This window comes from Notolepis coatsorum (genome assembly GCF_963971535.1).
Source record: "Notolepis coatsorum genome assembly, chromosome: 4".
Classification (NCBI taxonomy): Eukaryota; Metazoa; Chordata; class Actinopteri; order Aulopiformes; family Paralepididae; genus Notolepis; species Notolepis coatsorum.
Genome location: NC_140168.1, coordinates 185400473 through 185471718, shown reverse-complemented (window position 1 = coordinate 185471718; position 71246 = coordinate 185400473). Strand labels below are relative to the sequence as shown.

Below are 71246 nucleotides of genomic sequence, written 5' to 3'. Positions count from 1 at the left end.
GTGTGTATGTGTAACTAGGAGGGATATGAGGACTGTGTGTATGGGTAACTAGGAGGGATATGAAGACTGTGTGTACGCGTAACTAGGAGGGATATGAGGACTGTGTGTATGTGTAACTAGGAGGGATATGAGGACTGTGTGTATGTGTAACTAGGAGGGATATGAGGACTGTGTATACGTGTAACTAGGAGGGATATGAGGACTGTGTGTACGTGTAACTAGGAGGGATATGAGGACTGTGTGTATGTGTAACTAGGAGGGATATGAGGACTGTGTGTACGTGTTGCTAGGAGAGATATGATGACTGTGTGTACGTGTAACTAGGAGGGATATGAGGACTGTGTGTACGTGTTGCTAGGAGAGATATGATGACTGTGTGTATGTGTAACTAGGAGGGATATGATATGACTGTGTGTACGTGTAACTAGGAGGGATATGAGGACTGTGTGTATGTGTAACTAGGAGAGATATGAGGACTGTGTGTATGTGTAACTAGGAGGGATATGATATGACTGTGTGTACGTGTAACTAGGAGGGATATGAGGAATGTGTGTATGTGTAACTAGGAGAGATATGATGACTGTGTGTATGTGTAACTAGGGATATGATGACTGTTTGTATGTGTAACTAGGAGGGATATGAGGACTGTGTGTATGTGTAACTAGGAGGGATATGATGACTGTGCGTATGTGTAACTAGGAGGGATATGATGACTGTGTGTATGTGTAATAGGAGGGATATGTCATAGGGTGACCATATTTTGATTTCCAAAAAAGAGGACATGCCCCCCCAGCCTCGAGATACTTAATGATACTCAGGCATGGGTTGCTCATGGGACGACTGGTTGCACTATGTTTTAATGACGCCGCGGGCGCGCTCCCGCGCATGCACATAGATGTTCCCTCGCATAGCACAGACTAAAGACAGTGCCTAATTGCCTCTACGAATGGAATGTAACACATTTCATTCACAAGTTTTGTGTGAATGTATCTGAGAACGTATTTGAACACACCTGACGACCGGCCATATTGTTATGCAAAGTAGTACTTAGCGAGTTGGCGCATCAGTCGGGTGCAGCGCATTCCTGTGTGCACGCGTGTGCACATCCGTGCATGTGCGCGCTTCTGCTCACAGACTGGTTGCACGGTGTGCAACCCCGTCCCATGAGCAACGCATGCCGATACTCAACGTTTACTCAAAGATGCATTATTGTTTTAATATATTTAAAGTATGCCTCCTCTCTATGGATATACAATTATTATTTATATTATTTTACTGTATATAACACAACACTATCTCTCTATAACCAAAGACACACCAAACCAAAGTTAACAATCAGCATGCTTGATGATTATGCCTAGAATTATCTGACATCTCAATGGCACAATAATTACTTAAAAATCAACCTGTAACAAAATAATAGCTCCCTTTTCAAGTCTTACTGGACAAAAATAAATAACAAAATATATGAAATAATAGAAAATATCTTTTTCAGACAAATCGTTTTTTTTGCCATGTTTCAATGAGATATTATGCAATGGTTTCTGCTGTCTCATTTGGTGTATTTAACCTCGATTCATTTAGTTTGCATGCCACCCATCTTCCAGTCAAAGTACTATTATGATTGGGAATATTGTCACTGCTCCGTGGTTACTCCTGTCTGTAGAAACACCACAGTACTGGATTTGATTTGAGTGCTTCATGTGCGACATCAATCGAGTCGAGTGGGGCGCTATAACACATTGGCTTCGGATTTAGTGCGCGCACTAGTGAACTTCGCCTCCCATTTGTTCCGACGGGTAGGTACATTTGGAATTTCTTCTGCAGTTCATCTGTAAAAGTACATTCTTTGGCATTGTGAATGTGAGCTGCGCTCCACTCTGTCCCCTCTTCCTCTGTTTGTGTGTGAGTGTAGTTGTAGAGCCGCCCACAAAGCTTCTCAGGGATTACGTCACACACGCAACAGATTACCGTAGTATTCTGTGCAATGCGCCAGTCAATTTAAGTATATGCAAACGGTCCGTGAAAGCCGGACATTTTCATGCATTTATAAACCCCCCCCGGACTGCCCGGACAGGGCGTGAAAAGAGGACATGTCCGGCCAAAAGAGGACGTTTGGTCAACCTAGATATGAGGACTGTGTGTTTGTGTAACTAGGAGGGATATGAGGACTGTGTGTACGTGTAACTAGGAGGGATATGCGAAAAAGACTAATTGATATTGCCTTGTGTACTTTGACAATAAAGTAATCTTCTTCTTCTTCTTCTTCTTCTTCTTCTTCTTCTTCTTCTTCTTCTTCTTCTTCTTCTTCTTCTTCTTCTTCTTCTTCTTCTTCTTCTTCTTCTTCTTCTTCTTCTTCTTCTTCTTCTTCTTCTTCTTCTTCTTCTTCTTCTTCTTCTTCTTCTTCTTCTTCATTGCTTTCACACCTCAAACAAATCACTCCAGGGCTCACTTAGAAGATGACTGACACCACCTCAAACAGGTGGCCCAGGGTGCAGTCGTGTGGTGCAGACCACAAGTTCGATTCCGGTGTTCACACCAACCCAAACTAACTGCACCAAGGGGGTAAATGCTCTGGGGGTTCAATTCAACTGGACTAAACAAGGCTGGTGGTGGTGTGAGAGCTCCCTGCTGTGACTCGTTGTAAATAATTGTGTTGTCCACACTGTAAAAAAAAAATCGGTAAAAAAACGGTAAAAGTCTGGCAGCTTGGGGACAGAGATTTAGTGTAAAATTTACATTGAAATACCCTAATTAAAATAAAGTGGAAAAGCAATAAATTTACAGATAATTCTGTTTATTATTTGAGAACCAGAGAACAGAGAATCACTGTTAATTGACAGGTTAGGTTCAGCAGTGAAACACTGTTATTTTACAGGTTTTTTCCTACATTATTATGATCAAACACCTTCAATAAAGTGACAGAACTTAAAGTTCAGCAGTGAAACACTGTTATTTCACAAGTTTTCCCTACATTTACGATGAAACTCCTTCAATTAAGTGACATAACTCAAAGTTCAGCAGTGAAACACTGTTATTTCACAGGTCTTTCCTAAATTATTACGATCAAACTCCTTCAATAAAGTGACAGAACTTAAAGTTCAGCAGTGAAACACTGTTATTTCACAGGTTTTTCCTAAATTATTATGATCAAACTCCTTCAATAAAGTGACAGAACTTAAAGTTCAGCAGTGAAACACTGTTATTTTACATGTTTTCCCAGAATTATTACAATCAAACTCCTTCAATTAAGTGACAGAACTCAAAGTTCAGCAGTGAAACACTGTTATTTTACATGTTTTCCCATAATTATTACAATCAAACTCCTTCAATTAAGTGACAGAACTCAAAGTTCAGCAGTGAAACACTGTTATTTTACATGTTTTCCCATAATTATTACAATCAAACTCCTTCAATTAAGTGACAGAACTCAAAGTTCAGCAGTGAAACACTGTTATTTCACAGGTTTTTCCTCAATTATTACGATCAAACTCCTTCAATAAAGTGACAGAACTTAAAGTTCAGCAGTGAAACACTGTTATTTTACAGGTTTTCCCATAATTATTACAATCAAACTCCTTCAATTAAGTGACAGAACTCAAAGTTCAGCAGTGAAACACTGTTATTTTACATGTTTTCCCATAATTATTACAATCAAACTCCTTCAATTAAGTGACAGAACTCAAAGTTCAGCAGTGAAACACTGTTATTTCACAGGTTTTTCCTCAATTATTACGATCAAACTCCTTCAATAAAGTGACAGAACTTAAAGTTCAGCAGTGAAACACTGTTATTTTACAGGTTTTCCCATAATTATTACAATCAAACTCCTTTCAATTAAGTGACAGAACTCAAAGTTCAGCAGTGAAAGACTGTTATTTCACAGGTTTTTCCTAAATTATTACGATCAAACTCCTTCAATAAAGTGACAGAACTTAAAGTTCAGCAGTGAAACACTGTTATTTCACAGGTTTTTCCTCAATTATTACAATCAAACTCCTTCAATAAAGTGACAGAACTTAAAGTTCAGCAGTGAAACACTGTTATTTTACAGGTTTTCCCATAATTATTACAATCAAACTCCTTCAATTAAGTGACAGGACTCAAAGTTCAGCAGTGAAAGACTGTTATTTCACAGGTTTTTCCTAAATTATTACGATCAAACTCCTTCAATAAAGTGACAGAACTCAAAGTTCAGCAGTGAAAGACTGTTATTTCACAGGTTTTTCCTAAATTATTACGATCAAACTCCTTCAATAAAGTGACAGAACTTAAAGTTCAGCAGTGAAACACTGTTATTTCACAGGTTTTTCCTAAATTATTACGATCAAACTCCTTCAATAAAGTGACAGAACTTAAAGTTCAGCAGTGAAACACTGTTATTTCACAGGTTTTTCCTCAATTATTACAATCAAACTCCTTCAATAAAGTGACAGAACTTAAAGTTCAGCAGTGAAACACTGTTATTTTACAGGTTTTCCCATAATTATTACAATCAAACTCCTTCAATTAAGTGACAGAACTCAAAGTTCAGCAGTGAAACACTGTTATTTTACATGTTTTCCCATAATTATTACAATCAAACTCCTTCAATTAAGTGACAGAACTCAAAGTTCAGCAGTGAAACACTGTTATTTTACATGTTTTCCCATAATTATTACAATCAAACTCCTTCAATTAAGTGACAGAACTCAAAGTTCAGCAGTGAAACACTGTTATTTCACAGGTTTTTCCTCAATTATTACGATCAAACTCCTTCAATAAAGTGACAGAACTTAAAGTTCAGCAGTGAAACACTGTTATTTTACAGGTTTTCCCATAATTATTACAATCAAACTCCTTCAATTAAGTGACAGAACTCAAAGTTCAGCAGTGAAACACTGTTATTTTACATGTTTTCCCATAATTATTACAATCAAACTACTCCTTCAATTAAGTGACAGAACTCAAAGTTCAGCAGTGAAACACTGTTATTTCACAGGTTTTTCCTCAATTATTACGATCAAACTCCTTCAATAAAGTGACAGAACTTAAAGTTCAGCAGTGAAACACTGTTATTTTACAGGTTTTCCCATAATTATTACAATCAAACTCCTTTCAATTAAGTGACAGAACTCAAAGTTCAGCAGTGAAAGACTGTTATTTCACAGGTTTTTCCTAAATTATTACGATCAAACTCCTTCAATAAAGTGACAGAACTTAAAGTTCAGCAGTGAAACACTGTTATTTCACAGGTTTTTCCTCAATTATTACAATCAAACTCCTTCAATAAAGTGACAGAACTTAAAGTTCAGCAGTGAAACACTGTTATTTTACAGGTTTTCCCATAATTATTACAATCAAACTCCTTCAATTAAGTGACAGGACTCAAAGTTCAGCAGTGAAAGACTGTTATTTCACAGGTTTTTCCTAAATTATTACGATCAAACTCCTTCAATAAAGTGACAGAACTCAAAGTTCAGCAGTGAAAGACTGTTATTTCACAGGTTTTTCCTAAATTATTACGATCAAACTCCTTCAATAAAGTGACAGAACTTAAAGTTCAGCAGTGAAACACTGTTATTTCACAGGTTTTTCCTAAATTATTACGATCAAACTCCTTCAATAAAGTGACAGAACTTAAAGTTCAGCAGTGAAACACTGTTATTTCACAGGTTTTTCCTCAATTATTACAATCAAACTCCTTCAATAAAGTGACAGAACTTAAAGTTCAGCAGTGAAACACTGTTATTTTACAGGTTTTCCCATAATTATTACAATCAAACTCCTTCAATTAAGTGACAGAACTCAAAGTTCAGCAGTGAAAGACTGTTATTTCACAGGTTTTTCCTAAATTATTACGATCAAACTCCTTCAATAAAGTGACAGAACTTAAAGTTCAGCAGTGAAACACTGTTATTTCACAGGTTTTTCCTCAATTATTACAATCAAACTCCTTCAATAAAGTGACAGAACTTAAAGTTCAGCAGTGAAACACTGTTATTTTACAGGTTTTCCCATAATTATTACAATCAAACTCCTTCAATTAAGTGACAGAACTCAAAGTTCAGCAGAGAAACACTTTTATTGTACAGATTGTTAGAAACAAAAAGCTTCAAGTGTTAACAAACGATCAGGATTGTAAAACTGCTTTATTTTGGAAGCAAGTGTGCTGTATAAAACAGATTCAAATGATTTAAAACTTTAGCTTGCAGTGTTTGTTCAAATATAATGTTTAAATACAGTATTTAAAGTTAAAAACCTATAGAAGTACAATCTAAACACTATTTATGGATCAATATGCATGGCAGCTGCCACCATTGGTGTGTGAATGTGTGTGAATAGGTGAATGAGAGGCCATACGCGCTTTGGATAAAAGCGCTATTGCTATATAAGTGCAGTCCATTGAACATAACATAATGGCCAAGTAGTAAATTAAACTTTATGTCCACAATTCTGAACTATCCCTTCAATGTCATCAGATGATTTCAACTTTTAAAAGCGGAGAAAGCAACATATTGTGCTGTTGAACCGAGGGGGTTGTGGTCAGGTCTACAGTTTTTTAGCTTTACCATTTCAGTTTTATATTGTTTTCCACAATATTCTCCCGACCCCTGGGGGCTCCATAATATATGTGAACATTATACTGTTTAATTCAGAATCCCAACTATACAGTGTATTACTAAGTAAAAATCAAAACACACCACACCACAAAAGGTCAATGAATCAGTGGCACAAGTGAAGAGCAGATAAGGAACAATCCTCCAGATTGGCAGTAATCAGCTGGATCCTTGGTGCATGGTGCATCTGGGAAAATGGAAAAAAAGGACACTATGATTCACTGGAAAGTCCGGGACTGTACATTAGGAGGGGGTGGGTGGTAGGAAAAAAGATATATACGGTGGGGAGGAGACTGTCTACAGATACACCTGTGTGATGTTGCTACGGAGTTAAGCTAATAAACGTATACTATACTGCCCTGTCAAGGCAGACCGCAGTAACTTCAAAAAAGTGAAACTAAGAAAAATGGCTTTAAAGTTTTTTGACTTGCCATCCAAAATGTGTTATAGGTAGATAGATGATAGTACCCAGATTTAACATGTATTAATGAAGTAATCTTTAGGCATACAAAAATATGACATAATTATTTTAATTAACCCCCAAAAAGCAGATACTGCACTCTGCTGCACAGTTCCCTTAAATAATTATACAGGTAATATACAGGCAAAGTGCAGTAACTTCAAATACAATGTTGTTTTCCCTCCAGCTTTCATAACTTAACCTAGCCATTTTATTTGGATCATCATCATTCCAATATATTCAGGTGTTAAATTTCATTTTCAAAATGGCTAGGTTAAGTATCTGCTTTTTGGGGGTTAATTAAAATAATTATGTCATATTTTTGTATGTCTAAAGATTACTTCATTAATACATGTTAAATCTGGGTACTATCATCTATCTACCTATAACACATTTTGGATGGCAAGTCAAAACACTTTAAAGCCATTTTTCACTGTTTGGAAGTTACTGCGGTCTGCCTGGTTTTTGAGTGTGATTTTGTAGTTACTGCAGTTTTTAAAACCCCATATCTCCAAAACTGAGCGACATTAACATCTGAAACTTGGTCACAAGATAAAACATTTATTGACAAGTTCAATTTCACTCATAACTCAATTCTGACTTTTTTTGAGTTACTGCGGTCTGCCTTGACAGGGCAGTATACTCACAACCACAGCAGGGGACACAACTATTTTGTTACCCTGCCATGTGGCGGACAGACCTCGCAAATGTCACTCGCCCAATAGCCTCCAGCTGCAACCACTCGAGTCCCTGAGTGATGACTGCTTGGCGCCGCCTCGGTAGAAAAAATTCCCTTTTCATGATATTTGGCGCCTCTGATTGGCTCAATTTTGTTTCAATCTGTATGCATCTACAAATCATATTATACCAGGTAGTCAATTCCGTTAGACTGCGAATCAAATTGACGGATCTCCCCAATCAAATTGACGGAAATCCGTCTTGAGACGGAACACTTTAATGCCTGCATTCAACATCGATTATCTATTGTTCAGGATGTAGGAACGTTATACTTTTTCATTCATACAAAAATACAAAAATACCTTCTAGAATATAAGTATGTTTTATCATTTTCTGTAGTAATTCCTAGAACGTGAGTTATAGACCTAAATGCATCGATTGCCGTTTATTCCCTAGACACGCTATATTAAAAAATTCAACTGTATATGATCGTATACGTTATGCGTCATCATGCACGGAGGAAAGGGGGGGGGGGGGGGCGTTTATAATTACGTGATCGTCAGTAAATGCTTTATGTAGTATGGGTGATATATTGATCAGATGGTTTGCAGTGAAATGAATAAATTGGGCTGAAAATAACCAGGGTTTAGCCCAGTCAGATTTAAGGCTTTAAGACGTTTTAATGCCAATCAGAATTAAATTTAATACCAATTTCACGATAACAAAATGGCAAAAATCATGGGTACTCTCAGTACTCAGTCAAGGGTACTACGACTATGCCTGCACCTCATGGTACCAAAGCACCTCAAAGGCACTAAAAACAAGATTACAAACATCACAAAACAAACTGGTCAGACTACTGCTTAACCTCACTCCTAAAACCCACTTTACCCCTGCCCACATTCAAAACCGCTCTTAAAGAGCACCTACGGGAGACTGCAATTCGAAAAACTGGCCACCGTAAATGTCCAACCCCCCCCCCCCCCCCCTCCTCCTAATGTACAGTCTCATCCCCATCATATATATATAATATTTTCTGTTAGGATCTCTGGGTAACAGTACTGTATATTATTTGCATATCGTATATGTCACAAATGTAACAGTACTACAGTATATACCTGTATGTCATGTATGTCCCTATGCCATAAATGTCATGATGTCATGTATGTTTTTACTGTATTTATTTCTGTATATGTTCGGACAGAGATACGGGATGGTTTGAAAGCTCGGCGTTGCTAATAAATATTTTTAATATTTTTTTATAAACTGCTCAAAGCAGCATTATTTTTGCCGTTGGGTGATCACAGCGCCTGCGCATCATCCCGTATCTCTGTCCGAAACCCTCGTGCAACTGTGAGCACATTTGTAATGTCTCTGTGATACTTGTATAACGAACGGTTCGGCCAGAACCAGTCCTTCAGGGTAAATCTAGGTTGGTTTCCCATTGAGGAGCAAGTGACTGTGGATTCACTCGGTGCAGCAAAGTCACGAAAGGGGCTAGTATGGACCCTGATGTAAACAAGACAAACGTCTTTCTCTGGTCTGCATCACCTTAACAATTGTGTGTATTGAGCCGTACTGTATTGTACCCATTCTGCAATCTGTTAAATAAAGTTTTCATTCATTCATTCAGCCAGCCGCCGCGCTCACTGGGGCTATTGATAGCGTCAATTAATTGTTGTTGTTGTTGGTACTGCCGCTGCGGATGTGAACGGGGCCGGAGGGGCTTTGGGAGGATGGGAAAGTTATTATTATTATTATTATAATAGTAATTGGCTATCATACGTGCCTAGCTAGCGTTAGCTAAAAGAGCCCTCGCAGTGAAGTTATTATTATTATAGCTGCAATATAAACTGAGTTTTATAGTGAAAAGAGCAGCTTTATTTTGGTCAAGATTGAAGGCTCTATATTGCAGGAAATTGCACATACAGGTGTTCATTAAATGTAAAAAAAATAAAATAAAAAAAAAGAATAAAAAAGAATCTTGCACCCCCACTTTCAACTATAACTAGGCGGCCATGGGTGTATATATGAATTTTGAATGCCATGGCGAAAAAATTCAATATTGATCTCAATAACGCTGTACAGCGAGATCCAATAGGGTCCAGCTGCAGACTCGGAGCCTCGGTCCAGATTGGAACTTCCGCCCTGCCACAGGACTATTACTCCTGTGACAGGGCAATGCGCTGATTGGCGGAAAGTACGGAAGTATCTCGAAGTACGTCTGACGTATCTCGAATTACGTCTGACGTTTCTCTACGTTAGCGAACATTAAACGTTGTATTCATAAAATAATATAAATTCAGCAGCATGGGGAGGGCCGGGGGGAGGGGAGGTACAGGTAGTAGAAGACATAGTTATAGTACAGTGGAGAAGTAAAAATAGAATAAAAAGGCAGTGGAAACAATATACAATATTATTAACTCTAATAATAACACGCCTCGCGGGCTCATTATAATACGAGAGCCGTGGGTCTGCATTGTATAGAGCGGATCCCCCGGCCGTATTCAAGCGCTGGAGCGCTTTGCGATGGATAAAACTGTATTAATATAGTAGTAATAATAGTAGTTGGCTAGTTGCGCGCTTCTGGCCACCTCCCGCAGTGCGCGCATACACACATACTGTCTGTAGCCTATACAGTACGTGCAAAATTAGTTGTCAAGAGCCAATCGCACAGGTTGCCTCATCTCATCTGGCTCTGCAAATAGATCTAGAGTCTGAATATCATATATAGCCTGCTGATGATCTCTCTCAAATCCATTCTGAGAACGGAATGCAGTGCCTGCGACGCGGGTCTTGATTGATTGATTGATTGATTGATTGATTGAAAATTGTATTAACAGATCATGCTGGACCTACAAAAGGCCTTTGACACTGTCAATCACTCCATTCTTGATTGAACATTTTATTAACAGATTGCAGAATGGGTACAGTACAGTACAGCTCAATACACACAATTGTTAAGGGGATGCAGACCAGAGAAAGACTTTCGCCTTGGGGGGGGGGGGGTCGGGTAGGAGGGGTATGTGGGCGGGTGGGGGACACTGTACAACTGTACAAGCAAAACTGTACATTGGAATATTGACAAAACCATACTTGGTCATTTACTGTACATTGGAGGGGGTTGGGTTACAACACAGGAGCAGAGTATAAACAACAGTACAGGAATGAGAAACAGTACTGTACTGTTGTTTATACTCTGCTCCTGTGTTGTAACCCAACCCCCTCCAATGTACAGTAAATGACCAAGTATGGTTGTCAATATTCCAATGTACAGTTTTGCTTGTACAGTTGTACAGTGTCCCCCACCCACCCACCCCTCCTACCCGACCCCCCCTCCCCCAACCACCTCCAATGTACAGTCCCCCCCCCCCCCCCACCTACCCAACCTCCTCCAATGTACAGTTTCTACGTCAAATGTATATACTCTCTTTTCTGGACTCTTTTTGTATCACAAACAATACTGTATTTGCAAATCTGGTATGTCATAAATGTATAGATATAGCAGTACTGTCTATCTGTATGTCGTGTATGTCATATGTTATGATGAATTGAAAATGGGGAACCCTGATGTAAACAAGACAAAAGTCTTTCTCTGGTCTGCATCCCCCAATTGTGTGTATTGAGCTGTACTGTACTGTACCCATTCTGCAATCTGTTAATAAAATGTTCAATCAAGAATGGAGTGATTGACAGTGTCAAAGGCCTTTTGTAGGTCCAGCATGATCTGTTAATACAATTTTCAATCAATCAATCAATCAATCAATCAATCAATCAATCAATCAATCAAGACCCTCGTCGCGGGCACTGCATTCCGTTCTCAGAATGGATTTGACGAGAGAGAGAGAGAGAGAGAGAGAGAGAGAGAGAGAGAGATCATCAGCAGGCTATATATGATATTCAGACTCTAGATCTATTTGCAGAGCCAGATGAGATGAGGCAACCTGTGCGATTGGCTCTTGACAACTAATTTTGCACGTACTGTATAGGCTACAGACAGTATGTGTGTATGCGCGCACTGCGGGAGGTGGCCAGAAGCGCGCAACTAGCCAACTACTATTATTACTACTATATTAATACAGTTTTATCCATCGCAAAGCGATCCGGGGCTTGAATACGGCCGGGGGATCCGCTCTATACGATGCAGACCCACGGCTCTCGTATTATAATGAGCCCGCGAGGGGTGTTATTATTAGAGTTAATAATATTGTATATTGTTTCCACTGCCTTTTTATTCTATTTTTACTTCTCCACTGTACTATAACTATGTCTTCTACTACCTGTACCTCCCCTCCCCCCGGCCCTCCCCATGCTGCTGAATTTATATTATTTTATGAATACAACGTTTAATGTTCGCTAACGTAGAGAAACATCAGACGTAATTCAAGATACGTCAGACGTACTTCGAGATACTTCCGTACTTTCCGCCAATCAGCGCATTGCCCTGTCACAGGAGTAATAGTCCTGTGGCAGGGCGGAAGTTCCAATCTGGACCGAGGCTCCGAGTCTGCAGCTCGACCCTACTCGCGAGATCTGGCGGTCAAAGCATGGCGGGCAATAACCCTTTACAGCGTGGATGTGTTAATAATGATTTGAAGATGTTTACACTTTTTTTTACAACCCTACTGTTCTCCCAAGAATTAAATAAAGGTTTGATGATGATGACATGTCCTAGAATAGAGATATAGATAGAGTGGGTGTGTTTGTGTTTGTACATGGAAGTTATACTCACATCAGCTTAAGGGAGATACCATCCATGTCAATTCAGCATAGGATGATTCAGATGGCCTTGTGGTCAGCAGGGTCCCCCTCTGGCTGCTGGCCTCTGGTAGAGGTGTAGATCACCAGTGTCATCCCTCTGAGAACACAATTAGACTTTAGACAGTGGCTTGCGAGCACGATGAGCCTCATTTCTTTATTTTGTGATTGCTCTATCTATCTGATCTTATTACAAAATACTTGCCTCCTAGATCACTAAATGCGGGGCTCCTATCCTATTGAACATATTTTACTTTGTGTGTTTATTTTAACAATAATTTGTGATGCCATCACACAAACTGGCATTTAAAGGGTAAAATTTCAAAAAGTCCTGCACCAGAATGCAGGAAATTAAAGGTGCTATGCATTATAAATGTCATTTTTCAGTCTCTAGCATTGTATTATAGTAATAGGAGTTCGTATCAATGTGTTTTTGGGCCTAAATACTATATTGGCGAATTCCTCAGCTACAGCCCATCCCCTCTTTGCCTCTAGTAAATCAGGTCATGTTGATTTGACGACCTGGTGCACGTCACAGGGCGCTGTTTATAGCGCACGGTGATGTGATTGGCTCTGTGGTTTTAGTAATGCCCGCCTCCATTCTTGCTACCTGCAGGGTGGAAGGTTTGTCCAGAAGATCACTAATCAGCTGAAGCCTGATGCGGTTCCCTCGGTCTTCAACAGACAGACCGGCGTTAGCTCTCGGGACTCGGGAGCGATCGCTAGCTACTTAGCACCAGCCGGGGCCGGCGTTAGCAACCGGGAGCGTCGTTGAGCATTCAGCCTGCTGGCTACCTATATCCACTTCAACCAGCGTCGCGGAGCATTCAGCCTGCTGGCTACACAGCTTGTCGGTGTGCTAATAGCCTCTGCAAGCTAACGGTAGCTGGCTCCAGGCTATTAGCACATCGACAAGCTGCTGGAGCTCCCGACGCTCGGCTGGTTGAAGTGGATCTAGGTAGCCAGCAGGCTGAATGCTCCGCGACGCTCCCGGTTGCTATCATGTGCAGGTCCTCTTCTCAGACCTGTGTGGCAAAGCACTGCACACGCATCATGCAAGCTACACATCGCTGCATGTTGATCAATGGTGGCCCACTCGGTGCATCACAGTGGGCTACTATTGTGCTAACAACAACCGCGGTGTCCGGCTTGTCGGCCGGCATGAGTGCTCGATTTGGGGTGGTTCTCTCCTCCTTGTGTGCCCCCGTTCTCGCGGGTGTCCTGCCGGGGAGCTTGTGGACGCGACAACAGCGGCGGCCGTAGCGTTAGTTAGCTCATAGCTATTGTGTACCACTAGCGTTACGGCGGGCTCGAGCACCCTACGGCTGCCGCCGTTGTCGCGTCCATGGGCTCCCCGGCAGGGTACCCGTGGGGACGGGGGTGTACAGAGAGGAGATAACCATTTTGTGTCGGGCGTGCATGCCGGCCAGCGAGCCGGACGTCGGGATATGTTGTTAGCACAATAGCTACCAAGCTAAGCTATGTTAGCTTCTAACGGTGTATACACAATATGTACAACGACACAATGATTTACATTATTACAAATATGGTAACGTGGTTGTGGCTTTTACAAATAGTGGTAACATATATATAGATAGACAGTACTGCTACATCTCTATATTTATGACATACCATATTTGTATTGCTACAGTACTGCTCAGTACTGCTATGATGGAGACCAGAGAAAGACTTTCGTCTTGTTTACATCAGGGTCCCCCAATTTCAATTCATGGTAACATTTTATATATATATAGATAGACAGTACTGCTACATCTCTATATTTATGACATACCATATTTGTATGTAACCTGAAACCTAATCTCTGACGGGGAGATGGGCGGAGCTATTTGGTGGGTGGCTGTCACTCAAAGCATTCTGCCAGAATGGGTGGAGCCAAGCCAATAATAGCCTGCTTTCATGAGGCTGAAAAATGCTGGTTTTGAGTACAAGATTAGAAATATAAAACAATGATTATTTTTGGAATAAAAATTACAGATGTGTTACATAGACTCACAGGAAGTGTGTAAAGTTGCCCAAATAGTGCTAGGAATAGCAGTGCATAACCCCTTTAAGTTTTTGTAACAAAATAATTGTGTGTGTGTGTGTGTGTGTGTGTGTGTGTGCGTGCGTGTGCGTGTGTGTGTGTGTGTGAGAGAGAGAGAGAGAGAGAATGATGGACAATTGCTTGCTGTGTGAGAGAGAGAGAGAGAGAGAGAGAGAGAGAGAGAGAGATAGAGATTAAGTACATTTGCTGAAATACAGTTGTTCTTAATTTTCTCACTTGCTATGTGAGAATGTTAGTTATTATGTTCTCAATGCCCCTTGCATTGTATGAGTTGTGTGGAAGCGTTTGCTAGTTCTAGTGCTATCCCTTTGTACATTGTGGCTGTGTCTGACAAAAGTTAACAATAAATAATGGTATTAGGAATACATTTGCCTCCTGCGTGAACTGTGCATAGCTGAATAGACTGTATTTTAACACCGGTCATATGGTGGTACTTGGAGAGCCAGCTACATTCTCAGGTGGTACTTGGTGTAAAAAGTTTGAGAACCACTGATCTATCATGTATAAAATTCAACTCACAATTCTACATGGGCTTCAGGTGGTGGTCTGCGTCTTCAGGTGGTGACATACTTCCCGCAACTGGCGAAGAATCTCTGAAATATTGGATTGTTTGACAGTGACACACAACAGAATATTATTTTATGCCTGAATTTCCCCAAAATGGCTAATTGGACAGCACTTCTCCACCATCAGTGGCTATACGTGTCAGATAGGTGCAGATAGGAGAATCTGTCTGAATGACAAAGAAATCGCTTAACTCTCCCTCCCTCGGCCGCTATTGGCGCGACGGTGTAGCGGTCATTCCTATATGGCTATGACTATGAGCCCAGATGCAACGAGTAATTGTCTACTCAAAATCAACTAAGTGTCATGATTACGTCATTACAACCTGGGACTTGGATGGGAGAGCAGGAAAGATCCAATGTCTTCAGTCAAAAATCCGCCAATCAATGCAAAGGTAAACATACGTCTTTAGAGACGTTTTATATAAGAATAAACACCAGTGAACTTGTGTATAAAATTCAACTCACGCTACAGGCAGTCTCTGCCTGCGTGCAACTGCTGGTCTCTGGTGGTAATTCAGGAATGGCTTCAAGTTCCTCTGGCGAAGAATCTCTGAAATATTGAATACGACAATAAAAATGTTATGCCAGTGAGAGAGGGAGACGGAGATAGAGGGAGAGACAGACATAGCACTGCTGTGTCATCAAATGACAAAGGCTTTGGCAATGTAGGTGTTGTGTGAAGTGGAGGGGGTCGAGGTGAGAGAGACAGAAAGACAGAGATGAAAACACAGATAAAGGTGTGAAGTTTGAAGTGGGGTGAGAGAGACAGACAATATTGAATTGAAAGATAATACTTACTGAGCTGAATCAATGGCAGTGTGGTAATAGGGGCTGGAGTTATACATTGGCATTCCTAGAGAAAGAGCAACATAATTAACAAAATAAGGAAAAAATAAGCACCATCAAAGTAGTTATCAATGAGCACCATATAACCTACAGTAGCAAGTGTACCTAGCTCCATATACCTAGCGCATGTCTGGTGGTAAAAACAAAACATGATTTGAGAATGTGTTAGTTAACTCACCTTGATAGCGGCGATGATTGCCAGCGAATTCTAAAAAGAAGACGATCAAAATATTCAAAAAACCTTGTATGCAATTTATCAAGACTGTGTATATTATATATATATATGTTTAGAGTAGCAGGAGCTAGAAGTTCAAATATGTCAGTCTTTCAAAGCCCCATTTTTTATATATAACAAAAGGCAGAATGAACATCACTGCCGCCCTGCTGGATTAAATTCTGAATTGCAGGTAGGCCTGAATAAGTATTTACTGTGCAAAATAACCAAAACCAGATAAATAATATGTTTTTTATGAAGCACAGATCATGTTAATTAAGTATTCTGAGTCTGAGCAGACAGAAAACCATCTTACCCTCAGCAAGGGATTACTTTGTGCTGAAGACCCACAATGCAACACAACAACTGCAAGCTAAAATGCCTCACATACAAAACGAAATAAAATAGAGCCATGGCTGTGTCCCAAGTTTAACACAATTGAACTATAATAAAGTATTTGTTAACACTAGTTACAACAATGCTTATGTAACTATTAAAAACGTACATTTTAATCACGAAACAAAATGGCAGACTAACGTTAGCTAGCATGCTAGCTAGCTAACGTTAGTAGCTGTAATAATATGCATCACTATTTGCTCAAACAAGCTCCAAACTATTTGCCACGGCACAGAGATAACATTTAGTCAAACGATAACAGCCCGGTGATGGTATCTGAACGGAATCATACTATTCCCATAAGAACTCACTTACCAGTTAAGTATACCATCTAGCATGTTAGCTAATAATGCTAACAAGCTTCGTTCTAGCCTACTAGTTGCCACCACGGTAATAATTCACAAAGTAGCATGTAGTCAAACGATGACAGCAAGATTATGGTATGTGAATGGCATAATACATTATATTGTCAATGACTTACCAAGGAGTTTGGCTCAGACTATTTGTCAAGCCAGTCAGTGAAGACACCATCCATCGCGCCAAAGTTACGTTTGAATACCTCAAGTCCCGTGAGATCTTCTAGGTCTCGCAAGTTGCTTAGGACTATACCCTCTCGAAGGGGAGGGGAGGGGGAGGAGGGGAGGGGGAATCTACTAAATTGATTCAACGACAGTTTTTCAAATGTTGAAATGGTATCTGTAATTAAATATTGAATCAACATAGCTTTTTCAACCTCAACCAAAAATAACCAATCTGACTGTACATTGGAGGTGGTTGGGTGGGTGGGGGGGTTGGGTAGGAGGGGTGGGTGGGGGACACTGTACAACTGTACATAAATATTACAGTGACAGTCCAGTTGAGTTAATAGATGGAGAGGGGGGGGGGGGCGTTGACTTGCAACGGATGGACTATAGTGCAGCAATGCAAGTTCAATTCACAGTTATTACTACAGACCGGTGGCACTCACCTCTGTGGTCATGAAATGTTTCGAGAGGCTGGTCAAGGACCACATTTGTGCCTCCCTCCCCAGTGATATGGACCCTATGCAATTTGCATACAGGACAAACAGGTCCACTGACGACGCGGTCTCCCAGGTACTGCACAGCACCCTCTCTCACCTTGACCGTCAGAAGGGGGGCTATGTGAGACTGTTGTTCATACAGCTCAGCGTTCAACACCATAGTCCCCACCAGACTGGTGGACAAGCTGATCGAGCTGGGTCTGAGCTCCGCCCTGAGCGCCTGGGTACTGGACTTTCTTAGTGAAAGACCCCAGGCGGTCAGGGTGGGGGGTCAGACCTCCAACACCATCACCCTGAGCATCGGGTCCCCCCAGGGCTGTGTTCTGAGCCCCCTGCTGTACTCACTCTACACACACGATTGTGTGGCCAAGTTCAGCTCCAACTCCATAGTGAAGTTCGCAGACGACACGGTGGTGGTGGGGCTGATCTCGGACAACGACGAGAAGGCCTACCGGGAGGAGGTTGAGGTACTGGAACGCTGGTGCCAGGACAACAGCCTGCTCCTGAACATTGGTAAAAACCAAGGAGCTGATCATGGATTATAGGAGAGGACAGCAGGAGACACACACACCACTGATGATTAACGGGGCTACTGTGGACAGGGTGAGCAGCTTTAAGTACCTGGGGGTCCACATCTCAGAGGATCTGACATGGTCAACACACATAGACACAGTAGTAAAGAAGGCGAAACAGCGCCTCTACCACCTGAGACAGTTAAGGAAGTTCAGAGTATCAGGGAAGATACTCCAGTCCTTCTACTCAGGAGCTGTAGAGAGCATCTTGACTGGAAACATCACTGCCTGGTATGGAAACAGCACGGCACAGGACAAGAAGGCCCTACAGAGAGTGGTGCGCTCAGCCGAGCGTACCACGGGTATTGCACTACCTCCCCTGCAGGTTCTATACAACAAGAGGTGCAAATCCAGAGCCTGCAGAATAATGAAAGACCCCCACCACCCCAATAACAGCCTGTTTCAGCTGCTGAGGTCAGGCAGACGCTTGCGAACCCCAGCTACTATAGGACAGAGAGGCTTAGGCTCAGCTTCTTCCCCCATGCAGGCCATCAGAGTCTTGAACAATGAACATTGAGTACCACAGAACACTGAACTATCCACACATAAGCACACATGAGCACACACACGACACGCACGATGTGCACGCTCACACACTAGCAGCCACTTTGACACTTTAACATGAGCGGGCACACACTCATGCCGCACACACCCACACTTATTGCCAAAAGGAAAGGCCACTTTAGTATTAGCAACAGTAACAGTGTATTGCACTACCAAAGCTACCTAGCATGTCCTATATACTGTAAATAACTATGTACAAATGCCGAGATGTCACACCATGTTGCCTGTTACCTGTTTATTGCACAATGTTTTTTGTATTGGATTCTATTATATGTTGTACCACTGTATTGCACATCGTTGCGGGCAAGACCACCCGCATTTCATTGTATACTCGTATGCCGTGACAAATAAAACTCTTGACTTGACTTGACTTGACTTATTGTTGTAATGGAGAAGTGCGGGAGTTTATGTCACGGGGGTTGGGGACGGGGTGTGCGAGGGTGTGTGCAGGGTGCGATTCACGAGGGGAGCTCGGTGAGCCATGGCTCCCTTAGATCAGACATCAGCTCACCTGAATACATGATTTGTGAATCTTTGGGGGGTCTCTAAATTACTGAAAATAAATGCTATTTTGATGTATAAATGATTTCCGCACAAATTCACCGTAATAGACACGGCACTGCAGATATACCCTACTCGTAATACGCATGGAACATGCATGCTATTCTTGCGTTCACCATTCGGAGCGTGGCGGCGCTGCACTGCAGTCTGCACTCTGCAGGCACAAATAGACACATCCAGGATAATGTCGAAAGTTTTTCTAACCAATTTAGATTTTACAAAGAAGACGAAGCAACTTGCTACGGGGACTACTTCTGTGACATGCAGATTTTGAGAATTGGGCAGACCATCAGGACAGGACAGGTCGGTGGCGATAATGTTGCATCTTTTTACTACTGGAGATGAGGAGTGACTTTTAATAAAACTGCAAGAAAAACAAATGTAATTCTCTCCGCGGCAGTGAGCTGGAGTCTCTCTCTCTCTCTCCGCGGCAGTGCAGTGAGCTGGACTCTCTCTCTCTTTCTCTCTCTCTCTCGCGGGCATCTCTCTCTCTATCTTTCCGCGGGCGTCTCTCTCTCTCTCGCGCGGGCGTCTCTCTCTCTCTCCCCCCCCCCTCTCTCTCTCTCTCTCTCTCTCTCTCTCTCTCTCTCTCTCTCTCTCTCTCTCTCTCTCTCTCTCTCTCTCTCTCTCTCTCTCTCTCTCTCTCCCTCTCTCTCTCTCTCCGCGGGCGGGCGTCTCTCTCTCTCTCTCTCTCACGGCAGTTGCGAGACTCAGGGAAACGCTCTGATTTTTTTTTTTTTGCGCCTGACCAACCCCCTTAAGTGAGGCTTACTGGAACACTCCGAAAATATGTTTATTTGCCATCTTCCCCAGAGTCAAACTAGAAGATGGATATCAATTTCATCTCTGTGCGTCAGAGTTAATTTTTTTACAGAGCGCTAGCTGCTCCCTACTTCCAGTCCTTGTGCTAAACTATAGGCTAGTTGCTTGCTTCCAGCCCTTGTGCTAAGCTATAGCTAGCTGCTCCCTACTGCTTCCAGCCCTTGTGCTAAGCTATATAGCTAGCTGCGCCCTACTGCTTCCAGCCCTTGTGCTAAGCTATAGGCTAGCTGGTCCCTATACTGCTTCCAGCCCTTGTGCTAAGCTATAGCTAGCTGCTCCCTACTGCTTCCAGCCCTTGTGCTAAGCTATATAGCTAGCTGCTCCCTACTGCTTCCAGCCCTTTTGCTAATCTATATGCTAGCTGGTCCCTATACTGCTTCCAGCCCTTGTGCTAAGCTATAGCTAGCTTCTCCCTACTGCTTCCAGCCCTTGTGCTAAGCTATAGGCTAGCTGGTCCCTATACTGCTTCCAGCCCTTGTGCTAAGCTATAGCTAGCTGGTCCCTATACTGCTTCCAGTCCTTGTGCTAAGCTATAGCTAGCTGCTCCCTACTGCTTCCAGCCCTTGTGCTAAGCTATAGCTAGCTGGTCCCTATACTGCTTCCAGCCCTTGTGCTAAGCTATAGCTAGCTGCTCCCTACTGCTTCCAGCCCTTGTGCTAAGCTATATAGCTAGCTGCTCCCTACTGCTTCCAGCCCTTGTGCTAAGCTATAGGCTAGCTGGTCCCTATACTGCTTCCAGCCCTTGTGCTAAGCTATAGCTAGCTGCTCCCTACTGCTTCCAGCCCGTGTGCTAAGCTATATAGCTAGCTGCTCCCTACTGCTTCCAGCCCTTGTGCTAATCTATATGCTAGCTGGTCCCTATACTGCTTCCAGCCCTTGTGCTAAGCTATAGCTAGCTTCTCCCTACTGCTTCCAGCCCTTGTGCTAAGCTATAGGCTAGCTGGTCCCTATACTGCTTCCAGCCCTTGTGCTAAGCTATAGCTAGCTGGTCCCTATACTGCTTCCAGCCCTTGTGCTAAGCTATAGCTAGCTGCTCCCTACTGCTTCCAGCCCTTGTGCTAAGCTATAGCTAGCTGGTCCCTATACTGCTTCCAGCCCTTGTGCTAAGCTATAGCTAGCTGCTCCCTACTGCTTCCAGCCCTTGTGCTAAGCTATATAGCTAGCTGCTCCCTACTGCTTCCAGCCCTTGTGCTAAGCTATAGGCTAGCTGGTCCCTATACTGCTTCCAGCCCTTGTGCTAAGGTATAGCTAGCTGCTCCCTACTGCTTCCAGCCCTTGTGCTAAGCTATAGGCTAGCTGGTCCCTATACTGCTTCCAGCCCGTGTGCTAAGCTATAGCTAGCTGGTCCCTATACTGCCTCCAGCCCTTGTGCTAAGCTATAGCTAGCTGCTCCCTACTGCTTCCAGCCCTTGTGCTAAGCTATAGCTAGCTGGTCCCTATACTGCGTCCAGCCCTTGTGCTAAGCTATAGCTAGCTGCTCCCTACTGCTTCCAGCCCTTGTGCTAAGCTATATAGCTAGCTGCTCCCTACTGCTTCCAGCCCTTGTGCTAAGCTATAGGCTAGCTGGTCCCTATACTGCTTCCAGCCCTTGTGCTAAGCTATAGCTAGCTGCTCCCTACTGCTTCCAGCCCTTGTGCTAAGCTATAGGCTAGCTGGTCCCTATACTGCTTCCAGCCCTTGTGCTAAGCTATAGCTAGCTGGTCCCTATACTGCTTCCAGCCCTTGTGCTAAGCTATAGCTAGCTGCTCCCTACTGCTTCCAGCCCTTGTGCTAAGCTATAGCTAGCTGGTCCCTATACTGCTTCCAGCCCTTGTGCTAAGCTATAGCTAGCTGCTCCCTACTGCTTCCAGCCCTTGTGCTAAGCTATATAGCTAGCTGCTCCCTACTGCTTCCAGCCCTTGTGCTAAGCTATAGGCTAGCTGGTCCCTATACTGCTTCCAGCCCTTGTGCTAAGCTATAGCTAGCTGCTCCCTACTGCTTCCAGCCCTTGTGCTAAGCTATAGGCTAGCTGGTCCCTATACTGCTTCGAGCCCTTGTGCTAAGCTATAGCTAGCTGGTCCCTATACTGCTTCCAGCCCTTGTGCTAAGCTATAGCTAGCTGCTCCCTACTGCTTCCAGCCCTTGTGCTAAGCTATAGGCTAGCTGGTCCCTATACTGCTTCCAGCCCTTGTGCTAAGCTATAGCTAGCTGCTCCCTACTGCTTCCAGCCCTTGTGCTAAGCTATAGCTAGCTGCTCCCTACTGCTTCCAGCCCTTGTGCCAAGCTATATAGCTAGCTGCTCCCTGACACATGCCTCCTCTATTTGAACGACCACATCAAACAAGAGGTGGACGCGGGCAAATACTGCGGCATGGTCATGCTGGACCTACAAAAGGCCTTCGATACTGTCAATCACTCCATTCTGATTGACAAGCTAAAAGCAATTGATTTTGATAGCTTATCAGTGAGCTGGATGCAATCCTACCTGGAGGGGAGAGAACAGATGGTAGAGGTAAACGGTATACTCTATCCCCCCCCTCACAGTGAGCTGTGGTGTTCCACAAGGAAGCATACTAGGACCGCTACTCTTCCTAATTTATGCAAATGACATGTCGTCAGCCTGTGACTGCAACTTGTTCCTGTTTGCGGACGACTCAGCCATGCTGGTCTCTGACAAGAACAAGTTGCAGGTTGAAAAAACCCTCAGCTCGGAACTATATAGGCAAAATCTGCATATGGCTCGCTGATAACAAACTATCATTACACATGGGCAAAACAGAGTCCATTCTCTTCGGTTCAAATAACAAACTCAGCAAGACCGACGGCTTCTCAGTTGCAGTGCATGGGTGACAATATTGTCACAAGGAAAGACGAAATTACCTACCTGGGTTCCATCCTAGAGGCAAATCTTTCCTGTGACAAAATGGCATCCAATGTAATAAAAAAAGTCAACCAACGAACTAGATTCTTGTACCGGATCTCCTCTCAAGAAACAAGAATACCCTTACGACTCTGGCAGGAGCCCTCATTCAATATACTACGACTATGCGTGCACCTCATGGTACCAAAGCACCTCATAGGCGCTTAAATCTAAATTACAAACATCACAAAACAAACTGGTCAGACTACTACTTGACCTTACCCCCAGAACCCACCTCACCCCTGCCCACTTTGACAACCTAGGATGGCTTAGAGTAGACGACAGAGTACAGCAACTTGCAATGGGCCTGGTCTACAAGATACACTATACGACTAAGGTACCCATGTACATGTCAAAATACTTCCCAAAGGTCAGTGAATACCACAACCACTAGAGGAAGCTCAACAAATCATGTTAAACCCAGATTCGGCTCAAACAATGAACTAAACACGTTTCGCAATTATGCCACATCAATGTGGAACGCCCTACTCAAAGCTGTAAAGGAATGTGAATCACTACCCACTTTCAAAAACACCCTCAAAGAACACCTATACGGGATACTGCAATTCGAAACATGGCCCCTACAAATGTACATTTACATTTACATTTAGTCATTTAGCTGACGCTTTTATCCAAATCGACTTACATGTTCTGTACGACAAGCCATCAGGAAGGGCACAAGCTGAGCAACAATGTTCATCAAAGTGTTGAGTGCTGGTTAGTTTATTAGGACAAGTGCATGACAGTACGGTTAGTTAGGGTTAGATTTTTTTTTTTTTTTCAGATAATGGTTGAAGAAGTGCGTCTTTAGTCGACGGCGAAAGATTGGACGTGTTTCGGCTGTCCTAACTGGGGTGGGTATAGTTCATTCCACCATTGTGGGGCAAGGACTGAGAATAGGCGACTTCTCTTTGATGACCCTCCCGGAGCTTGGATAGGAGTAGAACTGAGGCGGCCAGAAGATGCAGAGCGTAGGGGTCTTGAGGGTGTGTAGTTAGAAACCATTGACCGGAGGTAGGCGGGAGCGGTTCCCTTTGCCGCACGGTATGCTAGGTCGAGGGCCTTGAAGCGGATTCGTGCAGCAATGGGGAGCCAGTGCAGGTCCCTAAGAAGTGGGGTGACATGGGCCGACTTCGGTAGGTTTGAGATCAGGCGGGCCGCTGCGTTCTGAATGAGTTGAAACATTTCCTAACCCAGTTGTCCCCCCCCCCCCTTGAGCTGTACTGCACTGTACCCATTCTGCAATCTGTTAATACACTTTTAAATCAATCAATCAATCAATCAATCAATCAATCAATCAATCAATCAATCAATCAATCAATCAATCAATCAATCAATCAATCAATCAATCAATCAATCACATTATAATTACATTGTCATTTAGCTACCGGCAAAAGACACAGATACCTATGCAAGCTGGCCTCGTTCTGCGCATGCATGCAGGAGGCTCTATATAAATCCTCATCACACAAAAAAATAAACTTTTTCCGCCCTGAAAAGCAGGAACAGCAGCAAGACCCAGTAAGACATTCATATTAAGTCATTGTTTTCAAATAGTCATTATATAATAGAAATCTGCGACTGTCGTCTTGTCTTAAAATGTACATTTCCACGTATTTTACCGTAACAATATGCTAGCGTACATGTTTGTTCGTGCAAAGCAGCTAAAGCAATGAATGTGTTCATGCACACATGTAAGAATTAAGAATGGGAAATTCAGAAATAAAAAGTATACACTTGGTAGAATCAATATGAACAAAACGCTGCATTATATTCGAAAATCATTTAAGGTGTATTCGTGCACACGTGTCCCGCATGTCTTTGGAAAGACCAGATTACTTATTTGCCATGAAAGAGTTCTCTGCAGCAGTATATGACAGCAGTCATAGAGTGTATATTTTCAGCAATACGTTTGTTTAGGTTAAGGTTAAACTTATAACCAAGTGTTAGGAGATTTTATCTTTTTTTAAATGTGATAATATTTCCACAGAGGTTGTTACAGCAGGATCTCACTGCCACCTATAGTATAGCCTATGTACATGTATGTACCACGTGGATGGTTTGCAGGTTATTGTTACGAGACCGCCGCCATCTTATGACCGCCGCCATCTTATGAGTGAAAACAAACAAATTTCTACCATCAAATGGCATTTCACTATTTCGAAAGCCTTTCTAGGCGAGATATGCGTCAAATAAGCTTGCCCTGATTGACTTGTCCAAATTGGTTCAGTTATCTGCAATATTGGCTGAGATATATTAAACAGATTTGTTTGCGGTTTTTTGATAATCATGTCCTTAATTTGCATATAAATGATACATGGGACACTCTGACAACTTGTTAACATGAGCCTATAATTTTTTTCAAATCTAGAAACACTGGTTAGAAGTATATTTCCGGGGGGTGCATGATACCCCCCTCTATCCTAAAGATGATTAAAGCCCAACCTCCAGGTTAAACCCTACTGATCAATTATGGGTAGTTTACATCATTGGTATATCATTTCATTATTTATTTTTTTCCATTTGACACCGGAAATGCCACTCTGAAAGAGTTAAAAAGGTCCACGCACGAATAACATGCACGTGCGAATCAAAAAAGCTTATCAAACGCAGACGTCACTACAGCCAGGTGCATATTAATGAGCCGAATCTAAAAGCTAGCACGGCCATGACGTCACTTCAGGAAATGCCTTGCCCGTCCGGGTCATAGTACTAGTTCAATGGTGGCCCACTAGGTGCATCACAGTTAGCCTATATAGTATATAGCTCCGCCGTCCCTGCTGCCTACAGTCAGGACCACTACACTGACGTTAGCCTATGGTTCTCTCCTCTTTGTGTGCCCCCATCCTCGCGGGTGTCCTGCGGAGGAGCTTGTGGACGCGACAACAGCGGCGGCCGTTGTTAGCTCATAGCTATCGTGAACCACTAGCCTTTACGGGCTCGAGCACCCTACAGCATAGACATCTATATTCTATTATAGATATCTATGCCCTACAGGCTGCCAGCATTGTCGCCGTTGTCGCGTCCATGGCCCCCCGGCAGGGTACCCGTGGGGACGGGGTGTACAGAGAGGAGAGAACCATTTTGGGTCAGCCGTTCATGCCGGCCAGCGAACCGGATGTCGGGATATTTTGTTAGCACAATAGCTACCAAGCTAAGCTATGTTAGCTACTAACGTTATAAACACAATATGTGTACAACGACACAATGATTTACATTATTACAAATATGGTAATGTGGTTGTGGCTTTAGAGATGGGTGGTGGCTTCAGAGATGGGTGGCTATAATCACGGAGCAATAGTGTTAGGTGAAACAGATACATTTTCATTCGGCTAGTAGTAGCAAGCATATATCAGTGCCTGCCACTAGCTGTGTGTGACTCTCAGCGCCCCCTGGTGAGCCCCCTGGTGCCCTGCACCTGTTGTGACGATCATTTCGATTACATATGAACCATTGATTAAAATATGCACGTGCGTGGTGATTGTGTTGGGCAGACAAAATGTTTGATAAAAACGCTAAAACTGGGTCAATTTCAATACTTTTTTTCCCCATTCTTCATGAAAGTCACTGTTGGCCTAGTCCACATTGTTTATTGAACAAAAATACAACAGAAGGTTTTGTAGATACAGTACTGAATTCTGCCATCCGGACACATGCAATTTGAAATATGATTATAGAATATAAAATATCAGGCCTAAAATGGTTATGCGGTTAAAATGCGATTAATTAGATTAATTTTTTTAATTGCCTGACGGCACTAGAAATAACCTTTTTTGAAGTTTATTTGTGCTTCACTTACACTTATTTTGTCTCAACAGTTTGGATTGCAGTTCCGCTTCATCAGTTGCAACATTTAGCCTATATCTGCAGATTTAGGACAGGTTAGTATACACAAGTTTGCTAAACACCAATACCTTACTTGTTGTCATATCCATACACATGCACACACACAGAACTTCCTGGAATTGTTAGATGTAACAGGAGATTTGAGGGAATACTTAACTTCTGAAAAATGCCTGGTCATACATGTAAATGTAAGTCCTGTGGCCTGTCATTCAAATCGCTTAAACGTTATGTTGACCATCAGTTACTTCATAGACATGAAGCAAACAAGCATATCCCTTGTGGTGTGGCTGACTGCAAACATCAGTTTCTGAAGTATACTGCTTTGAAAACACATATGTACCGTGACCACAGGACCATCTCTGCTTCACAAAGAAATTATATAGGATGTTCATTCAAATGCAAGGCTGCAAGTTGTCAGGAGCAATATACTAATCTCAGGGATGTCATTGCACATCTGAAATTGCATATATTGAAAAAAGAGACAGTAAAATGTCCATTTGCAAATTGTGACAAAACCTATAAAGTAAAATCATCATTCACTAGCCATATCACACGGTTGCATATGAATCAAACAGAGTTGTTTGTAACCCCTGGCCCTACACAATCGCAGTCTACTCAGGATTCCGCTGAGGTGCAAAGGGATTTAGATGAAAGTCATGTAGCAAGTTCATCTGACGACATGCCAGATGACACTGAAATGAGAGCCCTGTATCAAAAAAATCTATGCCTTTTTTACATGCGTCTGCAGGCTAAATGCCTCATTCCATCATCAACAATACAGATTATTGTTGAAGAAATTGACAGTTTGAATGATACGTGTCATCGGTACACTAAGAAGGAATTCAAAAAGTTAATGGGAGCTAAAACAAACTTGTCTGAGACTGATATTGACAGTGTTTTGAGTATTTTGGGAGAAGCAGATTTGCATTCGCTGTGCAGCTCTCACCTTTCCACTGGGCACAGAAGAAATATGTTCTTCCAAAAGAACTTTTCATATGTGCACCCACAGGCTATTTATCTTGGCACAGACGAGAATAGAAGGGAGTGCTATGCACAATATATCCCACTTCAGGATACTTTACGATCCATGTTAAAAGACCCAGTTGTGTGGCAACAGTGTGTGAAGCCACAAAATAATGCTGCTTCTACTAATGTGTTCACTGATATTTGCGATGGATCCGTTTTCAAGTCCAATGACTTATTCATGGAGCCAGGTATAAGCTTAAAGCTTATCTTGTACCAGGATGCATTTGAGGTAGTGAACCCTCTTGGATCATCAAAGAAGAAGCACAAAATTGTAGGAGTTTACTTTACACTTGCCAACTTCGAGGCAATCTATCGTTCTAGTGTTGACAACTTGCAGCTTTTGCTTCTGTGTCCTGAGAGGTACTTTAAGTACTTTGCACATGAAAAGTTGTTTGCACGGATGCTGTCAGATATTAGAGAACTTGAGAGGCATGGACTGGTCACTTCATCTGGCCAGGTGGTGCGGGCAACAGTCGTATGTATTCTGGGGGACAATTTAGGCTCTCACTCGATCGGTGGCTTTACTGAGAATTTCAGTACTGCTAGTCACTGCTGCAGGTATTGCTTAGTGCCTACAAATAAAATGGACAACCTGACAGACCGGTTTCCGGTAAGAACAGTTGAGACCTACAAGGAAGCACTGCGACAACTACAGGACTCTGAGGCAACACATGTAAAGGGACTCAAGTTTGACTCTGTTTTCAACTCTCTTAAGTATTTCCATGTATGCCAGCCAGGGCTCCCACCATGCATAGGCCATGACTTGTTTGAAGGCGTAGTAGCCTATGACCTTACCCTTTACTTGAGGTATTTTGTAAAGGTGAAGAAATGGTTCACATACACACAGCTGAACCGACGAATCGCACAGTTCAAATATGTGGGTTCTGATGCTGGTTCTGCTCCTTGTGAAGTAAGTATAAGTGGTATGAAGATTGGTGGTCAGGCGGCTGAGAATTGGTGTCTTTTGAGACTTCTACCAGTGATTATTGGGGATAAGATGTCGGATACTAAGGATCCAGTGTGGCAGTTACTGATCTTGCTGAAAGAGCGTTGTGAGTTGGTCTGTGCGCCCAAGATATCTGTACCTCAAATCTGTTTCCTCAATGTTCAGATTCAAGATTATCTTGAAACAAGGAAACAACTATTTCCCACAGAGAAACTCAAACCAAAACATCACTACCTCGTCCACTATCTCTCTTTGATCATGAAACTTGGTCCACTCATATGGTTGTGGACAATGAGGTTTGAGAGCAAACACTCATACTTCAAAAGATGCATAAGGAGGACACAGAACTTCAAAAATGTGTGTAAGACACTTGCAAACAATCATCAGCTGCTTCAGTCATATCTGAACTCCAGCTCTTTCTTTCCTGCAACTTTGCAAGTAAAAAACATGTTTCCTTACCACACTGACTTGTACAGTGACCAAGTGCGTGATGCGGTTAAAGCAAGCTCGCTCCCACATCCTGAGTTGGTGTCCACAGAAGTGCAGTGGAAGGGTACCCTGTATAGGAAAGGCTATTTTCTATGCATTAAGAATGAAGAGTCAGTGGAATTTGGACAAATTGAGCTCATTCTGATGAAGGAAAACAAGTGTGTGTACTTCCTGGTGATACCACACTTGTCATCCTATCTGGCAGAGTATGGCCTCTATAACCTTGGAGAAGCAGCTAGACAAATGGTTTGCATCAATGCTGAACAGTGTTTGGACTTTTATCCACTAGCTGCATATAGTCTATGTGGAATGACAGTCCTGTCCCTTAAACACAGTGTTCTGGATCAGTAGCTTACTGAATTCGCTACTGACGATATATGGGGTGGCTGATTAGTTGGGGAGGGGATGGGAATCTCAGTTATATTTGATCTTGATTCTTGGGAGTAATGATTCGATTCATAATTGATTGGGTACATACATTCTAAATTTTAAATTGCTGCACGAGGCATATATAACATGTAGTATAGGCATCCAAATCATTCTCATACACACACACACACACACACACACACACACACACACACACACACACACACACACACACACACACACACACACACACACACTGAGGACAGACTCAGGCAAAGTGGCAGGATAGGTGTCAGCAGTTGGGCGTTCAGTGTCTTCACACACTTCCACACACTGCAAGGAGGAGCTGGCATCAAACAGCTGTGCCCCTCAGCCAATGACACCCCAGGTGAGCCAATAAAAACAGCCGTATTTATTTAGCATTGAACTACCATCCTAAACAGCTTTTATTTTTTTTTATTTTTTATCTACTTTTTCTGCTTTTTCTGTGATTTTTCTCCCCATCCCAATTTACCTCTTGTGCCAATTCTCCCTCCCCTGTCCTGATTGTTGCTCGCATATGCCCCCCACTGGTCGGTTGTAGGGAGGATCGAAGCCTTGCATCACATGTCCCCTCTGATACATGTGGAGGCAGCCTGTCGCATCTTTTCACCTGCTAGCTTTTAGCTAAATCTGGGCTCAAGCTGTGTTTATCTTTCTTTGTAGTCATGGGTGACCTGGCCAGTTACATAACTGCAGTGCTTCCAGGCTCTGGACTACAACCTTTACTACTGGATTTACTTGACGGCCTCGGAGTGACTAGTGTGGACGATCTACAGTTTTTGCAACCGCATGAACTTGAAGGTGTACTGAAGCCGGTGGAATCCAGAAAGTTACTTGCTCATGCCAAGCGTAAGTGAAACATTGACTGTCACTCTATTTGAGCATGTCTTAATTTTTATATAGTAGAGTGTATGTCAAACTGACTTTTGTTTAACAAAATGGGATTAATAAAGTATCTATCTTTAGGTTACAACCGCAGAGAATCGGAAGAAGATTCCAGTAGCCCGTCTACAGCCTTTCCTGCCAGTTCAGGCATTTTTTCTTCTAGCAGCAGTAAGTAAAACCATTGTGCACACTTTCCTTTCAAATGACAATACTTGAGAGGTCTGTTACGACCAGAAAGGAGATTGCACTGTGCTCATTACATAATTAGCTGCTGCCTTAATGAGGTACACATGGAATGAGTTCAAGTATTAGGGTTCTAATGGGTTCTCCTATTAAGGGGGGGGGGGGGTAGGCTCCCAGATATACACAGTACATTTCACAGAGTAAATTTTACTCAAACTGAGTAAATTGTACTCAAACTGAGTAAATTTTACTCAAACTGGTTTGGGTAAAATCTTACTCAGTTTGAGTCAAATGTACTCAGTTTGAGTAGAATTTACTCTGTGAAATGTACTGTGTACTTTTTTTTTGTTATAACCTCTGCATTTGTCATGTCTCGATGGTAATCAATAAATTATGATGTCAAATCAAAATCCATAATGGATAAGGGGTCAGGGGAAGATTTACCTCCACCCAATCAAAACTCAAACCAGCAGGTTTAATTGGACGGCCTAGTTGTGCGTCAGAAGCCGAACCAGAATGCACCTATCATCATAATCTATTGATTACCATCGAGACATTATGACAAATGCAGAGATTATAATAAAAAGTACATAGAAATCTGGGAGCCTACCCCCCTTAAATACACTGATTTAAGCTTCAAATTTGAGTTTCATATTGTGGGCTCAATTTGTTGCCGTCTTCACTGTTAACATCCAACCATGGTCGCACTGAGTAGTGTACTTGCAGAGGTGGTGGTCCAAACAATATGATAATACTCCTCTGTGCCTGTTTTGAAAATAACGTTATCATTCACTACCATTTTGGACCCCTCTACAGACTTTCCCAACAACACTCCAGACAGAGATGCGGATGCGCTGTTTGACTCCTGCCTAAGCTCGCCTACAAGCTCCTTGTCACCTCCGTTCACGCCAAGACTATGCCCCATCACAAATAAACGTGCGTACATTTACCATGTATACTGTTGGGGATGTTGAATTCAATTGGTAAATGGTCGGCCCAAAACTGTTCTTACTGACTATGTAAATGTGTTAAAAAAAAAAAAAAAAAACCTGTCATACAGAATGGCACTATTCTAAAATGGTTCAATGTATGTTAAAAAACAACACATGAATTGAAAGCAGACATTCTGAACTTTTACCTCATAGTTCATTGTTTCATTTAAAATACAAATGATATTGTCTCAGAGGCAAAACAACCAATCTCTCATATCTGTGCTAATTATGGCTTACTGTATTCCAGGTCTGCCGATGTCCTCATTGTCCTCCACCAATGAGTGCTCCATCAGCCGTGAGAAGGGAACAGCAGCACTGGACAATAACTGGCACTTCAGTTTCAAGATACAGTGGAACATCATGCCGTCGAATATACAAAAAATATTGGAGAATAAAGAGCGGCCAACGGCGAGGGATAGAAGAGAAATAGTCAGGTTGATTTCCGCAGAAATCCTGGTTGTCTGCAAACATCCTCAAAAGAAACATTTGAATGAAATTGCCCGCAAGATGGTACAAGATTATCCTAAGTTCAAGGATGTGATTGAGGATCAAGTCATAGGTAGTGGCTACGATTCTCTAGCAAAACAACTACAATGCAGAGTGGACAACCACAAAAGGATAGGTCCACCAACGATGACTCAGCCCAGCAGTGTTGACAAGGGAAAGACACAAAGGAAAATGTCTTATGGATGTGTGAACCCAGAACCTCAACTGCGTGCTGCAAATGACGAATCACAGAGGAAGATGAAAGAGGACCTACATAAAATGTTTGAGGAAAATGAGAAAGATGAGAAGAAAATAGAAGCATTGATGACTAACACGTTTGCCTCCCAGAGAAGAGATGTCCTAGATGAGAAAGACACACAGACTTTGAAAAAAGAATGGCCCTATCTTTTCAACACAACTGGCTTGAAGGCTCATTTCAATGAACTGACTGGGGTCCAGATAAATTAAGAATTCCAAGAGGCCATGAATGTAAAATACAAAAGAGTCCTGGGATTTTTCAAGTGTCTGCGCCCAGAAAGAGATAGTGTTGCAGGAAAACTCCAACCTCAAATCCAGGCTGCGGGTTGTGATGACTCCGTTGGGACTGTGTTACTGCTTTTAGCTCACTTCAAAGAAGACCAAAACAAGATGCTCATAAATGTTGACGATACCTGTCTTGCAGCAGATGTAAACTCTCAGGATCTTCCCACAACCCCATGCATATTGCTGTGTGGTAAGTTAAGTAAAGGATAATGTATAGCTATACTCTGTCATTGTCGCAAAATAATTGACAGACACTGCGTTCTGGAACACCGAGGCACAGCCGAGGTGTTCTAAACCCAGTGAAGGTCAATTATTTTGCGACATTGACAGAGTATAGCTATACATTATCCCGCTTATTACATGGCTAACTTACTAACAATATACCTAATTCATTTTACACCATCGACAAGATGAGATCAAATGCAGACTCAGTTGTTCTGTGGCTCCTCTGTCATCGCCGGCACCCGGCAGGTGTGTGGACTTGATTGCACTGATGTAGTGCAGTTGTGCATAATGGTAATGCTTAGCTTTCGTGACTGCGATCAAAATGCTTGATTGTGATTGGTCAATAGCGCTCTGTTGCCCCTGACAGCGGTCATTATTGCGCGTTGCCCATGACAGCGGTGAATTATCGAAAAATAAATGTTTTTTTTATCTACTTTTTCTCCCCATTTTTCTATTTTTCTCCCGTCCCCAATTTCGTATTGTCCAATTACCCTACCCTTCCCCCTACCCTCCCCTGTCTCGAACGCTGTTAGGCCATGCCTCCCACAAGCCGGCTGCAATGTGGACGAAGCCTTGCATCACGTGTCCCCTCCGGTACTCAAGGAGGCAGCCGTCGCATCTTTTCACCTGCACAGCGTGATCTCTCAGCGGCGAGGGTCTGCGTGGGAGAGACACGCCGCCCTCGTTGCTTCCTGATTCTACTGCGCAGGCGCACCAACCGACCTGTAGGAGTCGCTGTCCACAACGTCCAATCCCCACCCACCAGCTTCCCACCCCCTAATACTGCCAATTGTATTAGTATGAACAACCAGCCAAGCTGGTAGCAACGCCGAGAGCTGGGCTCGAACCCAGCATCTCCTGCATTGGTGGTGAACGCCTTGCCCACTGCGCCACCTAGCCGCCCGCATTTTGGCTAATGTTAAAACTTGTCAGCTCAGTTTTGTCTATTTTTCTGTGTGTGTGTGTGTGCGCGTGTGTCTGTCATACCTTCACAGGACAAAGCCCACTGACTGCATCTGTCTTCATGGTAGCAGTGGACCAGGTGGTGGTCAATGATGGAGTCTCAACGTTCACTGAAGCAGTCAATGCCATGTTCATGATCTATTATGCCCTCAACATCGACTATCCTGTAGAGCTGGGTGCAACAATGGAGTTTCTTCAAAGGTAATTGTATATTTTTTTCATCTTTTTATTCATTTACCAGCATAATGAACTTTTAATCATAAAGTCCTTGTAGCAGTTTGAGAGTGAATCAATGCAGTGCAGAAGGCAGGGCATGAGTGACAGAGCCCATTCTTTCAAACATTCATTGAGAGCAGCACACACATAGGCTATAGCAGTATCACGGTATGCAGCCAAGGCCCACCAATGTGAGAATGAACGGAATTGTGTAAATGTACACCATTTGATAACGATGTCAATCCTTTTATGTACCACTCCTCTACAGATGCATGTTCAAGATAAATCCGGACAAGGGCTCAAAAGTCCACAAACAAGGCAATAAGAAGAGTCTCGCAGTCAATCCCAAGGTCCTGTCACTCATATCGAAGATATCAGAGCATGACTGGCTGTAATGACTGGTGAGTTTGCTGTTAATTCATTTGATTACTTGTGATTTATTTCATGTCCCTTTTTTCAAAACTATTTGGCAGGTGATCGGATCAACCTCTATTCAGGTAAATCTAATTCTTTCCACCACAAGGTCGGGAGTAAAGCGAATACAGTTTCCACAGGAAAAAACCCCTTCAGTGCTGTTCTTTGCTCTTCCAATTAAGAAACTCATTTCATTTCAGATATAACTAATGTTAATAGCAGCATCTACGCTAACCTCCGCCATTGGTGTTTTGAAATGAACAGTTGCTTCTCACTGTTGTCACACCTAAACCACCTCTTCTCGTAGATTACAAACTTCTCTCTATGGAGATTTGCCAGAATGATGTGGGCAGTGAAACGTGAGCTCACAAGATCAGAATGGTCTCATGTCCAAATTCTGAAGATTTGGACATCAATCTGATGCAATTTCTTCTTTATTTCTCCATGAGGTTGATTGAAATAGTATTTCTGTTTGTGTGTATTACAGAGAATCCAGAGCCATCAGGACTAAAATGAAGCGAAACAAGATACAGCAGCACTGGAAGAAAGAGGATGAATAACATTCTTGTTTTCAGTTCAGTTAATTTTTATATTGGACACATGACAATGGTCATAAATCGCAAGTTTTACCAGCTTCTGTTGCAGCATTGTCCGAAAAGGGCTAGGGAGAAGCACTATATAGCTTGCCGGGCCTACGCCTGAAGACTCCCTTTTTTTATACACATATATACCTGCACATATTCATACATGATACATATTCATACATGATGTTTATAGCATTGTTCTGTATATACTGTATACATACACATATACACACACGCATATATATATTTATCCCATAAATACTGTATCATATTATAAATAATAAGCTGTACACCAACTGGGGTGCTCTTTGCCATGGATATGTATGTGTGTGTATGTATATATATATATATATCCATACACACATGGCAAAGAGCACCCCATAGTTGGTATACACAGCTTATTTACAATATGATTAATAAATTAGTGTTGGCATGTATATAAAGTGATATACAGTACATATACACATTATAGTATATTATGGTTGAGCACTTTGGTTCCGCACGGACGTTTACACTGTTATAGAATACAGCAATGACCATCACCAACCGTAACTTAGGGGTTAGAGTTAGAGGTGGTCTAGGTCTGGTTAGGGGTTAGAGTCAGAGGTGGTCTAGGTCTGGTTAATAGAGGCCATACCCAGACCTAGACCACCTCTAACTCTAACCCCTAACCAGACCTAGACCACCTCTAACTCTAACCACTAACCAGACCTCTTCCATGTGGCACTTTAACAGTACACTGACCTCAGAATGTATATTTTTATGCAAGCAGATTGCAATCAGTGTGTACTACTAGTACTACTGTATTTAGTTTACAGTATCATGTTGTTATAGAATAAACCGCTGCCAGCAGCAGCCCAGCACTGACCAATGACCATCACCAAACTTAACTTAGGTGTTAGAGTCAGAGCCTAGGTGGTCTAGGTCTGGTTAGGGGTTCGAGTCAGAGGTGGTCTAGGTCTGGTTAATAGAGGCCATAACCAGACCTAGACCACCTCTAACTCTAACCCCTAACCAGACCTAGACCACCTCTAACTCTAACCACTAACCAGACCTCTTCCATGTGGCACTTTAACAGTACACTGACCTCAGAATGTATGTTTTTATGCAAGCAGATTGCAATCAGTGTGTACTACTAGTACTACTGTATTTAGTTTACAGTATCATGTTGTTATAGAATAAACCGCTGCCAGCAGCAGCCCAGCACTGACCAATGACCATCACCAAACTTAACTTAGGTGTTAGAGTCAGAGCCTAGGTGGTCTAGGTCTGGTTAGGGGTTAGAGTCAGAGGTGGTCTAGGTCTGGTTAATAGAGGCCATAACCAGACCTAGACCACCTCTAACTCTAACCCCTAACCAGACCTAGACCACCTCTAACTCTAACCACTAACCAGACCTCTTCCATGTGGCACTTTAACAGTACACTGACCTCAGAATGTATGTTTTTATGCAAGCAGATTACAATCAGTGTGTACTACTGTGTTTAGTTTACAGTATCATGTTGTTATAGAATAAACCGCTGCCAGCAGCAGCCCAGCACTGACCAATGACCATCACCAAACTTAACTTAGGGGTTAGAGTAAGAGCCTAGGTGGTCTAGGTCTGGTTAGGGGTTAGAGTCAGAGAGGTGGTCTTGGTCTCGTTAGGGGTTAGAGTCAGAGGTGGTCTAGGTCTGGTTAATAGAGGCCATAACCAGACCTCTAGACCATCTCTAACTCTAACCCCTAACCAAACCTAGACCACCTCTAAATCTAACCCCTAACCAGACCTTCCATCACCATGTGGCACTTTACACAACAACCTCAAAATGTGATTTATCATTTTATGTTTATGCAAGCAGATTGCAATCAGATTGCTACTGTGTGTACTATACACTATTGTACTGTACTATTATCTACTCAAGTTCAACTACTACTGTGTTTGTTTGTTTGTTTACAAAACACAGTATCCTGTTAGTGTTGTTGACACTGTTACACTGGCTGCTGTTACTGTTATTTAATATTTTCAAATAAATCGCTGCCAGGTGAGCAAGGCCAGACATAATGTGACTGTCTTATTAAGTTATTTCTCCATTCACAGATCGACAGAATTCCTGTTTATTACTTGTGCCGCCTACTCAGATTCCCCTAGGTTAAAAAATAAATACGCAATTTAAATCAGAATATGTTCCATGTTGACTATTTCTGACTTCTGCCAAGTTTTTTTCCATTGACTAAAAATAGACAAAAATGTCATCCGTTTACTAAAATGCTCAGACATTTTAGTTGACTAAAACTGACTAAACGAAAAAAATAAATGAAAATGACTAAATATGATAAACGAAAAAGGAGCACTTGACACATTACTGAGACTAAAACTAAAATGAAAATAACTGCCAAAATGAACACTGGTTTACAGTGACATTCCATATAAATGTTGTGATTTCCATATAAAATGTTGTGCTAATAAATACCGCTCTCCTTCGAGACACCACCGCCGACTCATCTCTCAGCACTATACAATATTATGCTAGATATAGTCGTTTCCTTTTCACCATTGGCAGATTATCATCCACATTGGAGAATAGAGCTTTTAAATGCTTATTTCTACTTTTGACACATTAACTGTACTGACTTTTACAAGGTATATCAACTGTATATATCAACTGTATGTACTCCAAATATACTGAGAAGAGTGCTTGCTTGTGGGTTGTTGAACTGGAGTGCAGCTGAGACCATGCAAAATGAATACTTAACCCATTTAGACATAAAACGCCTGCTAAAAACTCCTATTAAAACCTATGCAATTAGGGTTTTTTGGAAAGATTTTCAGAATTGTCAGTTAATAAAACCTTTTATATCAGCCTCTGGAGCAGATTGAAACATGAAATGAAAACCGATAGATTAGAACTTGGGCTTTTATTTGAACATCATTCATTTTCCCTAATGTGCATTGACATTTAAAAAAGAAAAATGTCTTGTCCAGATACTTTTAAAGGGATTTCATAGGTAATTTGAATGTAATTTTGAATTTGTATACAGCAGTTGGGCTGTAAAAATACAGAGAATATATAGCAAATATCTGTAAAAAAAAATTCACTGCTGAACTTTGTGTTCTGTCACTTAATTGAAGGAGTTTGATTGTAATCATTTTGGAAAAACCTGTAGAATAACAGTGTTTCACTGCTGAACTTAAGTTATGTCACTTAATTGAAGGTGTTTCATCGTAAATGTAGGAAAAACCTGTGAAATAACAGTGTTTCACTGCTGAACTTTAAGTTATGTCACTTAATTGAAGGTGTTTCATCATAAATGTAGGAAAAACCTGCCAAATAACAGCGTTTCACTGCTGAACGAAGTTCTGTCACTTAATTGAAGGAGTTTGATTGTAATAATTATGGGGAAACCTGTAAAATAACAGTGTTTCACTGCTGAACTTAAGTTATGTCACTTAATTGAAGGTGTTTCATCGTAAATGTAGGAAAAACCTGTGAAATAACAGTGTTTCACTGCTGAACTTTAAGTTCTGTCACTTAATTGAAGGAGTTTGATCGTAATAATTTAGGAAAATACTGTCAAATGACAGTATTTCACTGCTGAACTTTAAGTTCTGTCACTTAATTGAAGGTGTTTCATCATAAATGTAGGAAAAACCTGCCAAATAATAGCGTTTCACTGCTGAACGAAGTTCTGTCACTTAATTGAATGAGTTTGATTGTAATAATTATGGGGAAACCTGTAAAATAACAGTGTTTCACTGCTGAACTTAAGTTATGTCACTTAATTGAAGGTGTTTCATCGTAAATGTAGGAAAAACCTGTGAAATAACAGTGTTTCACTGCTGAACTTTAAGTTCTGTCACATAATTGAAGGAGTTTGATTGTAATAATTTAGGAAAATACTGTCAAATGACAGTATTTCACTGCTGAACTTTAAGTTCTGTCACTTAATTGAAGGTGTTTCATCATAAATGTAGGAAAAACCTGCCAAATAACAGCGTTTCACTGCTGAACGAAGTTCTGTCACTTAATTGAAGGAGTTTGATTGTAATAATTATGGGGAAACCTGTAAAATAACAGTGTTTCACTGCTGAACTTAAGTTATGTCACTTAATTGAAGGTGTTTCAACTCAAATGTAGGAAAAACCTGTGAAATAACAGTGTTTCACTGCTGAACTTTAAGTTCTGTCACTTAATTGAAGGAGTTTGATCGTAATAATTTAGGAAAATACTGTCAAATGACAGTATTTCACTGCTGAACTTTTAGTTATGTCACTTAATTGAAGGTGTTTCAGCATAAATGTAGGAAAAACCTGCCAAATAACAGCGTTTCACTGCTGAACGAAGTTCTGTCACTTAATTGAAGGAGTTTGATTGTAATAATTATGGGGAAACCTGTAAAATAACAGTGTTTCACTGCTGAACTTTAAGTTCTGTCACTTAATTGAAGGAGTTTGATTGTAATCATTTTGGAAAAACCTGTAGAATAACAGTGTTTCACTGCTGAACTTAAGTTATGTCACTTAATTGAAGGTGTTTCATCGTAAATGTAGGAAAAACCTGTGAAATAACAGTGTTTCACTGCTGAACTTTAAGTTATGTCACTTAATTGAAGGTGTTTCATCATAAATGTAGGAAAAACCTGCCAAATAACAGCGTTTCACTGCTGAACGAAGTTCTGTCACTTAATTGAAGGAGTTTGATTGTAATAATTATGGGGAAACCTGTAAAATAACAGTGTTTCACTGCTGAACTTAAGTTATGTCACTTAATTGAAGGTGTTTCATCGTAAATGTAGGAAAAACCTGTGAAATAACAGTGTTTCACTGCTGAACTTTAAGTTCTGTCACTTAATTGAAGGAGTTTGATCGTAATAATTTAGGAAAATACTGTCAAATGACAGTATTTCACTGCTGAACTTTAAGTTCTGTCACTTAATTGAAGGTGTTTCATCATAAATGTAGGAAAAACCTGCCAAATAATAGCGTTTCACTGCTGAACGAAGTTCTGTCACTTAATTGAATGAGTTTGATTGTAATAATTATGGGGAAACCTGTAAAATAACAGTGTTTCACTGCTGAACTTAAGTTATGTCACTTAATTGAAGGTGTTTCATCGTAAATGTAGGAAAAACCTGTGAAATAACAGTGTTTCACTGCTGAACTTTAAGTTCTGTCACATAATTGAAGGAGTTTGATTGTAATAATTTAGGAAAATACTGTCAAATGACAGTATTTCACTGCTGAATTTTAAGTTCTGTCACTTAATTGAAGGTGTTTCATCATAAATGTAGGAAAAACCTGCCAAATAACAGCGTTTCACTGCTGAACGAAGTTCTGTCACTTAATTGAAGGAGTTTGATTGTAATAATTATGGGGAAACCTGTAAAATAACAGTGTTTCACTGCTGAACTTAAGTTATGTCACTTAATTGAAGGTGTTTCAATGTAAATGTAGGAAAAACCTGTGAAATAACAGTGTTTCACTGCTGAACTTTAAGTTCTGTCACTTAATTAAAGGAGTTTGATCGTAATAATTTAGGAAAATACTGTCAAATGACAGTATTTCACTGCTGAACTTTTAGTTATGTCACTTAATTGAAGGTGTTTCATCATAAATGTAGGAAAAACCTGCCAAATAACAGCGTTTCACTGCTGAACGAAGTTCTGTCACTTAATTGAAGGAGTTTGATTGTAATAATTATGGGGAAACCTGTAAAATAACAGTGTTTCACTGCTGAACTTAAGTTATGTCACTTAATTGAAGGTGTTTTATCGTAAATGTAGGAAAAACCTGTGAAATAACAGTGTTTCACTGCTGAACTTTAAGTTCTGTCACTTAATTGAAGGAGTTTGATCGTAATAATTTTGGAAAATACTGTCAAATGACAGTATTTCACTGCTGAACTTTAAGTTCTGTCACTTAATTGAAGGTGTTTCATCATAAATGTAGGAAAAACCTGCCAAATAACAGCGTTTCACTGCTGAACAAAGTTCTGTCACTTAATTGAAGGAGTTTGATTGTAATAATTATGGGGAAACCTGTAAAATAACAGTGTTTCACTGCTGAACTTAAGTTATGTCACTTAATTGAAGGTGTTTAATCGTAAATGTATGAAAAACCTGTGAAATAACAGTGTTTCACTGCTGAACTTTAAGTTCTGTCACTTAATTGAAGGAGTTTGATCGTAATAATTTAGGAAAATACTGTCAAATGACAGTATTTCACTGCTGAACTTTTAGTTATGTCACTTAATTGAAGGTGTTTCATCATAAATGTAGGAAAAACCTGCCAAATAACAGCATTTCACTGCTGAACGAAGTTCTGTCACTTAATTGAAGGAGTTTGATTGTAATAATTATGGGGAAACCTGTAAAATAACAGTGTTTCACTGCTGAACTTAAGTTATGTCACTTAATTGAAGGTGTTTCATCGTAAATGTAGGAAAAACCTGTGAAATAACAGTGTTTCACTGCTGAACTTTAAGTTCTGTCACTTAATTGAAGGAGTTTGATCGTAATAATTTAGGAAAATACTGTCAAATGACAGTATTTCACTGCTGAACTTTTAGTTATGTCACTTAATTGAAGGTGTTTCATCATAAATGTAGGAAAAACCTGCCAAATAACAGCGTTTCACTGCTGAACAAAGTTCTGTCACTTAATTGAAGGAGTTTGATTGTAATAATTATGGGGAAACCTGTAAAATAACAGTGTTTCACTGCTGAACTTAAGTTATGTCACTTAATTGAAGGTGTTTAATCGTAAATGTAGGAAAAACCTGTGAAATAACAGTGTTTCACTGCTGAACTTTAAGTTCTGTCACTTAATTGAAGGAGTTTGATCGTAATAATTTAGGAAAATACTGTCAAATGACAGTATTTCACTGCTGAACTTTTAGTTATGTCACTTAATTGAAGGTGTTTCATCATAAATGTAGGAAAAACCTGCCAAATAACAGCGTTTCACTGCTGAACGAAGTTCTGTCACTTAATTGAAGGAGTTTGATTGTAATAATTATGGGGAAACCTGTAAAATAACAGTGTTTCACTGCTGAACTTAAGTTCTGTCACTTAATTGAAGTTTCAAGTTTCAAGTTTCTTTAATAGTTGTCATACAGAAGTACAGAATACTTTTGTACAAAATGCTTCTTACTGTTGCGCTCCAGAGACTGTGCATGACAAGACAAGTATGAAATAAAAACATAGTAAAAATTAGAAGTAAAAAAAAGAGGTCACAGTGTTCAGTTTAGACATATGTACAATGTTCGTAGACGTAGTTACCATACAATATACAATACTGTGCAGTGTACTAATATACAATACTATATAGTGCAAGGCATAAATGGACGAGGTGCAGTTTAGGTACAATTCACAGTAGGTGTACGAGTTGTAGTGCAAATCCTTTATCAATAAATATAAAGTGTAAGTGTGTTTGTGTGATCTAAAGTGTGGAGAGTGGGTGCTGCAGTGTGTTGTTTGTTTGAGTGAGTGTGTGCGTGTGGGTGTGTGTGCTGTGTGCATTTGATGGTTGTTGCATAGTGATTATTGTTCGTTTAGCGATTATTGTTCGTTTAGCAGCCTGATGGCCTGGGGATAGAAGCTCCTTCTGAGTCTTTCTGTGCTCGCCATAAGACTCCGGTATCGCTTGCCTGACGGCAGCAGTTCAAAGAGGCAGTTGTTCGGGTGGCTCGAGTCCTTAATAATTCTCTTAGCCTTCCCCTTGCACCGCTTGTTGTAAATGTTCTGGAGGGTGGGAAGCCCCCCTCTAATTGTGCGTTCGGCTGAACGTGTCACTCTTTGTAGTCTGCTACGGTCTTGTGCAGTGCTATTCCCAAACCAGGAGGTGATGTTGCCGGTCAGGATGCTCTCTATTGTACATGAGTAGAAGTTCCTAAGGATCTTCTGACTGACTTGGAACTTCCTTAGGCGCCTGAGGAAGTAGAGGCGTTGTCGTGCCTTCTTCACAACACTGTCAATGTGTGTGGTCCATGTCAAGTCCTCGGATATGTGGGCTCCGAGGTACTTGAAACTTGAAACAAAAGGAGTTTGATCGTAATAATTTAGGAAAATACTGTCAAATGACAGTATTTCACTGCTGAACTTTTAGTTATTTCACTTAATTGAAGGTGTTTCATCATAAATGTAGGAAAAACCTGTGAAATAACAGTGTTTCACTGCTGAACTTTAAGTTCTGTCACTTTATTGAAGGAGTTTGATCGTATTTTTTTTAAATACTGAAAGTTGCCTTATTTTCACATTCAGTAAAATGATGAGTATCTTATGTGTTTTTACATACAATTCAATGTAATTTAACATTCAACACAATTAAGCAAATACATGTATTTAAAAAGAATTACCTGTAGAATAACTGAAGGTTTTTACTGTTTTTTAATTATATTATTCTCTTTTTTAACATTATTTAACATTACATTTAAAGTTTAACAGCAAAAAAAACAGAAAGTTGCCTTATTTTCACATACAGTAAAATGATGTATATTCTAGGTGTTTTACATGTAATTTAACATTCAAGACAATTAAGCAATGGAATAATCCTGTAAAAAAAAAGATAATTTCTTATTAAATCAATCTACAGATTACAACCTTTATTTAATGGTTAATATTTGTATTAAAGGTTATTTACTGTATTTTTATGGAATTTCCTGTATTTTTATGGCATTTACACTTAAAGTAGAAAAACAAAAGTAATCTGTAAAATAATACATTGAAAGTCCCGTAAAAAAAAATTTTTTTTTAAGAGTGCAGGCACACCTCTGTGGAATAATAATAATACTAATAATAATAATAATTACCCTCCCCTATCCATTCACCTTTCAACTTTCACCTTCAACCCACCCTCCCACGTGTGATCCCCCCAGGGGTGCGTTGCTCATGGGACGGGGTTGCACGCTGTGCAACCGGCTCTGTGAGCAGAAGCATGCACATGCACATGTGGTAGTCTACACCCTCCCCAGACCAACAGTAGGGCAGCATGTGGTAGTCTACACCCTCCCCAGACCGACAGTGGGGCAGCATGTGGTACAGTAGTCTACACCCTCCCCAGAGCGCAACGACCAGGAAGGGAATCAACATGGCGACTAAATTGGGGGGGGGGGGGGTTATGATGAAAAGAAAGCTTATGTTCAGAAGAAAATCTCTGCAAATATAGATTCACAGAGAGAATTGTAGAGATGAATCAGAACAAAATACTCCAGCAAAAAAAAAGATGAAGATATCCCCTTAACATAACTTGCCGTCTGTGAATTTTACATGAGCACATTATTAGGAGTCCATTAATAAAGCATTAGGAGAGCAGTGGTACAAAGCCCCCCTGTGTGCTCTCATCTGGAAGTCTTTGTTCAATGCTCCTGGTAGCTACAGGTGTGTATGTGTGTGTGTGTGTGTGTGTTTGTGTGTGTGTGTGTGTGTGTGTGTGTGTGTGTGTGTGTGTGTGTGTGTGTGTGTGTGTGTGTGTGTGTGTGTGTGTGTGTGTGTGTGTGTGTGTGTGTGTGTGTTTGTGTGTGTGTGAGTATGTGTGTGCGTGCGTGCGTGCGGGCGTGCATGTGTGCGTGCATGCGTGCGTGCATGCGTGCGAGCGGGGTCCTACTAATCACCCCAAAGTACCAGAAAATACCAGAAAATACCAGAAACTACCCCAAAATACCCCAAAGTATACCCCAAAATACCAGAAACTACCCCAAAATACCCCAAAATACCAGAAAATACCAGAAAATACCAGAAACTACCCCAAAATACCCCAAAGTATACCCCAAAATACCAGAAACTACCCCAAAATACCCCAAAATACCAGAAAATACCAGAAAATACCAGAAACTACCTCAAAATACCCCAAAGTATACCCCAAAATACCAGAAACTACCCCAAAATACCAGAAAATACCAGAAACTACCCCAAAATACCCCAAAGTATACCCCAAAATACCAGAAACTACCCCAAAATACCCCAAAATACCAGAAAATACCAGAAAATACCAGAAACTACCCCAAAATACCCCAAAGTATACCCCAAAATACCAGAAACTACCCCAAAATACCCCAAAATACCAGAAAATACCAGAAAATACCAGAAACTACCTCAAAATACCCCAAAGTATACCCCAAAATACCAGAAAATACCAGAAACTACCCCAAAATACCCCAAAGTATACCCCAAAATACCAGAAACTACCCCAAAATACCCCAAAGTATACCCCAAAATACCAGAAACTACCCCAAAATACCCCAAAATACCAGGAAATACCAGAAACGACCCCAAAATACCCCAAAGTATACCCCAAAATACCAGAAACGACCCCAAAATACCAGAAAATACCAGAAACTAACCCAAACTACCCCAAAGTATACCCCCAAAATACCAGAACCTACCCCAAAATACCCCAAAATACCAGAAAATACCAGAAACTACCCCAAAATACCCCAAAGTTAACCCCAAAATACCAGAAAATACCAGAAAATACCCCAAAATACCCCAAAATACCCCAAAATACCAAGACACTGAACCCCAAATGACTCCAATAAACAGGCTAGCACCTTGCATGGCATCTGGCTGCCATTGCTCTGTGAGTGCATGTGTGAATTGGTGAAGGAGAGGCAATTATAAAGCTATTTGTGCAGGTAGGAAAGTGCTATTTATGTGGAGTACATTTCCCATTCCCAAAGTACCACATATTTTCAAAACAAATGTTTATTTTAATATATTATAATCTCCAAATGTAATAACATCTGTATTGAACACTGAACAAACAGTATACACAGACAACATAACAGGACATTCTAACTGTGTCATTACATTACATTCAGGTCCACAAGATGGCTACTTAAAAAACTAGAATACACACTGAACTAGGAAGAACAGCTTTTTCAAGCTTCACACCTTGGTCATGGAATGGGCTACAAGACCATATCCACTTAGATACCCTGGTCTCTCTCAACAAATTTAAATCTGTATTACATAACTTCCTACAAAAAGAATTTAGCTGCTTTCTGTAGTCGGGTCCCAACTGCAAAACTGCTAAATTACTGTATTACCCTGTATTTTACTGTCATACACCTTTACTATTATGTAGACTATTCTGTTTTGTGTTTTTGTGTTTACATGTATTGTATATTGTATACATCACACACGAACATAATAAAAGTGCATAATATATACAATATACAATACATGTAAACACAAAAACATTGCTGTCTGATATATTGCAAATGTTATTGCTGTCATCTTGGCCAGGTCTCCCTTGCAAAAGAGATCTTGTATCTCAATGGGACTTCCTGGTTAAATACAAAATAAATAAAAAATTCTATGTCATCTAAAAAAAACCACATATATAAAAAAATATAAAAAACGAAATCAAATCTCTTATGAGCATGCATGAAGTGAACATACTTATGTCTTTACTTTTCTTCTTTTTGAAGTTGTTCGCTAATTCTTTGCTGTTCTTTTTTGGCCAGGCTTTTTGGCTAGCTGGGGTACCACTGGAATGCTCAACTGACCATCATTTGATTATATTGTTTTAGCCTTAGGTACCATCTTAACTTTCAAGAACTTTAAATATAGCTCATTCTGCTCATCTTTAGTTATAGTGTCCCATATGACATTGGGGACCTCATATCTTTTAAATTCTGGCTTTAAAGTATAATTACCTTGGCCATGAAGGCATCTGTGCACATCTATATTTTGAAGTTGAGAAATTTGTTGGAGTTTTAATATCAGATCTGGTAACTTTTGTGGTTTCCAATTAGTAGCCGGCTTAATTACATGATTCATTGCTTCACAATTATTATTTGTCCAATTATCAGGAATCCATTTCTTTCTGTTCTTTGTCTCCATTATTTTCTTTTTCAATGTAGGTATTAACTTAGAGAAATATGTAGTGAACTCTGGGCAATTTGATTCTATATATGTTTCAAGTTCAAGTACCTTTTCACAAAAGTCATACTCGTTTTTACAGTAGGTAAGAGAATTAGCATTATGGAACAGCTTATTCTCAAGTACTGCTCTCTTTTTTGCGTCCATTCCCACTTTATGTATTAGATAATGTTTCACATTATCCCGAATATGTTTTGAACACAAAATATGACTCGCTTCAGGAAACAAAGACTCTATGGCCTTTAAAATAGCCCGTTCCTGATCGGATCCAATAACTATGTCCTCACTGATATTTATTTCTGTTGCTAAATATGCCACCGACAACTTTGATTTCAAATGGGCAAAGAAATCATGGTAAGTCTCAAAGCTGCCGTCCCAGTGCAAATACAGTGGCCCAATGAATAATGGTGGCTCTCCAGTCTCTTTCTTAAAACGTTTTGGGTTTTTGAACACAGTCACTGTTAAGAAGCAAGCCCCCAAATTAAATGTGCGATCCACTCCTAAAACAGATGTAGCATCCTGCCCACAACAAAATCTTCTAACATCTTCTAATTGTTCATCAAAGTAAAGGATGACACAAGGTGGTTTTCCCTTCCTAGAAATTATTTGCTGAACATAATGATTTTCCTGCAACATATTCAGAACTGTCTGAAGCTCATCAGCAGTATTGGTTCGATTACCAGAAGGCCTCTGGTCTTTTGATACTTGATGTTTTATATTCCTGACTTGTTTTAAATCTCGAGGTGCATTTTCCTCATCTTCCATAACTAACTGTGCGTATACATCACGAGGTGTCTGGGTTTGTACCGCCTGAGCCACTCTTTCAGTCACCTCTGTTTGTGTTCTGATAAACTGAGATGGATTTTTCTTAGCATTTGCATGATAACTGAGTGTTATGGGGAATGTGCCTAGATATTCCCACACTGCAATGTCGGCCCTGTTCACTGGAAAATATCCTGGAGGCCTCTCAATCCATGTTATCCTCCTCATGGAATTAGTATCCCTCTTAAGTTTAGTGTAATAACTTGGGGTAGTTTCTGGTATTTTGGGGTATACTTTGGGGTATTTTGGGGTAGTTTCTGGTATTTTGGGGTATTTTGGGGTAGTTTCTGGTATTTTGGGGTATACTTTGGGGTATTTTGGGGTAGTTTCTGGTATTTTCTGGTATTTTCTGGTATTTTGGGATATTTTGGGGTATTTTGGGGTATTTTTTGGTATTTTCTGGTATTTTGGGGTATTTTGGGGTAGTTCCTGGTATTTTGGGGTATACTTTGGGGTATTTTGGGGTAGTTTCTGGTATTTTGGGGTATTTTATGGTATTTTGGGGTATTTTGGGGTAGTTTCTGGTATTTTGGGGTATACTTTGGGGTATTTTGGGGTCGTTTCTGGTATTTTCTGGTATTTTCTGGTATTTTGGGATATTTTGGGGTATTCTGGGGTATTTTCTGGTATTTTCTGGTATTTTGGGGTAGTTTGGGGTAGTTTCTGGTATTTTGGGGTATACTTTGGGGTATTTTGGGGTAGTTTCTGGTATTTTGGGGTATTTTCTGGTATTTTGGGGTATTTTGGGGTAGTTTCTGGTATTTTGGGGTATTTTGGGGTAGTTTCTGGTATTTTCTGGTATTTTCTGGTATTTTGGGGTCGTTTCTGGTATTTTGGGGTATACTTTGGGGTATTTTGGGGTATTTTCTGGTATTTTGGGGTATTTTGGGGTAGTTTCTGGTATTTTGGGGTATACTTTGGGGTATTTTGGGGTAGTTTCTGGTATTTTCTGGTATTTTCTGGTATTTTGGGATATTTTGGGGTATTTTGGGGTATTTTTTGGTATTTTCTGGTATTTTGGGGTATTTTGGGGTAGTTCCTGGTATTTTGGGGTATACTTTGGGGTATTTTGGGGTAGTTTCTGGTATTTTGGGGTATTTTATGGTATTTTGGGGTATTTTGGGGTAGTTTCTGGTATTTTGGGGTATACTTTGGGGTATTTTGGGGTCGTTTCTGGTATTTTCTGGTATTTTCTGGTATTTTGGGATATTTTGGGGTATTCTGGGGTATTTTCTGGTATTTTCTGGTATTTTGGGGTAGTTTGGGGTAGTTTCTGGTATTTTGGGGTATACTTTGGGGTATTTTGGGGTAGTTTCTGGTATTTTGGGGTATTTTCTGGTATTTTGGGGTATTTTGGGGTAGTTTCTGGTATTTTGGGGTATTTTGGGGTAGTTTCTGGTATTTTCTGGTATTTTCTGGTATTTTGGGGTCGTTTCTGGTATTTTGGGGTATACTTTGGGGTATTTTGGGGTATTTTCTGGTATTTTGGGGTATTTTGGGGTAGTTTCTGGTATTTTGGGGTATACTTTGGGGTATTTTCTGGTATTTTCTGGTATTTTGGGGTATACTTTGGGGTATTTTGGGGTATAAACTGAGATGGATTTTTCTTAGCATTTGCATGATAACTGAGTGTTATGGGGAATGTGCCTAGATATTCCCACACTGCAATGTCGGCCCTGTTCACTGGAAAATATCCTGGAGGCCTCTCAATCCATGTTATCCTCCTCATGGAATTAGTATCCCTCTTAAGTTTAGTGTAATAACTTGGGGTAGTTTCTGGTATTTTGGGGTATACTTTGGGGTATTTTGGGGTAGTTTCTGGTATTTTGGGGTATTTTGGGGTAGTTTCTGGTATTTTGGGGTATACTTTGGGGTATTTTGGGGTATTTTCTGGTATTTTCTGGTATTTTCTGGTATTTTGGGATATTTTGGGGTATTTTGGGGTATTTTCTGGTATTTTCTGGTATTTTGGGGTATTTTGGGGTAGTTCCTGGTATTTTGGGGTATACTTTGGGGTATTTTGGGGTAGTTTCTGGTATTTTGGGGTATTTTCTGGTATTTTGGGGTATTTTGGGGTAGTTTCTGGTATTTTGGGGTATACTTTGGGGTATTTTGGGGTATTTTGGGGTCGTTTCTGGTATTTTCTGGTATTTTGGGATATTTTGGGGTATTCTGGGGTATTTTCTGGTATTTTATGGTATTAGTATCCCTCTTAAGTATTTTGGGGTAGTTTCTGGTATTTTGGGGTATACTTTGGGGTATTTTGGGGTAGTTTCTGGTATTTTCTGGTATTTTCTGGTATTTTGGGATATTTTGGGGTATACTTTGGGGTATTTTGGGGTATTTTCTGGTATTTTGGGGTATTTTGGGGTAGTTTCTGGTATTTTGGGGTATACTTTGGGGTATTTTGGGGTATTTTCTGGTATTTTGGGGTATTTTGGGGTAGTTTCTGGTATTTTGGGGTATACTTTGGGGTATTTTCTGGTATTTTCTGGTATTTTGGGGTATACTTTGGGGTATTTTGGGGTATAAACTGAGATGGATTTTTCTTAGCATTTGCATGATAACTGAGTGTTATGGGGAATGTGCCTAGATATTCCCACACTGCAATGTCGGCCCTGTTCACTGGAAAATATCCTGGAGGCCTCTCAATCCATGTTATCCTCCTCATGGAATTAGTATCCCTCTTAAGTTTAGTGTAATAACTTGGGGTAGTTTCTGGTATTTTGGGGTATACTTTGGGGTATTTTGGGGTAGTTTCTGGTATTTTGGGGTATTTTGGGGTAGTTTCTGGTATTTTGGGGTATACTTTGGGGTATTTTGGGGTATTTTCTGGTATTTTCTGGTATTTTCTGGTATTTTGGGATATTTTGGGGTATTTTGGGGTATTTTCTGGTATTTTCTGGTATTTTGGGGTATTTTGGGGTAGTTCCTGGTATTTTGGGGTATACTTTGGGGTATTTTGGGGTAGTTTCTGGTATTTTGGGGTATTTTCTGGTATTTTGGGGTATTTTGGGGTAGTTTCTGGTATTTTGGGGTATACTTTGGGGTATTTTGGGGTCGTTTCTGGTATTTTCTGGTATTTTGGGATATTTTGGGGTATTCTGGGGTATTTTCTGGTATTTTATGGTATTAGTATCCCTCTTAAGTATTTTGGGGTAGTTTCTGGTATTTTGGGGTATACTTTGGGGTATTTTGGGGTAGTTTCTGGTATTTTCTGGTATTTTCTGGTATTTTGGGATATTTTGGGGTATACTTTGGGGTATTTTGGGGTATTTTCTGGTATTTTGGGGTATTTTGGGGTAGTTTCTGGTATTTTGGGGTATACTTTGGGGTATTTTGGGGTATTTTCTGGTATTTTGGGGTATTTTGGGGTAGTTTCTGGTATTTTGGGGTATACTTTGGGGTATTTTCTGGTATTTTCTGGTATTTTGGGGTATTTTGGGGTAGTTTCTGGTATTTTGGGGTATACTTTGGGGTATTTTGGTGTAGTTTCGGGTATTGTCTGGTATTTTCTGGTATTTTGGGGTATTTTGGGGTCGTTTCTGGTATTTTGGGGTATACTTTGGGGTATTTTGGGGTAGTTTCTGGTATTTTCTGGTATTTTCTGGTACTTTGGGGGGTAGTTTCTGGTATTTTCTGGTATTTTCTGGTATTTTCTGGTACTTTGGGGTGATTAGTAGGACCCTGCGAGCGTGCGTGCGTGCGCGCGCGTGTGTGAGCTGTGTGTTGATTGTCAGGTTCATCATCCATGTGTGTGTGTGTAACTTTGGTTGCCATTGCCAATTTGGGCACAAATGTATCAGAATAACCCACAATGTACAAGTGCACTGATAATATTTGTGTCCTTTAAACATTGTCTTTATGTGGACATAAATAAAGATTCTAAACGTGTGTAGGTGTGTGTGTGTAGTTGGGGTAGCTCGTCAGGCGGTAAAAGGCGGATGTAATGTTATCATATCAAGAAGATAAAAAGAAATGTACTACCAGATTCGCGCGAAGCCCCTCTCTGATTGGTTGAGCGAAGCCCCTCTCTCAAGTTCAAGTTCAAGTTCTTTAATAGTTGTCATACAGAAGTACAGAATACTTTCATACAAAATGCTTCTTACTGTTACGCTCCAGAGACTGTGCTAGACAAGATAGTATCAAATAACATAATAACATAATATAGCATGAATTTAGAAGAAGAAAATGAGGTCACAGTTGTTCGGTATAGACATATGTACAATGTTCTGAGTTACCATATAATATACAATACACAATACTATGCAGTGTACTAATGTACAGTACTATCTAGTGCAAAGCAGAAATGGGATGAGGTACAATTTTAGGTACAATTTACAGTAAGGTGTACGAGTTGTAGTGCAATCCTTCATCCATAAATATAAAGTGTGGGGAGTGGGTGCTACAGTGTGTTTGTTTAAAGTGGGTGTGTGCTATAAAGTGTGTGTAGTGGGTGCTACAGTGTGTTTGTTTAAAGTGAGTGTGTGCGTGTGGATGTGTGTGCTATGTGTGTTTGGTGGTTGTTGTTGTGTAGTGTACATTCATTGTTCGTTTAGCAGCCTGATGGCCTGGGGATAGAAGCTACTTCTGAGTCTTTCTGTGCTCGCCTTGAGACTCCTGTATCGCTTGCCTGACGGCAGCAGTTCAAAGAGGCAGTTGTTCGGGTGGCTCGAGTCCTTAATAATTCTCTTAGCCTTCCCCTTGCAACGCTTGTAGTAAATGTTCTGGAGGGTGGGGAGCCCCCCTCCAATTGTGCGTTCGGCTGAACGTGTCACTCTTTGTAGTCTGCTTTGGTCTTTTGCAGTGCTATTCCCAAACCAGGAGGTGATGTTGCCGGTCAAGATGCTCTCTATTGTACATGAGTAGAAGTTCTTAAGGATCTTCTGGCTGACTTGGAACTTCCTTAGGCGCCTGAGGAAGTAGAGGCGTTGTCGTGCCTTCTTCACCACACTGTTAATGTGTATGGTCCATGTCAAGTCCTCGGATATGTGGGCTCCGAGGTACTTGAAGCTGTTGACTCTCTCAACCGGTGCCCCGTCGATGCTGAGGGGGCTGTAGTCCTTGACCCCCGACCTCCTGAAGTCCACAATCATCTCCTTTGTTTTGCTGACGTTCAGGGAGAGGCTGTTTTCCTGGCACCATCCCGCCAGGACCTTGACCTCTTCCAGGTAGGCCCTCTCGTCGTTGGCAGAGATCAGGCCCACCACCACTGTGTCGTCAGCAAATTTGACGATTGTATTGCTACTCCGCTGAGCCACACAGTCGTGTGTGTACAGGGAGTAGAGGAGGGGACTCAGAACACAGCCCTGGGGGGCCCCTATGTTGAGGGTGATGGATGAGGAGGTGCAGTTGCCTGCTCTCACCACCTGGGGTCTGCCAGTCAGGAAGTCCAAGACCCACTGGCAGAGGTCATAGCCCAAGCCCAGGTCCCTGAGCTTGGCTATGAGTATGGAGGGGACTATGGTATGTCATAAACATAACATTATATTTGCGGCATTACATTTGCGGCATCTTTTTCTTTTATCTTGGCGTGGCACGATAACCTCGACGCGAGGTGAGCGTAAGGTTATCGAGGTTATCGTGCCACGCCAAGATAAAAGAAAAAGATGCCGCAAATGTAATGCCGCAAATATAATGTTATGTTATGTTCGATATATTGAAGTATATATTGAATGTATAATACATTAATATGGCAGCAAATCTTACAAGACGCGTCAGCAATGATGAGCGTTTTCCCTGTACTCCGCCATGTGAATCAGATCTGGATGCGTACCCTGAACTTGTGGTAGGCCTAGACTTTCGTTTTGTTTACATCAGGGTCCCCCATTTTCACTTCATCGTCTTGTTTACATCAGGGTCCCCCATTTTCAATTCATGATAACATATATGACATACAGGTAGACAGATAGACAGTACTGCTACATCTAGACATTTATGACATACCAGATTTACAAATACAGTACTGTTTGTGATACAAAAAGAGTCCAAGACCACCCGCATTTCATTGTAAACTTGTATGCCGTGACAAATAAAACTCTTGACTTGACTTGACCACCAGCCTCTCTCTCTTAAGGCATTAACTGGGTTAATTAATATAAATGTTATATTGTAACTGTCTAGTTAGGCATTAACTGTTAATCTAAATGTTATATTGTAACTGTCTAGTTAGGCATTAACTGTGTTAATCTAAATGTTACATTGTAACTGTCTAAAGCATTAACTGGGTTAATCAAAATGTTACATTGTAACTGTCTAGTTAAGGCATTAACTGGGTTAATCTAAATGTTAGGTATTGTCACACCAGGATCAGTTGGTATGATGAAACACATGTTATTATATGTTTGATTGAAATGTTGTGTCTTACTAATAATAACTAATTCCTTGGTCAATAGAAGTCTCTGTGATACTTTCTGAATATGATTTGGGAACATCAAATGGGCAGGGTTATAATAGAAGAAAGACAGTGTAAACAATATAATTAACTCTGAATATAATAATGAGGAAAAAGAAACAGGATACACAACAAGGTCCTGGAGTGTTGACCGGAGTGTTGGACGTCCCGTGACGAAGGCCGGGAGATTGCGACCCCCTCTGCGTGCCCCCCTGTCTCCGGAGGTCTCGTAGTGGTGACCAGAGTGCCGGATGTCCCGCGATGATGTCGGGGAGTTCGCGACCCTCTCTGCGCCACCCCCTATCTCCCTGTCTCTGGCTGTCCCTGAGCAACGACCGGAGTGTTGAATGTCCCGTGACTAAGACGGGGAGGATGTGACCCTCTTTGCGCTGCCCCTGTGCCTCAAATAGATCCGCTATCAACTCTATCTTTAATCTTTCAAAATGTTCAGTTGCTATTGCTATTAGCTCTATCTTTAATCTTTCAAAATGTACAGTTGCTATTGCATGCACTCATCTGTGTTTCACCACACACATGAGTGCATGCTTACCAACTGTCCGTCTGCAACACTACTATCACCAACATCTAAGAAGGGAGATCCCCCCTTGAATGGCCCTTCTAAGGTTTCTCTCCTCCACACTGCCTGTGGAGCTTTTTTCCCTATTGTTAGGTTTTAGTGAGTTTTTCCTTACCTTTGCGTGGGGTATGTCTGGGAGTGCTTGCATTCTTTCATTTATTTGCATTCATCTAAAAATGTTTGGACCTTATGGTGTTCTTGTTCTGTTCTTCACTTATTGTTATGTTTTCTTCTTGACTTGTTTAAAGAAGACCTGTACGGCCCATGGGGACATTAACGTGTGTTGTCGGGCCCTATAAATAAATTTGATTTGATTTGTGCATGAGATGAGTTATATGTAGAACATGGTACAGTTACAGTGGGGAGTGTAAACACTAAACAGTGATTCAACCCCCCTCAATGTACAGTTTCTGACAGCTGGGCTGTGTTGAACTTGTCACGTGAAATAACGTTATGTGAATAAACCGCGAAATAACATAACGTTATTATATAACGTTACAATGTACAGTTTCTGACAGCTGGCTGTGTTGTGAAATGTGCATAACGTTATGAATAAACCGTGAAGTCACGAGAAATAACGTTATACGCGAATCTGGTAGTAAATTTCTTTTTATCTTCTTGATATGATAACATTACATCCGCCTTTTACTGCGTGACGAGCTAAACCAATCGCTCAACCAATCAGAGAGGGGCTTCGCTCAACCAATCAGAGAGGGGTGTTCAGAAATGGGCTCAACCAATCAGAGAGGTGTCTGCAGAAATGGAGCTACGGAAAGTAGACACGCCACCTAGATGTAGGCTAGAATACAGTTTAGGCTACAAACATGCCATTTCCTCTACTACAACAAGACAAGATTAACATAACAAGAATTAATTAGGCGTAATAAAAAATATTGTTGTAGGCCTACAGTAGGATACTAAATGTATTTTCATTCAAATAATAATAATTAGCCTAATCCTTTGCCATCTTTTATGGCAAAACGTATTAGGCTTCTGAATGTGCTTTGTGAGTCATTCCACCAATCCAGTCCGATTTTTTTTACCAAGAGGTATTACTTTTCTGAACACCCCACAAGATGAATGACATATTTAACTTCCAGAAAAATATATTTTCCCATCTCAGGCATGAAATCTCTATTCTTTTTGGTCATTATTGTATGATATGGACACCATTATTATTCAACCCCGTTATGGACACTCTGGAAGCTCTCTGAATAAGATTAAAACATGTATTTGTGCTAAAGTCAACATTTCTATAATAATTAGATGTCCTTCACACCATTTCTATAATTGCTCGTCTAAAAATTACGTAAAATCCTACACTTTTGCTATTCTGAACCCTGAAATTTGCCTTTTTTTTACAGCGGCTGCAAGCTTTTTCATCAGAAATGTGATTTGACCTCAGATTTTGAACAAAAATCGATATTCTTATGTTTGCTCTAAACATTTCATACAAGATTTTTCAAAAGTTGAATTTGTTTTTCATAAACTTAAAGAAATAATTAATAAACATGTAGCTGTAACAGGGTTGAGTCTAGGGTAATGTGTGGGCACACACACACAGAAACATGCACATTACAATTAATATGTATGTGGCATAAGCATGTTGAAAAAGCTCAATAATTAATTTAACTATTATTGTATAACTTCAAAGTCAGTGTTAAAATCACAACCCCGTTACAATCTCACAACCCCGTTACATTCAAACATTACATTCAAACGTAACGGGGTTGAGTGTAACGGGGTTGTGATTTTTTGCACAAAATGGTTGCTACTCCACATGTGGTGATTACCAGGAGAGCACATGGCATGCATGATATTAACACTTTAATCGCCGTTGACGCTGAAACACGTCTTTCCCCGCCATGCTCATTCTGCCGAAGACGCTGGACAGCGTCTTTGATATCAATATTTCAAAAATCTGTGATCGAAATCATATTTCTCCCCCGGAGACATGAGATGTACTGTTGAGTCCCTCTCAACTCTACAACGGTTCAAGAGCGCCATCTGGTGGCCAATCGGCGGATTGCCCAGGGGAGAAACAGGAAGTGGAAGCTGGTGCTCATTTCAATTCGGTCCGATCACTCGCCAATAGTCCCAGGACTCGAACTGATCACAACGGATAGTGATCCGTTACCAATAACTCGATAAACAACATGATTTGGACGTATATACTATTATACAACCTGGAAATGGATTGGATATTTCGACATCCCATAATAGAAATAATTCTGTTCCACGCTCATATCCCAACAGCGAGAGGAAGCTACGGTGAGTTTCAGCTTTATTTGTTAATGTCTTCGATACTAACTGCTCTGATGATCATATCACCCACACTAGATGAATGATATAACGTTGCCCACGGAATTATAAACGACCCCCCGCCCATCCGGTCAACATCAGATCATACTTAGTAACTCCTAGAACCACGTCCAGTTGACATTTTTTATCTCGCACAGATTCCTACCAAACTTTATTTGATCATCAATATAATGCATTTAGGGCTATAACTCAAGTTCTGGAGAAAGCTGCAGAAAACGATAAAAACATACTTATACTTTAGACCGTATTTTAGTATGAATATGTGAATGAAAAAGTATAACGTTGCTACACCCTGAACAATAGATATAGGACATTGAATGGGCCATAGTAATGTCAATTGAGCAATACAATTTAAAAAGTTATAGCCCTGCAAAGAAGGGGAACTTGTCCATGTTAAATAGGGCTGGCGAGGGATGGTAAATTATGAATTTAACCCCGGCGATCAAAGTGTTAAGAAAGCATCTAAATTTTTTTAATAACAAAGATCATATTCACAAGTAATAGTTTGCTATATTTTTTTCAAGTAACAGTGTTGAGTAATTATGCTTGACTACCATAATATTACATGATAAATGACTGAAAACATAGTACAATGAGGTAGCTACTTGCCTGTTCCTGGTGTTGTGTTTTCCAAAAGACTTCAAAGTTGTCACTTCCTGTTTCACATGCTTCTATGGATTGAACCATTATTTTTGTGGGGGGGAGAATGCTCAGTGTAACGGGGTTGAGGGTTACTGAGGGACAGACTGAATAATGTTATTTTAATGAATAATTATTCATTTATTTTGAAATAAATCATTACCAGTATTAACAGCACAGATGGATGTGTATGTTCATGGAAAAAAGTATGGACTTTTTACAAATGTTCTTGGTCATATCCCAAATACATTTTCATGAAATGCGACGAGGGACATGTCAAAATACATGGTGTCAACTGAAATAACAACATAATGCATAATAAAAAAAATTACATTCATGCAATGTTTTTACACTTTATTAAAGAGGATATTGCAATTGAAATAAATAGCATTTAAAAGCACATTTTGGTAACTGATTAGATAAAAGACACTTGAAAACATCAGAGGGACTCAAATCGGACCGGATTGGTGGAATGACTCCTGTATAAAAAATAACACATGACAGTCAGTACATTTTTGTTGACATTGGCGTTTATTAGTTTTGGTAGGCTAAATTAATATTATTCTCTTTTTTTCGCACCCCACCTGCAGTACCTCCACGCCCCACACTTTGGGAACCACTGGTGTAGTGGCAGCTTTGCACGTCAAACTCCGAACTGTCCCAATCGTAGGGTTTGAAACCGACCTCAAACGCACGGCACAGACAGGTAGTTCAGAGTTAGCCAAATACTAGGGCGTATTTATTTTCAGAGTCAAAAAGGAGCAAGTAACAATCTTGAAACAAAGGGAGACTGCCTTCAGCAGAGTTATCTGCGGCTCTGCAGATCCTCTTGGTGTTCGAGGTGGGGAAACGGTATTGACGCTGAAGCGGCTCTGCAGATACTCCCAGCTTCAACTCGAGGTGGAAAAGAGAGAGAGAGAGAGAGAGAGAGAGAGGTAAATAACAGTCCACATCACACAGAGGCAGTGCAGTCTCCTCCTCCCTTGCTGAGTCCAGAACAAACAAAATTATATCTTCAGTGTTCACCACAACACACAATTTAGCTGAGGGTCAGTGCAAAACAAAAACGATAAACTTCTGTGTCTCTTCTAAACACACACCCCAGCTGAGTCCAGTGCAAGCAAATGATAATCTTCAGTGTCTCCTTTAACACACAAAACAGAATCGTCCAAAAAAGGGTTTGGTTCAAACTCACCAAAGCGCAAGAGTAAAGCGGGTAAACGAGGCACAGCTCAAAACGGGGGACAAGGTCTTCACCAGCGGCAATCCACAGATGTCCTGGAGGGAGAGTAGCCGAGGCACAGCAACGGGGAACAACAGGCAGAAACAGAAGTATTCAAAACGACCCGACATCGATTGAAGGGAAGTCCCAGGAATTGATACTTGCTCCAAAAGCGTGTGGCGGGGAATGCATCAATCAACACAGCACCTTAAAGGAGCGGAGCGTGTGGCGGGGAATGCATCAATCAACACAGTACCTTAGAGGAGCGGAGCGTGTGGCGGGGAATGAACCAATCCTCACACCCTTCTTTGACAGATTCCTTTTCTAAGTAGCCACTTAGAGAATACTCACCAATCGCATAACGGAATGGTGTAAGGATAGGAAGCCAATGAAAATATTATGCTTTAGGCGAATTTGTGCATCAGGCGGGAAGCTGGCCACTGTTCCAAACTCGCTACGACACAGTTCAATTCGATTTCCAAGGTGAATCTTTCCGTGTTGGTGATGTGCCTTTTCAAGCGTTTCTATCGTGCATCAATTATCCTCATGGGCATTTGCTTTGTCAGTCAATGTTGTCAAGGACAACAACAACAACAACAACAACAACAACAACAACAAACATATTCCGTGTGCAATCCTTACTAGACTACAAAGCTGAGTGCCCAGAGCTATAACCATCTCAAGGTATAGCAGCTAGAAAAACATCCACTTTTACTGAAATTGTGTGAAATTAATAGCAATAACAGCGGTGGATGAAACCCGGCTGTATAGACGCTAGCTATAGCTACCCCCCCCCCCCCCCCCAACGTCTTCATATAGAAATGATGAACTCAAGATGGGCTCAAAATGACGATTTATGTGAGTATTGAGGAGCAAACTGGGGGTCAGCCGGACTGCTCAGGCCAGGGTACACAAGGTTTAATTTGCCTCTCTGGCTCATTTGTTTCAGTTTCCGAAGCGTCAGCTGATTCTCTAATAGAGGTTTCGCTGTTAAACGCACATTGTTTATCCTCTCTCTGCATATATGCATTCTTGCCTCGTTTTTTCTTTTTTGTAACGGCAGCAAATGCACAATGGAGCGCGGATGACACCATTTGTTGTCCAGTGGCACCATCTGGTTGTCATCCCTCCCTCGCCGCCGCACCCCCCCCCCCCCCCCCCCTCCCTCACTCGCTCCCTCCGTCCCTCCCCTCCTTCCTTTGTTCCTTCTCCCTTCTTCTTCCATTCTGTTCTGACCATCCCTTCCCTGGTCTCATATCTTCAACTTCACAAACACCCTCATACACCTCTCTCTCTCTCTCTCTCTCTCTCTCTCTCTCTCTCTCTCTCTCTCTCTCTCTCTCTCTCTCTCTCTCTCTCTCTCTCTCTCTCTCCTCTCTCTTGTCCGTGCACTCTCTGTGTATGCCTCTCCCTTACTATAGCTCCCCATACCTATCTCCTTCCCTCCCTCCCTCCCTCCCTCCCTCCCTCCCTCCCTCCCTCCCTCCCTCCCTCCCTCCCTCCCTCCCTCCCTCCCTCCCTCCCTCCCTCCCTCCCTCCCTCCCTCCCTCCCTCCCTCCCTTCCTCCCTCAGTTCTCTTTCTCTCAATCCCTCAGTTCTCTCTCTCTCAATCCCTCAGTTATCTCTCTCCGTCTCTTTCTCTCCCTCCCTCAGTTATCTCTCTCTCTCCCTCAGTTATCTCTTTCCCTCAGTTATCTCTCTCAATCCCTCAGTTATCTCTCTCTCCCTCAGTTCTCTCTCTCCCTCTCTCTCCCTCCCTAAGTTATCTCTCTCCCCCTCCCTCCCTCAGTTATCTCTCTCTCCCTCAGTTATCTCTCAATCCCTCAGGTATCTCTCTCTCCCTCAGTTCTCTCTCTCCCTCAGTTATCTCTCTCCCTCCCTCAGTTACCTCCATCCCTCCCTCAGTTATCTCCCTCTCTTTCCCTCCATCAGTTCTCTCTCTCTCTCCCTCCCTCAGTTCTATTTCATTATGGCTCCGCTCAGCATCAGTTGCATATATCTCGCTTCAGTGGATATGCACTGAATACATTTCAAAATGTACCTTTACATACCAACATCCGTCTGACCACACCCCCATCTGCTGCCTACATAAGCAGGGGTGGGGCCACACACTCATCTTCTCAAATTTCATCCACAATATAGTGCCTGTATACCAATCACTTGGCGAGGAAGAAAGTATTAGCTGGAGAAAGGAAAACAGAAGAACAAGGAGATACGTTGACATTATATCTTTATTTTCTCTCTCACTATTTTCGAGAAAATACGGCGATATTGTCTTCGTCACTGGAGTGTCTGGAAGATGATGATCATTCTAAATCTCCACCGGTTTTTTCGTATTAGGGGCTCGCGTCGCTGATATACTCCCCAACTGCAGTCCTCCTTTGCTGCGGCTGGATGGGTTTGGCCCTCCGGCCATGCAGCTGGACTGTGGAAGGCACCGTCTGTTGTGAGGGACTGGTTGTTTTCGAGCCTGGGTGAGTAATGTTTTGCTTGCGAGCGCCAGTTGTCTGTTAGTGCTATGGGGGCTAGCTGACAATTTTTACGAAAGCCGGCCCCAGATTAGGGTCCTCTGTTCGGCCTCTTAGGGCCCGCGTCCACCTAGCGCATATTTAGGACCGCACGCGTCTGTTTTCAATGTATTACAATGGGGAGGGAGCGCATGCGGCCCCATGCGGCCGCCTCTAGGAAGTGCGCTGCCGTCGGCTTCTTTTTTCAGCGCCTTTATGCGGCCGCACAAGCCAGAGAGTTGAAACTGGCTGAACTTTTCTAGAGCGGTGCGCCGAGCGCATATTCAAACAACCAATCACAGCCAGTCATCTACCACTCTGCTTGTAACCTGACACCGGAGCTGCCTGCCTGTCTGGCTGTCTCCACACAGACCATTGAGATCCGCGACAAAACTAATAATAATAACTACACGAATACACTACTAAAAAGCTAATAAAAAGCAAAGGGCGAACTGTGGTGTCAGGCAATAACTATATATATAATTAATATACAATAAAGTTATTCAAATATGCTATAATATGTGCAAAACCGCGGCATGGCTGTAGATTTCTTTCTGTCATCTACAAGATGCGCGTCAAGCCAGCTCTGCCGGCGCACTCCCAGCATGTTTCACGGAGAAATATGCGCTAGGTGGACGCGGGCCCTTAGGCGACGGCAGAGGATCTTGGTCTGAAGCCCATGATGGTCAACTAGTGGGCCGCGACCAGGACCTGGTGAACTGGCCTCTGGAAGTGCTGCTTGCACACACAACACTGCACTCGCTTGGGCCCTCAGCAATGCACCGCCAAAAGTAAAGTTTGTTTTTATAGTGCCACCATCTGGCCAAATTGCATCATTTTCAACACTGCACTCCCCCGAGTCCTTAGCAACACACCCACCAAGCAGGAAGTCGATTGGATTAACGGTTATAGCTAAATGCAAAGGACAGACGTGCGTTATAGCGCCACCATCTGGCCGAATTCAACACCCTACACTCCCTACGTCCTCAGTCCCTACCTGCTGAGCATGAAGTCGATCCGATGAATGGCTCTCGTGATATGCAGAGGAACAGACAGACATACATTACAGACAGAGAAAGGGGGAGGGGCTACTTTAAACACAGAGGTAAAGCAAAAGAGGAAAACATAATCATCACAGGAAACAAAGGAATGCCAGAATCGACCTACCCTCCTCTGTTTCTGGTGTATCTCTGTGTGTGTGTGTGTGTGTGTGTGTGTGTGTGTGTGTGTGTGTGTGTGTGTGTGTGTGTGTGTGTGTGTGTGTGTGTGTGTGTGCGTGCGTGCGTGCGTGCGTGCGTGCGTGCGTGCGTGCGTGCGTGCGTGCGTGCGTGCGTGCGTGCGTGCGTGCGTGCGTGCGTGTGTGCACGTGCATGTTTCTTGTTGGCTGTTGCTATGGTGTGGTGCACTTACTTTGATATTTAACGTGTCTGTCCGTCTACGTCTGTTTTTAATTAATTTCCAATGACGATTATCCATTCGTTGGACAGACAGAGTTGACGTTAGGTTCTAATTTGAAAAGTTAATAGGCGGATCAATGTTGCTGTAGCCGTTAGTGCATTGCGCAAACATAGGGTTGTCGTCTGGACTGGTCCTTTGAGCTCCTCTCCAGTCGAGCTTTCACTGCTGCAGGGTGTAAATCTGAAAGATTGCCAAATCCTCTGCCATCATTGTGTTTGATTGATTGAGTGAACATTTTATTAACAGATTGCAGAATGGGTACAATACAGTACAGCTCAATACACACAATTGTTAAGGGGATGCAGACCAGAGAAATACTTTAGTCTTGTTTACATCAGGTTCCCCCATTTTCAATTTATCATAGAGTAACATATATGACATACATGACATACAGATAGACAGTAGCCTACTGTGTTACGACCCTGGCTCAGAGGGAAGCAACATAAGGGGGACACAGACACCAACGGTCAAGTTTAAACCAAAAGGTTATATTTATTACTATGTCTAGCACAAACAAAAGGTCAATGTGGTGGAATGGAGGGAGACGCTGCTCCTACAGTGTCTTCCAACAGCAGTGTGGCAGCATGTGTGGGGCGGGGGAGGGCCTTTTGAGCCCAGACAGGCAGCTTCCCAATTAGCAGCTGATTGCTGGAACACAGGAGACAGTGGCAAACAGCCTGGCACGTAACAATACATACTGCTACATCTATACATTTATGACATACCAGATTTACAAATACAGTACTGTTTGTGATACAAAAAGAGTCTGTAACCTGTGACCTACTCTAAATCTACTCTCAAAGTGAAAGTGAAACTTAAGCTACTCTGTGCTGCGACTCTGCTGCACAGAGCTATAAAATAGCTCTGCCGTCAAACGCAGATGCTTTTAATGTATAATGTTGTCTGACTAAGTATTGATAACATGTTTAGTATTTTACAAAATTAAGGTTTGATAAATGGGTTTTATTTCTATTAAAAAAAGAAAACATACTCAGTGGATTGCTTTGGATAGATTCAGGCCCTGTTTAGACGGCAACGCTAGCAGGTGAATCCGCAAAAATATTTTTTCGGATGTGCCTTTCGTTTATACGGAAACTGCGTTTTTACGGGGAGAAACCGCAAAAAAGTGAGACCACCTTCCTGGGTGGAATTCCTAGAAACGATAAACCTTTGCGCTATCATCTAAACTGTCAAACCGCATAAAACGATGATGAAAGGGTTGTCAAGGCTCTCGTCGCGTGTACTGCTTACATCACAGGCATGAGCCAGTAGCCTAGAAGCGTAAACAAAGCATGTCTGATTCTATCCATGGCAATCACCTGAAGGCTACATTGGCAGTACTTTTAAATACACAAGAATCTGTCCCGCGGCTATCACAACTATTAGTGACTGGACCCACTATCTGTGAGTGACTCTGCTTTGGTCAAATCACATTCCCCACCCACAGTCTGCGAATCAGAGGCAGAGTAGGGCGGGTCTTCACAGCAAGTCATGTGACATATGCGCCAATCGTGTGACAGCGGGGCTCCGTCGTCTCGAGTCTTTACAGCCTCGTCTGCACGGAGAATTCCATCCCAAAACACTAGTCTAAACGCAACATTAAAAGTGAGACCGCAAGTCGACTTTTGCGGTTTCTGTTCAGACTCTCTCCATCTAAACATGGCCTCAAATGCTTGGACACATTTTTACTTCTGAAATAAGAGAGATTGCTTTGTGCAACATTTTCAATATGTTAGGTTGTACTGTGGTATATTCTCAGTCTCAAACTGCTATGAGTTATGAATTATTGTTATGAGTTATGAATTAAGGTTCCCAAGGTCGACCGCTACTGGGAGATAACTGAGAAATGTAAGGTCCAGTGCAATACACCCTATATATTCACTGTTAGATAAGACTGCATGTAGTGAGAAAACACATATACATAGTGCTTTTCTCCCAAAGAGTTTATTAAATACATTTCTTCTAGAAGTAATTATAATTGGCAAAGCTAAAGATAAGACACCAATTCGATTTCTAGAAAATAAGCAGAACTAATAATACAAATTGGACCAAAAGGTCAGGCAAATCTAGAGACATACTGTCTGCTTATTCTGTTAAAAGGATAGGTTGAGACAGGGCAAAATGCTTAATTAAGCATACAGTCTCTTCCCGCACTCTTGTGAGTAGTAAAAGAATATAACTAAGCCTCTAGCTGGCTAAGATTAGAATTTCAATAGGTGGGTCTGTTTACTAAGCTAGAGCAGAACAATAGGTTGTGATATATGGTTTCTCAAACAGTCCATTGTAAAGAATAGGACTGTTGAGAAAACGGCCCCCTCAGCCATTTAACTGATCAAATCAAGACTAAACAGGACACATTCTATAGATACAGCTGCTCTGAAGGAGAGGCAGGAAGGATCCTCTTCCCCACCTCCGCTTGTAAAAAGGGGGGGGGGGGAGATGGATCCTGACGGCTCCTCAAGGACAAAAGACTACAGCTACCAAATCTAGTTTCATAGAGAAAGCACAGAATTTGGCCTAAAAACTGTATGCTTCTAGTTTTTAATGTTTAGCATATAATAAGACAACAAAGGATTATACTTAAGAATCCAAATGGAATTTATTTGAAAGCATCAAACTAACTTCAAAGATATTAACCTAGAATACATAAAGTAAAACAGCTTGTCTTAAAACCAACAATAGGTATAAATCTATGTTTAGGACACTAACAAATTCGGTGGAAAGACTAAACTAGATGTATAATCAAAATAAGCATTAATCTTTGATTGACAAATTGATAAATCTAATGCCAGATACATTTAAACGCTAAACTAGAGAACTACAACTTGTAGCTCTAAAACAAGGAACAGCCTGCCTTGTAAAATGTACATCTAGCCAAATAAGGTAATATCTGATGTCAGACCTGGTTAAAAAATGGCTGACGTGAAGCTTTAGCCAATCAGGACTTAGATATCCGCCCCCTGACGAATGTCAGTTCGACGTTCGCCCAGGGGGCGGGACTTAGCTGTTAAAAGTGTCTGCACAGGAGCAGACAAGGAGAGAGCCTCCTGAAGTTTTTATGCACAGCAGGAACGGAGAAGACCCGCTTGAGACGTTTTGCCACGAGAACAGAGAATTCCATTGTCTCCCATAACAACCAGCAAGAATCAACAACCGAAGATACATTGAAGATTGTTACTATTTTTTTTTTATTTTATTGGTCTTTTTCCCCCTCCATTTTCCTCCGATTTTCTCCCATCCCAATGTTAGTCGTATGCCAATTCCCAGTCCCTTCCTGGTCGCTGCGCACTTACCCCCCACAGTCAGATCATCTGGGAGAGTGGAGGCTACCACGTGCTTCCTCCGACACACGTCCAGCCAATCACCGCTTCTTTTCACCTGGCAGCGCGGATTCTCATCAAGAGGGCGTAGCGTGTGGGAGGACCACACTATCCCCCTCGAGTCCTATCCGCGCTTAGCAGGCGCCCCGACCGAACTGTAGGAGTCGCTGTTTACAACGACCCGGACCCACCCCGCCAGCTTCTCCCACCCTCTAATACAGCCAATTGTATTAGTGCAGACGGCCAGCCAAGCTGGTGACAACCCCGGAGCTGTGAGCTGGATTCGAACAGGCGAATCCAGCTCACAGCTCCGGGGCTGGTGACGAACGCAATCTCCGCTCGGCCACCTAACCGCGAAGATTGTTACTCTTAACTATTTTTATTAGACTGATATTAGTGGACTTGCGGCATAGTGCTTTTCCTACTAGTATCATTGCGCTTTCATTGATTGAACCAGAACATTTTTGTATACATGTACTTTGTGGACTTTGAATAAACCAACCACATGAGAAATAGAAACCTCTCATTGCTTTCTTCTTCCGCCGTGCTACACAGTTTTTGGTAAAAGACTTAGAGCCATAGAGACAACGCAGTTTGAGTAGATATTATGATCAGAAGGCTCTGGTCAAATTTACATTAGATGGTGCCCTGACTTGCGGCTGGAACGTTAATTTTTTCGGCATACGAGCGTCTTTACACTCGTTATTCTTCGACGTCCGACGATCTGAATCGCACCACAGGATGTTCTGCAGTCTACGTGAATCAGGTGAGTGACAGACACAAGGCGATATGCCGAATACAGGGCGTCCAGGACGAGAGGGGTTGTTAAGAAGACCAGCAAAAGATCTGTGTGTGTTGCGGGGGCAGAGCAGTCGGCGGTTCTTGAAGACCGAAGGCCTGTCTCGGTGGGCACAATAATGGGGGTAGCGGGTGAAGCGTAACGATCATTAAAGCCATGTTTTGTGCAGGGTCATTTAGACGTGGATCTCAGAGATCACACGTAGGAATGACGGAATTGCACTGCGTTTTTATGTTTGGTAACTGATCGCTGCCAATCATCTGTGGCGTTTGTAAAGTGCAATAGTGGTACATTCTGAATTGCCAGCCGGGCTTCCGGCTTTTCAGAAGATGTAAGGATGTGAGGGAACGTTTCGTTTAGCTACAGGGCAGCAATCGGGAGGTTTTTTCGTGTTTTTATGTACAGCGGCTGCGTTTGAGCGTGCGTTATGCGTCTGGTACATTCATGCTCCGTCGAAAGTCGCCTCTCAAGCGGCGAGTAAATGGACGTGTAAAATGTCGGGCATAATGGCAGTAGTAAAATTCCAGGCCTCACTCCAGCATGTACACAATGGCACGAAATGAGCATGGGTAAGGAGTTGGCTCACACATGGCAGATCGTTACGGTCGCGGAGGCCCAAATAGTTTAAAGAGATGTAGACTAATGAGATCCTCCTTTGGGTTAGTGTGTAAAAGGCTTATTATGAGTTTCGTCCAGGCTTAGCCGATGCATGGCGTGTTTGCGGGCGGGGATTTTGCACTGGAGTAACAAGCTATTCTACCTCGGTCTGGCCATTTAGCACTGGGTTGAGGACGGGATCGATTTTGCCTGCTAGCCGTGAGACAGTTAGTTTAAATAAGGCAATATTCGGAAATATCCCATAAGAAGCCTGCTTGCCTGAGGCGTCTACATCGCTGTTTCGGCGCACGACTTATGTAAATTAAGCTCTTATAACGATCGTTTAGTTTAGACCGTACAATGTAGATGTTTGTTGCACGTAATGTGATGAGAATGCACTTAGGGCGGTAAGAATGTGTATATAGAAAGTATTAAAAAAGTACTGTTACGTGGCGAGGCTAATGGCTAAGCTAGGTTTATGGCTAAAGCTAACGGCTGAGCTAACGGCTGGCTATTAAGGTCAAGCTAGTGTCTTCACATCCGTTGACAACAAGCCGTTGAACCGGAAGTCGTTCTAAGCTAAGCTAGGCTAAATGGCTAAAGCTAACGGCTGGCTAGGCTAGGCTATAAGGGTCAAACTAGCAATTACATATCCGGCATCAACAAAGATTGAACCGGAAGTCGTCCTGTGTATAATGTTTTTATATTGTTTAATCTGTAGAATAGCGCTTACATTGGATCAAAGTTCTGGTGCGGGTTGACGTCGTCATAACGCTGACGTCGCAGACTGCTCGGTGAACGGAATAGACTGCTGTTTAAGCTCGTAGCTAATGCTAAGCTAGGCTGGCTATTAAATGTTAAGCTAGGCTGCAAGCTAACGGGCGTTACTGGAAGCTAATGTAGCTAATGCGACTACTGTTATGAATGGCGGACTGTGTAGCATGGCTAGTTTAGCTACGGCTACCTAGCGATGCTACGTGCTAACGTGGCTAGCCAATGCTGATGTTGTGAATGGATGGGTTGTACTGTTGTGTGAACGTTATGTTGTTGATGCGTCGTGTATATGAATGTGTTGTTTAATATCCAGTTGGCAATGTAGTTATGGTTAAGGATTCGGTGGGCCGTGGAAAGCCCGCGCATGCACACTAAGTTTATGGGTGAATGTGTGTGGGGCGAGAGCCGTGTTAGTCAGTAAAGATGGTGTTTGGTTAAAAATGCAGTAGGGGGCAGTAGAGGCAAGCTTATGCTCCCATTCTGAGTTGCTCTCATTTTTCATCTGTTTTTTCACTCTCATGATATTTTATCTTTTATATCACAGTCACCATAGGGCTAAGGTTGAATACATTAATAGCAAACTAGATTGGTAAGTAGTAATAATAATTGACAGTGATATAGTCTGTGAGTAACACATACAAATAATCCTTCTCTCACACTCTCTCTCTTTCTCTCTTTAATTGTATGAGCAGTTTATATCTTTCACATATGCTTGCTTATTCCCAGGAGGTTAATCTCATTCCCAAACATTTGGGGAATGGGTTGAAGTTGCTTGATAAATTCATCAACTCAATTTATTGTGTAACATACGCTTATAGCACACACTCAGATATTTTATCCTCTCTTTCTATGTTTTCTATAGCGCTATTGTTATGCACCCAGCTGTCTTGCTTCCCCATGCTGCTATTTTTGATTCCATATAGTGGCTAAAGTGGAAGGTCTTTTAGGAGGGCGTAATGTGGTTATGGATCGCATAGGAATCACAAGTTTTTTTTTCTTTTCTTTTTGGGCTGAAATAAGGCCTGGGTAGTGGACTAGTTTAAAAAATGAATAGGGATTGGTATGTAATGCTCATCCCATCCGCCCTGTCCGTATTCCCCCCCCCCCACTCCTCCCCAGCTTCTCTCCTCTCCCCTCCCACTCCTCTCCCCCCCCCACTCCTCCCCAGCTCCCAAGCCTTCCTACCCCTCCCACTCCTCCCCAGCTTTCCATGCTCTCCTCTCCCCTCCCACTCCTCCCCAGCTTCCATGCTCTCCTCTCCCCTCCCACTCCTCCCCCCTTTCCATGCTCTCCTCTCCCCTCCCACTCATCTCTCCTCTCCCCTCCCACTCCTCCCCAGCATCCATGCTCTCCTCTCCCCTCCCACTCCTCCCCAGCTTCCATGCTCTCCTCTCCCCTCCCACTCCTCTCTCCTCTCCCCTCCGACTCCTCCCCAGCATCCATGCTCTCCTCTCCCCTCCCACTCCTCCCCAGCTTCCATGCTCTCCCCTCCCACTCCTCCCCAGTTTCCTTGCTCTCCTCTCCCAAAACCTTCCTAACCCCCCCACCCCTCTCCCCCTAGCCCCTTCCTCTCCCGAATTTCCCCTAGTTTCCTTACGCCCCTCCTCTTATTCCTCCAAAGTTCCGGTGCTTCCTACCTCCCTGTTTTAGATTAAGCCCCTCACTTCAGTAGGTTTGTTGGTTGGGGACATGTTATCAAAAGGCATGTTGTTATTTGTGGGGGTTACAGGAGGTATAGGACACGCGCCGGTGAAGGAGGAACGCGGAGGAGGACGGAACACTCACCATGGTTCCTGGTTTGAGTGACAGTAGTAGACATGCGCTTTGGACGTGCACTATATCGACGGTTTGGTTGTTTATGTTGGCAAGTACTGTATATTCCACCCCGGCAGCCTGAGCTGCCAGGGGTAGTGGGTAAACGGTCGCTGCCTGACCATCACGGAAATGTATTTCTGAAAATGGCGAAGGCAGTGGCGAAGGTGGCGAATAAATCAGATTGCTATGTGTGCGGCTTGGCCCCACAAGCGGCCGCTGCTGGCCTTCCTTTGTTAGCACACCCTATAACTGAGTGTCATGCCTCGGTGTTAAGGGATTTGCCTTTCCCTGCCCTATGTAAGGGGGTGGGACCGGAAAGGATTGGGGAATATCTGGGGTCAGGACTGACAAAGAATATGATGAAAGTAAGCGCGCTGTTAGACGTTGGCCCCATTCCAGTAGCTTATAGGCCGACAGAGTTTAGGAGGTGTGTAGAAGGGAAGTCAGAAGGAAAGGTTGTGGGGTACTTGGGTAATTGCGTGGGGAATAAGGGAGTCTGGGGCAAGGATTCTGAGGTGCCAGCTCCGCCTGGGACGTTTTGGATCTGTGGTGATTTTGCATATGCCTCACTGCCAATAGACTGGAGGGGAAGATGTGCGTTGGGTTACTTAGTACCCGCTATGAGGGTGACGGAGGTCTTGCCAACGCACCCGGTGACTAGGAGAGCGCGAAGTACTCATGTGAGTCGGGCCTTTGGGGTAATGCTTCCAGGATATGGGGTGTGGGAAGATAGGAAGGACATTGATCACATGGCTAAGGTGTTTCAGGATATGGCTGATACGACGGCGAAGGGATTTAGTCTGGAGAACGAGGAACTGCGATCGGTTAGACTGATGGAGATGCAGACTAGGGCTGCATTAGATTTTTTGTTGGCTGCCTCGGGTGGGACGTGTGCGTTGATAGGGCAGG

At 41.9% G+C, this 71246-nt stretch overlaps 1 long non-coding RNA gene across 1 annotated transcript; it reads right to left on the bottom strand.

The window, feature by feature from the left end:
• Positions 1 to 12531: 12531 nt before the first annotated feature.
• LOC311226331 lies at positions 12532 to 17127 on the bottom strand. Its single transcript, XR_014619545.1, has 6 exons — positions 17064 to 17127; positions 16151 to 16180; positions 15925 to 15979; positions 15592 to 15676; positions 15080 to 15153; positions 12532 to 12595 (listed from the first exon to the last, which is right to left on the bottom strand). It is a non-coding gene; the product is annotated as an uncharacterized lncRNA (long non-coding RNA).
• Positions 17128 to 71246: the final 54119 nt, after the last annotated feature.